This window comes from Nelumbo nucifera, chromosome 2 (genome assembly GCF_055504915.1).
Source record: "Nelumbo nucifera cultivar China Antique chromosome 2, China Antique-T2T, whole genome shotgun sequence".
NCBI classification, from domain to species: domain Eukaryota; kingdom Viridiplantae; phylum Streptophyta; class Magnoliopsida; order Proteales; family Nelumbonaceae; genus Nelumbo; species Nelumbo nucifera.
In genome coordinates, this window is record NC_142650.1 from 31,501,989 (window position 1) to 31,573,836 (window position 71,848).

At 37.2% G+C, this 71,848-nt stretch overlaps 4 protein-coding genes, 1 long non-coding RNA gene and 1 other non-coding gene across 11 annotated transcripts; 4 read left to right on the forward strand and 2 right to left on the reverse strand.

Annotated features, from left to right (window-relative positions):
* Positions 1–651: 651 nt before the first annotated feature.
* Positions 652–725, forward strand: TRNAT-AGU (transfer RNA threonine (anticodon AGU)). Its single transcript has one exon. It is a non-coding gene; the product is annotated as a tRNA-Thr (tRNA).
* A 585-nt stretch (positions 726–1,310) lies between these two features.
* Positions 1,311–28,530, forward strand: LOC104603329 (uncharacterized). Of its 5 annotated transcripts, none has more exons than XM_010267333.3 (5): positions 1,311–1,622; positions 6,686–6,909; positions 11,373–12,134; positions 27,169–27,772; positions 27,866–28,530. In XM_010267333.3, the coding sequence occupies exons 2-5, from the start codon at positions 6,709–6,711 to the stop codon at positions 28,036–28,038; spliced, it is 1,740 nt and encodes a 579-aa protein (XP_010265635.1). In that variant the 5' UTR covers positions 1,311–1,622; positions 6,686–6,708; the 3' UTR covers positions 28,039–28,530. The 5 variants fall into 5 exon arrangements, with proteins under 5 accessions (XP_010265635.1, XP_010265636.1, XP_010265633.1 ...); XM_010267334.3 differs by having other exon boundaries at positions 27,169–27,409; positions 27,512–28,530; XM_010267331.3 differs by adding an exon at positions 2,194–2,813 and having other exon boundaries at positions 1,313–1,622; positions 27,169–28,530.
* A 10,102-nt stretch (positions 28,531–38,632) lies between these two features.
* On the forward strand, positions 38,633–42,398 carry LOC104603328 (small ribosomal subunit protein eS12-like). The gene is made up of 5 exons (XM_010267329.3): positions 38,633–38,750; positions 39,571–39,612; positions 40,946–41,243; positions 41,901–41,966; positions 42,075–42,398. Exons 2-5 carry the CDS (start codon positions 39,605–39,607, stop codon positions 42,132–42,134), a joined length of 432 nt encoding a protein of 143 aa, XP_010265631.1. The 5' UTR covers positions 38,633–38,750; positions 39,571–39,604; the 3' UTR covers positions 42,135–42,398.
* Positions 42,399–48,845: 6,447 nt separating this feature from the next.
* LOC104603327 (uncharacterized) lies at positions 48,846–50,767 on the reverse strand. Its single transcript, XR_736205.3, has 2 exons — positions 50,283–50,767; positions 48,846–50,209 (listed from the first exon to the last, which is right to left on the reverse strand). It is a non-coding gene; the product is annotated as an uncharacterized LOC104603327 (long non-coding RNA).
* A 6,130-nt stretch (positions 50,768–56,897) lies between these two features.
* On the forward strand, positions 56,898–61,473 carry LOC104603326 (U-box domain-containing protein 38-like). 2 transcript variants are annotated; one of them, XR_016083037.1, is made up of 4 exons: positions 56,901–57,684; positions 58,109–59,079; positions 59,907–59,985; positions 61,297–61,473. XR_016083037.1 is itself a non-coding variant. In XM_010267328.3 (3 exons), the coding sequence occupies exons 1-2, from the start codon at positions 57,116–57,118 to the stop codon at positions 59,034–59,036; spliced, it is 1,497 nt and encodes a 498-aa protein (XP_010265630.1). In that variant the 5' UTR covers positions 56,898–57,115; the 3' UTR covers positions 59,037–59,079; positions 59,907–60,169. The 2 variants fall into 2 exon arrangements, 1 of the variants encoding a protein (XP_010265630.1); XM_010267328.3 differs by lacking the exon at positions 61,297–61,473 and having other exon boundaries at positions 56,898–57,684; positions 59,907–60,169.
* A 6,862-nt stretch (positions 61,474–68,335) lies between these two features.
* LOC109115083 (RING-H2 finger protein ATL57-like) lies at positions 68,336–70,304 on the reverse strand. The gene is made up of 2 exons (XM_088897813.1): positions 69,010–70,304; positions 68,336–68,945 (listed from the first exon to the last, which is right to left on the reverse strand). Exons 1-2 carry the CDS (start codon positions 69,126–69,128, stop codon positions 68,783–68,785), a joined length of 282 nt encoding a protein of 93 aa, XP_088753939.1. The 5' UTR covers positions 69,129–70,304; the 3' UTR covers positions 68,336–68,782.
* Positions 70,305–71,848: the final 1,544 nt, after the last annotated feature.

Genomic DNA, 71,848 nt, shown 5'->3' on the forward strand with positions numbered 1-71,848 from the left:
CAAGCATCCAAATCTGTTCAGCAATATTACACTTATGAACAAATTGTCAATGTTCTCCTCTTCACCATAAAGCCCACATTTAGGATTAATGTCAAGACCTCTCGCAATAAGCTTATTCTTTGTGGGAAGCTTGCCATTAAAGAGGAAGAGAAAAACTTTAATCTTAGGAGAAACATTTAGTCGTCTGACCTCTATCAGAATTACCAATTCCACTATTAATACTACATTCTTCATTGTAGGCCATCCTAACTTGCCATCCGGAGAGAACGTCCAAACTATCTTGTCCTCTAAATTATTAGAGAGAATTAAGATAAATTTTATATGGTGCCAAAAAATCTTGAGCACCAAAGATTTAATGATATCTTTCTTCCAAACCTTTCTATCACGATTAATCACATTACTAGCCAACATCTCCAAATTTGGGATATATGTTAATATAATACTTAATACAATACAAAATATATCTTAATATACATACATATTTTAGTGTGTCTAAAGTATGGGCTAGGTTGGGCTTTGGAAAGAAAACCAAGGCCCAAAACCTAGATCCATCTCAACACATTTAACTTCGGATTCTGGTGATGTTTATAAAATAGCTTTGAATTATTTTAAGAGACTATAAAAATATTATTATTGATTTACGATAACATCGCTTTCATAGCTCAGTTGGTTAGAGCACCCGTTTAGTAAGCGGGAGGTCTTGAGTTCGAATCTCAATGAAAGCAAGTTTTATAATTTTTGGCTTTTGCTCTCATCCACCCCTCAATTTTTGATGAATGCCATCTGATTACTCACCCTTTTTTTTATGATACCGATTGATTGGCAGTAAGTTTTTCCGGTATCATAGCATCATGTCGCAACAAATATATGAGAGAACAAAGCATATTATTGTTTCCTGCACTACCAGAGTACCAGTCAGTCTCTGACATGTGCTTCATATATAATGCAGCGAATAAGTGCAGGAAAAAAGTGAAAATATCTAATATTTGGATATTTATTTATTATTTATATTTACATTTATTATTCATATTTGCAATTCTGATTTGTGATTTCTGGATTCCGCAGGGGCGGACAAGGTCAACACCATAAAATCATAAATCTCCGCTCTATCGGTTTGTCCATATCATCCAACGGCGAGGGTCGGTTCAGAGATTCCCGATTATCGGGTTTGATGTGGATTTACCACTTTATCCCTCCAATATTATCTGGATTTGAGAGTCAAAGTCAAACAAATGAAAATATCTTGGGGAGTATAAAAAGTACAAGGAAAGAAAAAAAGTGGCTGCCAATCAGGTACACGACTTTGATCTCTTTGATTGTCTTCTCGCGACACGTGGCATCTGTTCCAGCATGCCACAGCCCTAGATGGGAGGCGATATCCTCGTCGTCTTCGCTTCACATTTGCCAGATTTATGGGCAACGAGAACGAGAATCCTCAAGCCCCGGAATCTCTGGGACCGCTTTCCTTTCATCTCAATTTATTTTCGTTCCCATCCTCTCTCTCTCTTGGTCATAGCTTGAATCGATAACGAAGTTCTTGTTGTTGTTTGTACATTTTTTCTTGCCAATCCTCCCCGACAGCGATGCTGGACGGACGACCGGACGTCAGATCTATTGTCTGGGTATGTCTTCGTTTTGCTTGTCTGAATTGTTTCGAGTAATTGCTGAAACCGTTTCCGTTGTTCAAATTTGTTTTCCTTTCTGCACGCTATGATTCTATCTGTTTTATTTTCAAAATTTGATTATGTGATGGGTTTTGAGGATGAACGTGATATATCATTTGGTTAGGGTGCTTTTCTACTGCAGTTTGTTGTTGGCCTTGTTGTTTTGGGTCGTGGATCATAATTTGAAAAATCATGATTGACCCAGCTTCTGCCTTGATGTTTTAATGTTCGATTTCTTTTAGTAATACCTTCTTGAATCCTCCACGATTGCTTTGGCGGGATCACTTGAGAAATTATTTTCCAAACATGACTCTTATCTTCTAGGAATGAATGTAGGCGCTAGGAATACCAAAAGTATAACAGGGCTTCTTCCTCTCTGTGGTTATGATCATCTTCCACAATGAGGATTATGTGATTAACAAACTAATAGACACATTTCTGAGAGCAACACTTTGCTTTTTCTGTCAAATGGTAATTGAATTTGTGGTGAGTGAATCATAACCAAGGATTACTGTTTACCTAATTGCAGCCGAGTGTGACAGGGAACTGCAGCTACTGTAAAGCTTTTAAAGGAAGCACAATTAAGGAATTGCAGATAGATGTTAATGATTGCAACTGTGGGGTTGAGTGCCATGTTGTCTTAACTGAAAACGATGAGGTGTCCGACATGATTGTCAATGTGTTTACTGCAAATGTTGATCTTATGGCTGCAAGTGCCGAAGTGCTAGCTCTGGATTGGCAATCATGAGTTTCTGTCATTAAATTATGTAAACCATGACAATGTGCCATACATGGACTGACTAGGTGAAACTCTGCTGTCATAGCTAATGTTCAAAATTGCAGGGATACAACCTTTAGAAAATGCTCAAGGGAGGGAAAGGAGGAGGTGCGGGTGGTGGTGGATTACTTGCTCTGCTACCAAAACTTAATAGTACAACTCACGGGGGAGGGAAGTACTACCTTGAGAACAGCAACTTAAATGTGTATTTACCGAGAAAAAAAGGAGGGGAAAGAAGAAGGAAGATGATCCGAAGGAGAAGAGAAAGGTGCCAAACCCTATTTCAAATGATGACGGGGTTTTGATTGGCTAGATCTCCCCTTTGATACATCCATCATAAAGCTCATTCATAAATGGATGCAAATGCAAAGGTACTTATCAGGAAAAAAAAGATGAGAGATGACAGGATCTCGTCATTATAAATAATTCACTCATCCAAAACTCAAGAAGTTGTAAAAACATCAATAATGTTCTCCATTCACCATTTTTGGGAGTAGGTTACTGTTTATAAAGGCTGCAAAAAACCCTTGATGTGGATTATAGCAGGCCCAGAAGACATGTACCAGAAGAAAATCCCAACAACAAGCTTTTATTTGGCACAAAGATAATACTTGTGAATTACATGGGACTGATGTTAGGGATATCCAACCATTTTGTTAAAATTTGGTTTGCCCCACCTTAGGAGTTTGGTTTGTCTAGTCCTGTAATGTTTAAAATTTCATAGTCATAGCTTAAGTGGTTCAGGAGTTACTTGACTTTCCTTGTGTTGAAGTATCATGGTCATGGTGTCAAATTTGTAATTCCTACTTTTCTTAGTTCTAGTAGGATTGATCATTCTCTACAGTCTACATTTATGTACTGGAACTGGATGACTTCGGCAAGCAATGCAATTGAATTATTTGTTTTTTTCCTTGCACATGTCTTGTGAGTGCTTCCAATAAATCCTGGAATATTCTAGGTATATCTGGTGTGTGTGCAACAACCACTCCACTAACCAGGTGTCAAAGATCAGGGAGAACTTCATCAAACAATGAGATTGACCCCACAGGTAAAGCCATTCATTTTTCCCATCAAACCAAGCCTTCTCTCCCTTTATCTAGGGAGGGAAGTCTCTCTTTAAATTGCCCCACTCTATAGTTAGTGAAACCAACTCTCAGATAGTTTTTTTTCCCAGTTCTTCCCAAGATTTTTGTGATTTCCCAGGTTTTCTTCATGAGGATTTTTTCCATATTTTTATAAAAAATCTCAATTAGAACTCTATCGTACTTGGCCACCCCTGCATATACCCAATCTAATTGTCTCCAATTTCTCAACAAAAATGTGTCTGATTTCTCTCTCCAAAATAGGCCATCTATGGATAGATTGTGTTCACTGCTTCAACTGGGAGCCAATAGTCATGATTTTGTGGAAATGCCCCAAATATAGATGGCTGGATTTGTGCCAATAACCTAACGTTCTGGTCTTTCATGGTGACACAATAGTTTAGTGGGAAGTTAAGTATCTCATCAATATTTAGTCTCAAGTTATTTATACTATTAAGATCTTGGTTTTAATCATAGATTCATCTCATTCTCATCTCTTTTTTGGTGCAGAAAGTGATTTCTAATTTATTAGGATATATGACCCTAGGAAGGGCTTGAAATCTCTGTATCTTTTCATCTTTATCTCCCTTTCCTATGTGAGGTTCTATTTATGAGAGGTGGTTTTCAGGAAGGCAGTTACAGGCACTAAGGTCAAGTGCATCTCACACCAAGCTTATATTTCATGCTTTAGGTTGAACCATTGAAGAATCAACCAGAAACTTAATTTTGCAGTCTTCATTATCTGACAATCTAAGGAGCATTTCTTCTTGGTCTTTGTGAAGGTGACTGATTTCTTGCATTAATAGAAACCTTGTAACTTTGGGCATGAGGGATCAAGATTTTGGAGTAGAGCGATCCATGCTGTCATGTTGGGTATTCAAGGAGTATAATGTACAAATATGAGGGGGAATATCCTCCTTATCAGCCACCTAGAGGATTATTTCATTATTAGTTTTATGAGCTTCAGTGTAGAAATTTGGTGGGGTTGAATGTGAAAAAATAGAAGGGTAAATTGCAGATAGGTACCCTGTACTTTGGAGGTAGTGGCAGATAGGTACCCTGAACTCCCAGAAATAGACACCCTAGTCCAGTGCCATTAACCAATGCTATGGTGTGCACTAAAATTACTAAAATGCCCATATATATATTGAATTATTGAAAAACAAAAGTTGAAAATGACCAAAACAACCCTGGTTAAATGACATGTTTCTCTTACCTGAAAATGATCTTAGAACAATCAAGATAATAAAACCTGAGAATGAAATCTGAGAAGAAAAATAAGGATTTCAAAAATAAGAACTTGAGAACGAAGACTCAGAAGTCAGAACCACGTTTTCATAGAGGAGAAAGGGAAATATGGTTTCAAAAATAAGAAAATCAAACCCGAGAATGAAACCCCTTCTATTCTTTGTTGATTGATCCACGTTTGCTGTAGTTCAGGCTTGAGAATGAAATCTGAGAAGGAAAATTAGAATATCAAAATAAACCAGGGTGTCTATTTCTGGGAGTTCAGGGTACTCAAGTTTTGCATTTGGAAGTTCAAGGTACCTATCTGTCACTACCCCCAAAGTACAGGGTACTCAAGTGTCACATTTCAAAATGGTCTACGAAAACACGAAAAGAGTAATTTTGGGATTTTGGAATGTTTAAAGTCGTACACGACTTCACATATTGTGGATAACTGATGGAATACTGGCAGCTGGGCTGGGGTATCTATTTCTGGGAGTTCAGAGTACTCAACTGTTGCATTTGAAAGTTTGGGGTACCTATCTGTCATTACCCCCAAAGTACAGGGTACCTATCTATTATTTACCCAAAATAAAATTAAATGATCTTCCCCTTAATTCAGTCCTCCATGACTCCTAGCTTCCATATCCTTGTTTTGGTTTTGGAAAGATTTAACCACCCAAGACATCTGATATGTGAACCATATTGGGCCCACTCAGTTCAACATAAAAATTTTCTGCTTGAATGAGTTTTGCTTCCCTACAACTTATAGATATTAGTATTGTTTGAACAGTGAGTGAGGCTGAGCATTTGCATTTTCCTCAGAAATGGGACTGTATTAGATGGATTCTGAATGCTATTTTTTCTCATATCTGATATTGATTGACCAAGATTTAATTACCTAGAGCTTACTGGACATCAACATGCCAAATTTCTCAAGTTTGTTGTGGGTCTCACACTATGGAAAGATAATAGAAGTTTGGAGCTGATGGCAGAAAATCTCATGTATCCACTTTGTAGTAGCCAATGTATCCTTCACAATTATGAAATGACTGATGGAAAAGTTTACATTTCTTTTGGTTAATAACCACGTTTTGGTTAATGGAAAAAGCAAACAAACTACAGAAGTGATATAAAATACACACAAAGAAGAGAAGGCTATGAGAAAGGTTATAAAATAAAATGAACTCCAAACACCCAACTCCACCAACCACCAATGAGGCCTCACCCTCAAAGCCTCAGATGTAGAGGAAACCTAATACTACCAACATTGCAAGGTTCTGAAATTCCAAGAGAAAAGCAAAGGACAAATTACATAAAAGAACAAATCCAGCCTGAAGAACACCCAAACCCAAGGGTAAAGGCATTTCAACCTGTATGTATCAACAAGCAGTGCAATCCAAAACCAAACTTAAAATGAACAAGTTTCAGCACATAAAATCCAACCACATTAATAAAATCACTTTCTATCTTATTAATTTGTTTTTCATGATTGGCATCTTGATTCCTTAAAGCTCAACAAATAAAGGATTATGAGACTTCCCTGGTAACTGCTTTATGGCCATCTTGACATGGAATGAATTTTTTAAACTAATAAGCACATAAAACTTGAAAAGGATTATTGATTAAAAAACTCGAAAAGGATTCGTTTTTCCTTAGGATTGTTCCAATAAATTTTTGTTTTTAATCTTGTCGTTTCTTATAGGTTACTCATGCCTTGGGTATTGAAATGGCTGCTTCTGGATTATTATGGAAGTAAATTTTTGTTTTTGAATGCTATGCCTTTTAATATTAACTGACACCAGACAATACAAGAAGGTTTGGATGATCATGACCATACCATTTTTATATAATACTCTTCTGTTCAAACATTTTAGAATTTTAAGTTCTCTTCTGCATTTTTTTTCTTTGACTTTGTTTTTTTAAAATTCAAGGTATGCAGTAATCCAGAATAACCATGATCTGCCACCATGCTCCAAGAGATGCAATGGCTTTGAGTTTTCCCACAGGTGGCTCAAATAGTTCCAGTGCCAACATGAAAGTTGCTAATGATGCCAGCATTTTCAATCCTGGAACTCATCTTCTAAGTATTCCCAAGGAAAAAATGGATCAAATCCGGAGTACAATGATGTGCCATGAAGCATTGTTCAAAGAACAGGTTTGAAGTCATTTCCTTTTATGTACACTACATGGATATACATAAAAGATCTGTAACATGCCATAGTTTTTTTCTTTAGTTCTTTTCATTTCCTTTTCTTCTTCTTCTTCTTCATTCCTTATTATTATTATTATAATTAATAATATTATTATTATTATTATTATTATTATTATTATTATTATCATTTCATAAGTGTTAAACAAGTTTGAATCCAACTAAAATCTGCTACTGAGTTGTGTATCTTTCTTATTATAGAGAATTAGTCATGATTATTTTTTGTTTAAAGAAGTTGCAATATTTCTTTTCAAATGTCTTGCTAACAATATTTTGGATGCTTGCTCCTTATGATGGTTGTCCAATTCTTAAATTCACGCACAAGCAATGAGAGCAACGTGTATAAATGAATTTGCATTATGGAACATGGCACTTGTAAGTTTGTTTAGTCAATGATTATGTGGGAAGAGTATAACCTCAAGGTTAACCTACTTATGACTCTTTGAGATAACCAATCTAATCTTTGCACCATAGCTTTTGTATGCCACTTTAAAGTGTATTAGGGGAAAAAAAGTCTCTCAAGGTGTAACCATCAAAGTTCTGCAGAAATATTTGAGTTCAAGTCTCATAAATTTCTTTTCTTTACCAAGTACCATGCTTACCTGGTGGAAATACAAAAGATCCATGGGTCACATTGTTAGGTCAATTGATTGATGTTGTGTACGTCAGAATCAGGAAGTCTCATGATTCAGTCCTAGACTTACTTGATAAAGAAGCTAGACATGTAAAGTGATAGACATTCCATTCAGACTTCACATGGTTGGTGCCCTGTGAAAGGTTTTCAGCTTGGACAAGCTCAAAAGATAGTGGTTTAAGTTGGAAAGCAAGTTTATCATATGCAAAAAAGGAGGAAGATTGCAAATGGTAGAACACCCTTTTGATTATTGCCATGTGCTGAAACTCATTGGGGCTTTTTCCTAGTCATTCCAAAGGTGAAATGGAGACCCCTGGCATTGCATCCTTAGTATACAAAAAATTTCTTGTAAGTTTTCTTGTAACATTTTTGGTTAATACTCCTATCTTTTTGTCTCTGGTTTCTAGGAACATTTGTTTTCTTTGTTTCGTACCAGATGGTTATTTCTAGCTGTTGTCTGGAGCTTATTTTTACCTTCTTTAAAAGGGCTAGGGTTATTTGTAGAATTCAGTGATTTAAAAGGCATGTTTAAGTGCACAGGCGACGTGGATTTCAAGGTATGTGGCTATGTGCCTTGCCTCAGCCTATGAGCCCCTTTGAAAAGGTGTGCACCTGGTACACGTTGCACCTCAGTCTAGGCGTGTGTCTTTTTTGAAAGTTTTTTGTTATATTTTTTGTGGATTCACCTCTCTGTAATGGTTTATCAACTTCTAAATTACCTTTTAATACTGATTGTAGATTAGTAATGGTTTATTAACTTTTAAATAAAACAAAAACAAAGACTTTTCAAATACCCAAAGCTTTAGTTCACATAATAGCCCCCTTTTTGCTAGTCTTCTCTCATCCTTCCTAATACAGGAATTTCTTAATCAAATAACATTTGATTCCTAATCCTAAAATATGGTGAACTACAACTAAAATCATAAAACATTTCTTTACTGAAAAAGTTTTAAGACCCTTGTATGGACTTGTTTGGGCTTGACTTAAGGGGCCTTTATGGAGGTGGAGATCTCGTAGAATTAGGAATATGAGATTCTTTTTTGATCAGAAACACAAAAACAGAATTGGGAATGCGAGATGTTTATCATCACATTATCTACCTGAAGGATGTGTTGTCTAGCTGGTAATGAAATTAGTTTTATTATTTAGGTTGTCAAATCTTGCTTGCACAAATCACTTTATTCATTGACTTATTGCTTTGTAGACTGTACATCTTGAGGCAGATAAAGGGATCTGTAGGCATTCAATACTTCCCAGGGCAAAGGGCTTTATTATGATGAGCATTATAAGGCTATTACATATATTTCTGCTGATATATTTTCTATTTATTTATCAGAGCATACATGATTATATGGTATTAATTTTGTGCTTAAATATTTGTTTCCTTTCGAACCAATGTCGTGTCCCTTTATAGTGTATACTAGCAGTGACCCGTGTGATGCACATGCTGTTTTTTAAAATTTATTTTTAAGGGAAAAAATGAAGTAACATTGATTCACCAAAGTTTTTATATATTTCTAGTTCTTTACAAATAAAATAGTAGAAAAATAAAGTTCTTTTCCTTTTTAGTTATTTAGCTTCAAACTTATTCCTTTTTATATAGCCAAAAAATGTGCTTAACATGAGATAAATAACCAATTTAAAAAAAAACAATTTCAAATTTGAACTGACGAAGATAACCAAAGGCTCATGTTAAGTGATTTTTATTATTGAACCAGAAGAGTTCATGAAACAAATGTACATTAAATTAATACAAGAATAGAGAAAAACCTAATAACCCATGGAAAGGAGAAATGGTTTCTTTAGACTTTTGTATAAGAGGAAAATAGGTTCACCCCATGTATTGGTGGGCAAATTTGGGTTTTGATATTAGTTTGGGTGAAAGCTAGGGTTCATGTTTAGGTTGGCCCTTAATCTAACCCAATCCATCTAATTAATACCCCTACTTTATTAGATAGAGTCAAAAGGGATTAAAAGAAATTTAAGAGGAAAAGAGAGATTTAATGGGGAGGGGAGATGTTACAAACATTAACTATTAAGGTGAGAGAGAGAATAATGGTGTTATTAGCGAGTAAATATGGAATTTATGAGAGACAATGAAGACCTGGGTTTTAATTTTGACATGTTATATTTTTAATGATTTTATTTAAAAACAAATTTGCACATGTGCGAAAAGGGAGGGCAAGAGGAGGCACATGTGAAATATATATATATATATATATATATATATATATATATAGAGAGAGAGAGAGAGAGAGAGAGAGAGAGAGAGAGAGAGAGGTTCATTATTGATGGATACTCAATTTGCTGAAATCCTTTCATCAAGGCTTTGAATAATGAATATGGTGAGAACCAATTTAAAGCTAACATGATGCATGGTTACAGCCATTATAATAGGATAGCCATTGATCATTATGAATAACGGTCATAATTAAATTAAGTAATTTATGTCTTGGCATTTATTATCCATGATGGGCTATTATAATGGTAAGAATAATGGTCTCGTAATTCCCACTATTTTATTTCTCATTATTCCCCAATATTTCATATAATTGAGGCTATGGTTTGAGAAATCTTGGATGGGACTTAGGAGAAGCCAATTCCTCTTATGGTATTTCACTTTAGAAGGGAATTGAAAAAACTTTTGCTCATTCCTAAAATGCATTTGATACAAATTTAGTGATGGATCAAGAATTCCTTTTTGGAGTGATGTTTGGTGTGATAGCAGACCTCTTAGGGAGGTCTTTCTTTATCTCTACTTGGTTGTGGAAGACAAAGAGGCACTGGTTTCTCACATGTATGAGATGGTGGATAACAAAATGGTTTGGATTCTGAAATTTAAAAGAAATTTGATCGAGAGATTGAACAGGCTGCTGATCTTTTCCAAAAGATCATACATTATCATCTAGTTGATGGGATACATGATGGTAGAAGTTGGTTGTGGGAAAAATCAGGAATCTTTTTGGTGATATCTTTTGCTTGGCATCTTAGGACTTGAAACAATTCCTACTTTCCTGTCAAGGTGGTAATGGATTTCCAGGTCCTATCAGAAGTTACCTTTTCTAATTTGGACAGTGATTCTGGGCAAATGTTTAACCAAGGACAAGCTGAGCAAGCATGGCATATAAATCTCCTCTCTAGAGTGTGTGCTGTGTCAATCAGACTTGGAGATTGCTGAACTCCTGTTTATTCATTGTCGCTTAACTCAAAAAATATGGGACTTTTTCCTGAAGTATTTTAACCTTATTGGTGTTTTCCCCAATTCACCAATGGACACTATTGCTTGGTTGCATTTCAGAGGTCCAAGTCAGAAGGGTAAAGTAGTATGGAGATCCATTCCTTTGCTGTTTTTTGGAATGTTTGGAAGGGAAAAAACACAGGATTTTTGAGAATAAGGAGGCTTGGGTTGAGGAGGTTAATGGAAAGGGAGCATCATCCGTCATATCTTGGGTAGGAGTTTTGAAGGAATTCATCAATATGCTTTTCTTTCTTGTTATGTCTGTGGAAGCTCTCTTTTTAATTAGGTTGTTTTGTCTTTCCAAAAAACAAACAAAAAAATCTAAGGGCTTCCTTTTTGCTTATAGGTACAGTCTCTCACTGTATAGGGACTTCAGGTCTGTATTTCTTTGTACACCTAAGATTTGTTTTTTTAATACAAGACCTTACCTTTTTCAAAATATACTTCATATTATGTGGTCTTGTGCTGATATTTCATTAGATTTCCTATGCCATATTCTACCTTCTTTTATATTTACAAAGTGAATTTCTTTTTCAGGTTCAGGCACTGCACAAGCTGTATGAAATCCAGAAAAGAGCAATGCAAGAAACAAGGAAGAGGGCTTATTCTCAGGTCCAAGTGTTGACATTTAATTCAGATACTGTTGCAATTCCTGATGCACTTCATGGTTCAACTGTGGAAGAAAAACCTTTAAGGTCAACTAGAGTTTCTACTCAAGCTTACCAGGAAGGGTCACATGTTCTGTCCTCAAATCCTGTTTGTTCAGTGAAAGAGTTTACAGGTTCTGGTCCAAAAACATCATTATGGATAGATAATACTGAATCTAGTACTTCAAATTCTAAAAATAAACCGAGGATAGAAATCGATCTTGAAAAACTCCCAGAAGATTATCTAGATGAATCTGACCTTCAAGTTGAAGAAAACAATTTTAAAATAGCAAATACTACTACCATCCTGTCTGAAGGAACTCCAGGAGCAGCTCAGTTTTCAGTTGTGGAATGTAATCCATCTGTTATTCAAGTGGAATCTCCAAATTTGAAGCAGGGTGATCTAAAATTAGATCTGGGTACATTTTCAGAACTAAGACAGGAAATCCACCAAGTTTGTAACCAGGCTTTGGAAAGAAAAACTTGTGGAGTTGATATTAATGAATGTGCAACAGGCTTTCAGCCTCTACACAGATCCATAGTTAATGATTTTCCATGGAATCATCCTGCTGCAGTTGGGATAAACACTGTCCATGAGGAAGCAAAACTTTCATATAATCAACAGACTGAAAAGCCTTTCTGGCTGCATCAGGTTGTATCTTAATCTCATAGCATATGCTTTTTGAAAATTTTATGTGATGGGTTGCATGAATCTTTCTTGTTTGTATGCTATGTTTATCGCAATTAATAATGAGCATTGGTACATTAAAACATGTGGCTACCAGTGAGGACAATTTGGACACATTTGGGAACTGCATGGAAATAAAACTTCCTCTTCTTTTTCTTTCTTCATAGAATTTGAAATACTTGAAGAAAGCTAGTGGATTTCTGTCTTAAAGAAAAAAAGGAAGAAAAGATCTAGGTTTCGAAGAGAAGAAGGGAAGAGGGAGAGAGGAATAAAGGGGTTCGGTTAATAAATTCTGCCACCCCATAAACTTCATTATATAGTTTTGGTTCCTTACAAGAATAGGAGGTAAAAGATAAATTCTAGTCCTAATAAAACAAAACATAACATGGATAAGGCCAGCCGCCCAACTTAAAAATAATTAAAATAACTAGGTGTGGGTATGGAACCACTCACATTAGAGCCTAAGTGTGGGTATGGAACCCCACACTCGTGGCTACTAACTATTTCTACACTCCCCCTCAAGTTGGGAGTAGATATTTGTCATGCCCAACTTGCGTAAATCTGTCTCCAATTTGATTTTTGTGACTGCCTTGGTGAAGAGATCAATTAATTGCATGCTTGAGGCAATGTAAGGAAGGCACACTTCTTGAGGTGCAACTCGCTCTCAGATAAAATGTCTGTCAACCTCGATATGCTTAGTCCTGTCATGCTATATTGGGTTGTGGGCAATATTAATTGTAGTTTGATTATCACAATACAACATCAGAGGTTTCTCATAATCAATTTCCAACTCATTAAGTAAGGATCTCAGCCATAGCACTTCTGCAACACCATTGGCCATAGATCTGTATTCTGTTTCTGAACTGGAGTGAGCAACAACATTCTGTTTCTTACTTCTCTAGGAAACAAGATTTCCTCCTACAAATGCACAATATCCAGAGGTGGACCTCCTATCATCAACACATCCAGCCCAATCCACATCTGTATACACTTCTATTTTCACGTGACCATTATTTTTGAAGAATATACTTCTCCTTGGACATCTCTTTAAGTAGGCAAGAATCCTTTCTACTGCAAGGAGGTGGGTGTTCCTAGGAGAATGCATGTATTGGCAAACAATATTGATAGCATAAGAAATATCTGGCCGAGTTAGGCAAAAATAAAGAAGTTTCCCAACTAGCCTTTGGTACATAGCCCTCTCCTCAAGAAGTTCTCCATCTTCTGCACTTATTTTGTGGTTAAGCTCAATAGGTGTGTCAGCAGGTTTCACTCCTAACTTTCCAGTTTTTTCCAATAAGTCCAGAACATACTTCCTTTGAGAGATAAAAATGCCATGCTTAGATCGAGCTACCTCAATTCTTAGGAAATAGTGCAATTCCCCTAAGTCTTTCACTTCAAATTCCTTGTGAAGATGTTGTTTAAGAGTTTCAATTTCACTAATATCACTCCCTGTTGTCACAATGTCATCTACATAGATTGCAAGTAGAGTTAGGGAAAGACCTGTCTTCTTAAAGAAGAGAATGTGATTTGACTGAGCCTGTATGTAGCTGAATTTGTCCAAAGCCAGTCTAAACCTATCAAACCAAGCTCTCGGAGATTGTTTCAACCCATACAAGGCCTTTTTCAAAAGGCAAACTTTCTTTCCTGCTTCTATACTATAAAAGCCAGGGGGTAACTCCATGTATACCTCCTCTTGCAAGTCTCCGTTGAGGAAAGCATTCTTAACATCCGGCTGAAATAGTAGCCATGAGAAGTTCGCAGCAATGGATAGTAGGACTCTGATAGTGTTCATCTTTGCAACAGGTGCAAACGTTTTCGTATAGTCTATGCCATAAGTTTGTGTGAATCCCTTTGCAACCATTCTGGCCTTATACCTCTTTACAGTACCATCAACATTATATTTCACAGTAAACACACATTTGCATCCAATAGGTTTCTTTCCTTCAGGCTTGTTAACTAGTTTCCATGTGTTGTTCTTAACAAGAGCATCCATCTCTACTTGCATTGTTTCCTTCCATTTAGGTATCAAAAGGGCTTCTTGTACTTTTCTAGGTATAGGAATAGTAGCAATAGATGCCAGGTAAGATCTATAGGATTCTAAGAGACAATCATAGGAAAGGCACTTGGAGATGCAATGGGTAATGGATGAGGTGCAACGACGCTTCCCTTTACGTATTGCAATTGGAAGATCAAGTTCATCTGATGATGAGGGTTGTGCATCTGTAATAGTGGGATCAACTGTGGGAACAGTAGTAGTGTCTGGATCTGGGGTTGTAGAAGATGTTGGAATCGACCTGGATTGTTGTTGAGCACGAGAATCAACCTGCCTCCATCACTTTTTGTGATACACTCTTAACTCTGCATTTTTGACAACCCTCACCCTCTTACAACTCTCCCCCTCAGTAACTGAGACAGGTAAAGGAACTTTTGGGGCTGAAACTGAAATCCCTTCCTCACTACTCTCCCCCTAAGGAGAAGCCCTATAATAGTAGGGCATATCCTAAAAAAAAGTGACATCCATGGACACAAAACGCTTCCCTGAAACAACAATATCCCTTTTGATTTTGTGCATACCCAAGGAAAATACACTTAGTAGCTTTGGAATCAAACTTAGAGCTATGAGGTCCAAGAATTTGAACAAAACAAGTACACCTAAAAGTTTTGAGGGGAATAGTGAATAGGTCCTTATCTGGATACAAAAGATTGAATGGAGTTTGCATGTTTAGAACCCGTGAAGGAACCCTGTTAATAAGGTACACGGATGTACGGATTGCATCCCCCTAGAAGCGTATGGGAACATTAGAGTTGAGCATGACACTTTTGGCTACCTCTAAGATATGTCTGTTTTTTCTCTCAGCAACCCCATTTTACTGAGGTGTATGAGGACAGGTGCTTTGATGAATGACCCTATGATCAAGGAGATAGGATGCTAAGGGTTTTGCAAAGTATTCCTTGGCATTATCGGATCTAAGAGTCTTGATCTTGGTTTCAAATTGGGTTAGAACCATCTGATGAAATGTTTGGGTTAGAGAATGGACCTCATCTCGAGAGTGCATAAGGTAAACCCATGAGAAACGGGTATAATCATCAACAAATAACAAGAAATATCTGTACCCCCTCATGGTGGGAGTATGATATGGCCCCCAAGCATCGGTATGCACAATTTCAAAAGGAAGGTTGCTTCTTTTATTACTCAAAGGATAAGATGATCTGCTGTGTTTTGCAAGCTCACAACTTTCACATTTCAAACTTGATACTTCTACTGACTCTTTTAAGTTTGGAAAAAGACTCTTCAAAGACCCAAAAGATAAATGACCTAAGTGGTTATGCCAAAGCATAATCTTACTCCAAGACCGAGAGACAAACAATTTCCCCACTTCTCTTTGCTTCCTCTGTGAATGTTCAAGTAGGTAGGATCCATTCATCTCATGGCCAATCCCAATCACCTTCTTCGTTTCCAAATCCTGAAAAACACACCAATCAGGGAAAAAGGTTACTGAACAATTTTGATTCTTAGTAATACTACTAACTAAAAGCAAGTTAGCACTAAGCTTGGGAACATTCAAAATTGTGGATAGGGTGATGGCATCAAACAAATGTCTCCCTTGCCAGAAATTGGCGCAAGGGAGCCATCAGCAATAGAAACTTTGTCTCTCTCAGAGGATAAACAATAGGTGCTAAACAAAGTAGATAAACTGGTCATATGGTCTGAAGCACCTAAATCTATTACCCATAAAGGTCTAGTGTTACTTGGGACAGGAGCATGACATGCGGTAGCTCTTGTACCGATATGAGCAAGGGTTAAAGTAGGATGAACAGGTGTGGTAGCCAAAGACTAAGATGTAGATCCAGAAATACCAGCTTCATTTTCTAGCTGTGTCAGTGCAGCCCAAACAGCTGCTAGGGCATCCAAAGGTGTGGTCCTTGTGCTGGAGGAAGATGCACTATCAGTAGTAGTTGTTACATTAGCACTCCCCTTATTGTTTCTAAGTCTAGTTGCCATTAGGTGAGGATGTAACTTCCAACAAGTGTCCCTAGTGTGCTTGGGCTTTTTGCAATGATCACAAAAATATCCTTTTTGTCTTCCTTCTTAACTTCCCTCTCCTTTTCCCCTCCAACCTTGAATTTTGTTGCTGCTAATGCTGCTTTTGTGGGCTGAAAAGATAGCATCACCTTCCTCATACTCTCTTCATTGTGGACTAATGAGTAGGCCTGAGATAGGGTCACACTCTCCCTAGTGAGAAGTTCCTGTCTTGTAATATCAAAATCTGAGTTTAGACCGGTTAAGAACTCAAAGACTATTTGTTTCAATCAGCTTTCTATATGTTGCTGCATCCCTCTGGATTTCCCTTTCAATAGTTTCCAAGTGACCAATTTCATGCCAAAGGGATTTTAGAGTAGCAAAATACACTGAGACTGGCTTCTCCCCCTTGTTTGAGGTTGTTTGCTTCACACTTTAGTTTATAATCTCTAGCCACATTAAGAGGTTGGGAATAAGTCTCCTTCATGCTGTCACAGATTTCCTTGGCTGTTTTTGCCCAAAGGTAGTTTCAGCTGATGTGGGGTTGTATAGAGTTGTATAGCCAGGTCATCACCAAGTAGTAGTTCCCTTGAACCCATCTTGGATGAGATATATCCTCCTTGGCTGGTTCCTTTGTGTCTCCGGTCACATACCCTAATTTCCCTCTACCCCCAATGGCCATCATTGCCTATTGGGCCCATTCCAAGTAATTTGTTCCATCAAACCTAACAGTGGTAATCTGGAACGAATTTTCAGTCATGTTACCAGTCCAAAAACCTTCCCCTTGAGTTTTCACCTCACTTCCAACCCTTTCCATACTGAATAGATCACAATACACCAAGAAGAAAACAAGTTTTCTACTGAAATACCAAGATAACAGAGAACAATAATCCAGAAACTGATCTCAGCAAATAACAAGAACTAGAACTTAATTTCAGTCGACAGTTCCTTCTCAGAACTGTTACTTTAATAAAAAAACACCAGAGAATAACAGTCCAGAAACTGATTTCAGCAGAGAACAGATCTTGATTCTTTAAAAAACAGCAAGGTGATCTCAGATTTATTATGCTGCTGCTAAAAGAAAGTTATCTAAGATCGAATTACCTTAAAGGTTGCACCTTTTTCAGAAAAGAAAGCTGATCATAAAAGAAATCTTGATAACTTCTATCGAGTTACCTTAAAGGTTGTACCCTTCTCAGTAAAAAGAACTCTGACCGACTTCCTTGGTTTGAAGCCTTAACCTTGATCGAATCTGAACTCTTTCTCAGAATTCTGATCGTCCTCTTTGGTTTAAAACCCTATCTTGATCAAAACTGATTTCTGATTCTTCCTGGTCACTGGATCATTCTCCCAAGAATTTTTTCACTTTATTGGGCAGTCATCAGTACTCCAGTAACCTCCAAGAACCAGGCTGCTGCTGCAGAGATCTTGATCTAATGGATTTTCATGTAGCCGACCAGATCAGGCTTACATGAGAACCCTAGATTTTCTCGCCAATAGCTCTGATACCAACTTGAAGAAAGCTAGTGGATTTCTGTCTTAAAGAAAAAAAGGAAGAAAAGATCTAGGTTTCGAAGAGAAGAAGGGAAGAGGGAGAGAAGAGAAGAGAGGAGAAGAGAGAAGAGAGGAGAAAAGGGGTGGTTCGGTTGATAAATTTTGCCACCCCATAAACTTCATTATATAGTTTTGGTTCCTTACAAGGATAGGAGATAAAAGATAAATTCTAGTCCTAATAAAACTATTAGAGTTCGGCCTGCCTGTTAGACTGATAACAGTCAAGGAAAAGAGAGAAGAGAGAAATGAGAAGAGTAGAAGAGAAGACGAAGAAAAGGTCTGGTTCGAATGAAAGAAAAGTCAACTCTCCCATTTGGCCAGATTTATTTTATATCACTAAAATATTGTGGAAAAGTCACATGTGCCCCTACTTAAGTTAGGGACATTAGATCTAACATAAACTTACACATCAACACCTAAACATAAGCACAAAGACAAAAATACCCCTACATACTCGATACTAACACTCCCCCTCAAGCTGGAGAGTATATATCATATAATCCCAGCTTGTTACATATGTAGTCCACTCTACCCCGACTCAATCCTTTGGTAAACAAATCTGCCCACTGGTTCCTTGTGTTGACATATGCAGTGTCTATCACTCCACTCGGCACCTTCTCTCTAACAAAGTGACAGTCAACCTCTATGTGCTTGGTTCTCTCATGAAACACCGGATTAGAGGAAATATGAACTGCAGCCTGATTGTCACAGTAGAGCTTCATCGGAGTATCAACAGTGTATCCCATCTCCTGTAGAAGATTCTTTAGCCACACTAATTCACAAGTAGTATGTGCCATAGCTCTATGTTCTGCCTCTGCACTGCTTCTTGCCACAACTATCTGCTTCTTGCTTTTCCATGTCACCAGATTACCTTCAAGTAAAGTGCAATAGCCTGTGGTAGATCTCCTATCAGATACAGAACCGACCCAATCAACGTCAGCATATCCTTCTATTTCAAGTTTTCCACCACTTCTGTATATCAAACCACGACCAGGAGCCCCCTTTAAATACCTCACAATCCTGAGAACCACATCCCAATGTGGAACTAGAGGTTTTTGCATGAACTGACTTACCACACTAATTGTGAATAAGATGTCTGGCCAAGTGATGGTTAGGTAGTTCAGTTTACCTACCAGCCGCCGGTATCTGCCAGGGTCTTCAAACACTTCACCCATATCATTGCTCAGCTTAGTGTTTGTTTCCATAGGTGTTTTAGCTGGTTTAGCACCTAATAAACTTGTTTCTTCAAGCAAATCAAGAGCATATTTCCTCTGACACAAGTTAATACCATGCTTAGACCTTGCTACTTTTATCCCCAAGAAATACTTCAATTTACCAAGGTTCTTTGTCTGAAAATGTTCCTGCAGAAAAGTCTTCAACCTGTTAGTGCCCATTTTATCATTTCTGGTAATGACAATATCATCTACATACACCACCAATAGGATCTTCTCTGCCTGAGAGTCATGACCGAAAACCGAATGGTCAACTTGGCACTGTTTCATACCAAACTTCTTTACCACCTCACTAAATCTGCCAAACCATGCTCAAGGAGACTGTTTAAGCCCATTGCTATAATTCAGGTCTGCCTTAGAGTTCGGCCTGACTGAGTTCAGTTATGTAGAAGAAGAAAAAGTGATAAAGAAAGAGAGAAAGAGAGAAAGAGAGAAAGAGAGAAGAGAGAATTCTGGTTCGAACTGAAAGAGTCAACTTGACTTATCCCAGTCGACTAGTAAGTATTTATATTATTATTAAAACATGACTGAAAAGACTTATGTGCCCTTACTTAAGTTAAGAGCACATGTTTCAACACAACATTACAGATCAGCAACATCAATCAAGGTATAAAGACAGAAATACCCCTACGCTAACACTCCCCCTCAAGCTGGTGAGTATATATCATTTACTCCCAGCTTGTTACATATGTAGTCTACTCTTCCCCGACTCAAGCCTTTTGTAAATAAGTTAGCCCACTGATTTCCTGTATTAACATGTGTAGTGTCTAGCTCTCCATTCAGCACCTTCTCCCTCACAAAGTGACAGTCAACCTCAATGTGCTTGGTTCTTTCATGAAACACTGGATTAGAGGAGATATGAACTGCAGCCTGATTATCACAATAGAGCTTCATTGGAGTGTTAATGTTGTACCCTACTTCCTGTAGAAGGTTCCTTAGCCACACTAATTCACAAGCGGTATGCGCCATAGCCCTATATTCTGCTTCTGCACTGCTTCTTGCCACAACCGTCTGCTTCTTACTTTTCCATGTCACCAGGTTACCTCCCAGAAACGTGCAATAGCCTGTAGTAGGCTGGTATACCATGCTATAATTCAGGTCTGCCTTAGAGTTCGGCCTGACTGAGTTCAGTTATGTAGAAGAAGAAAAAGTGATAAAGAAAGAGAGAAAAGAGAATTCTGGTTCGAACTGAAAGAGTCAACTTGACTTCTCCCAGTCGGCCAGTAAGTATTTATATTATTATTAAAACATGACTGAAAAGACCTATGTGCCCTTACTTAAGTTAAGAGCACATGTTTCAACACAACATTACAGATCAGCAACATCAATCAAGGTATAAAGACAGAAATACCCCTATGCTAACACCCATAAATGGCCTTCAGTAGTCGGCACACCTTACCATCCTCCCCCTGAGCAACAAACCCCGGTGGTTGCTCCATATAGACCTCCTCGAGCAGATGACCATGCAAGAAGGCATTCTTGATATCAAGCTGATAGAGGGGCCAATCATACATCACAACAAGAGAAATCACAACATGGACTGAACCAATCTTAGCAACCGGGGAGAAAGTCTCTGTGTAATCAATACCATAGGTTTAGGAATACCCTTTGGCAACCAGTCTAGCTTTCAGCCGCTCTACACTACCATCAGGTAAGTACTTAACTGTATAAACCCACTTACAACCAATAGCCTGCTTATCAGGAGGAAGAGTGGTGGGTTCCCATGTATGATTATGAGCCAGAGCTGAGAGTTCTTCTTCCATCGCACGACACCATCCTGGAGAGGCAAGGGCTTTCTGGACATCCTTAGGGATAACAAAGAGAGAAATTGGCGATGGGAAGCGGAAAGGTGAGTCAGTGAAACATAATTAGAAATAGGATGAAGGGTACAACTACGTTTACCTTTCCGTAAGGCAAGGGGAAGATCAAGATCAGATACTGGGGTTGGGGCTGATGTGGGAACAGTTGCCGGATCTGTCGACGATGATGGAGCTGGAGGAGGAGCCAGTACATGTGGGCGATGTGTATACATGTGATGGATAGGTGGTCGTTCAACAGGTGGTGGCACCGGAGGCAAGGACTTGGTCACAGCTGGAACAAGAGGAACAAAATCCACAATTGGAAGAGGAAGGGGAGGAGGTGATGAAGAGGAAGAAACATCACTGGACCCCAAGAAAAATGGAGTAGACTCAAAGAAGGTAATATCAGCACACACAAAGGAACGTCGAGAGGTAGGATGATAACACTTATACCCTTTCTGAGTTCGGGAATAGCCAAGGAAGATGCACTTAATAGACCAAGGAAGATGCACTTAATAGATTATGCATCTAACTTGTCCTTTCCTAGCCCTAGATTATGAACAAAGCAAACACACCCAAAAGCCCGAGGAGAAAGGAAACAGAGACAAGGTAGGAAACAATGTGGTGAAAGGAGAATGACCATCAAGGATAGACGTGGGCATCCAGTTAATCAAGAAGCAAGAAGTAAGCACTACATCACTCCAAAAAGATTTGGGAACATTCATGTGATGCATGAGGGATCGAGCTGTTTCTAAAAGATGACGATTCTTTCTCTCAGCCACCCCATTTTGTTGTGGGGTGTAGGTACATGAAGTCTGATGGATAATGCCATGTTGGTCTAGGTATTCGCACCAAATTGGTTGCGAATCTCTGCATAAAATTTTTGGAAAATGGTAAACAATTCACTCATTTCTTTTATTAAATAGAGCTGCGTCATCCTTGAATAATCATCAACAAAAATGACAAAATATTTATATCCATTGTATGCCATTACTTTATAAGGACCCCAAACATCTAAATGAACCAAAGAAAAATGACTCGACATACGGTTATCAACTCTAGGACTAAAGGGAACACGAAGATGTTTTCCCAACTGACACGACTCACAATCCAAAACAGAAAGATGACTCAATGAAGGAACCAAAGACTTCAAAACTTTCAGTGAAGGATGACCAAATCGACAGTGCCACTAGAGAGGAGAAAGAGACGATTGGAGAACTGTTGACATACTTCTACCACCATCAAGATAATACAATCCACTAGTTTCATGCCTTCCACCAATCTTCATCCCCGTCTTGAGATCCTGAAAAACACACGAAGAGGGGTAAAAGGTAATGGAGAAATTAAGAGACTTGGTCAACTTACTAACTGACATAAGATTAAAAGGCAATTTAGGGACATACAAAACTGAGGATAAGGATACAGGGTCCATGTTAACATTACCAACACCACAAATAGAGGATGTGGAACCATTAGCAAGGGTAACAGATTGTGATGTTGGGCAATGAGGGAAGAAAACACACTTGGAGTTCCAGCCATGTGATCGGAGGCTCCAGAATCAATAATCCAGGGATTGGGTGTGGATGCCAGACAAGCCATACCTGAGTGTGCGAGAGTGGCCGTGTTCTGCTGAGATGTGGCCTGAACAAACCTCTCATACTCATCATCTCCTTCCCAGTAACATCTGTGGATGTAGAAGGTATCTGATCAGCTGAATGACTCTCTTGTCTGAAGCTACTGTCACTAGTCATGGCATGATTGGCCCAAGTTGAGGGTGGACCATGCAAGTCATAGCAATAATTAATGGTATGTCTGTCCATACCACAGTGTGTACACCTCCTCGGACCCGAACTACGTCCTTTGCCACGGGCTCCCCCTGAATCTCGACCTCTAGTACGACCACCACCACGGTTATATGTAGGTCCATTACCACCACTCTGGCCATATGCCGGTCCACTGCTACCACTACGGCCAGACTGAGCTCCCCGAGCTCCACCTCTAACACCACAGCCTCTAGATACTGCAAAGGCTTATCTATTGGAAACATTAGGGTTCTCGGTAGATCCAATGGAAATTCTCCTAAGTCGAGCAAACACCTCTTCTAAGGAAGGGAGAGCTGACCCTCCTAGTATCTGAGCCCGCACTGGTTCATACTCAGATTTCAGCCCCACCAAAAATCGAGTCACATCAAGTTGTTCTCTCTGTTGTTGCTGAATTTTGACATCAGAAGTGAGGGGGTGATAAACATTCAATTCATTACAAATGTTTCTCATACTAGCATAGTACTCCTCAAGACTCTAATTACCCTGTTGTAGATTAAAGTATTCTTGGTACAACTGATATACTTTGGTTGTGTTGTCTTGACTCGAATACAGCTTCTTAGCATGGTCCCACACTTCTTTGGCAATATCAAGAAACATGAAATTTACACTAATCTTGGGTTCCATACTATTCCATAAGCATGTGATAATCTGTGCATCTGCTTGCTCCCAATCATCATACTCATGAGAATCGGTGGAGGGCTTTTCGTCTCTTATGTGTTTCACCTTCTTCTTTGCCTTAAGAAAAACTTCTACAGATTTAACCCAAGGTACATAATTTTCTCCATTCAGCTTAATGGAGGTCATTTGAACATTCAGGTAGTTAGTAGGAATCATCACACTAGTCTTGCTATCACTGTTGTCTCCTATTGCTGAATTCGGCACACTGCACACTAGACCACACTACACACTGATTTCAGCACTTACTATTGCTGTAAATTGCACTCTTTACACCACAAACCCTACCTCACGACTATCTGAAACTTTACCACACTGTTTGAGGAACACTCCTTCGAATCACACTGAAAAGTGCACAAACCCTAGCACACTACAATCTGAAATCCCACCATACAGTCTGAAACAGACTTATCATTTGATTCACACCAAGAAAGTGCATAGAACCTCTTACCCGATCATTCGAAAATCAGACCACACAAGGCACCCACTGCACCACATGAATCAACCCTATTCTCTTCATCGATTAGGGGAGGGCTTTTTAGAAATTGCAGCAACCGACCACGAACACCACAACTGGAGGCATAGAAACCTCCAAGGGAAGAGGGCGATCACTCCTTTTTATCCCTTTCCCTTATCTCCAACTGATGGCGAAGAAAGCAAGAGAAAACCCTAGACTGGATGTGCAGAGAATAGAATTCTGGGCAGATCCGATTTGCTCAATTTAGCTCTGATACCATATTAGAGTTCGGCCTACCTGTTAGACTGATAACAGCCGAGGAAAAGAGAGAAGAGAGAAAGAGAGAAAGAGAAATGAGAAGAGTAGAAGAGAAGACAAGGAGGAAAAGGTCTGGTTCGAATGAGAGAAAAGTCAACTCTCCCATTCGGCCAGATTTATTTTATATTATTAAAATATTGTGGAAAAGTCACATGTGCCCTTACTTAAGTTAGGGACATTAGATCTAACATAAACTTACACATCAGCACCTAAACATAAGCACAAAGACAGAAATACCCCTACATACTCAACACTAACAAAAACAAAGATAAATTCTAGTCCTAATAAAACAAAACATAACATGGATAAGGCCAGCCGGCCCAACTTAAAAAAATAATTAAAATAACTAGGTGTGAGTATGGAACCACACACACTAGAGCCTAACTGTGGGTATGGAACCCCACACTCATGGCTACTAACTATTTCTACAGAAATGAACCGTGATGGATTCTTGTGCAAAGTTCAGACATTAGGATGGGATTTGATGTCATCAACTTGGTTTAAAGGTCATTGTAGGTAAGGGGGAGCATGGGTCGCTTTGGTTTAGTTCCAAGGCAGAACCTGGAGGCTGGAACCTACCCTATAGGGCTCGGTTCCAGGGTCTACCCATGGAACTTGTTCTTCAAGAACTTGAGTTTTAATAATAATATAGTTCAAAGCTTATCACTATAAATTAAAAGTTGTAAATATTACCTTTGACATATTATACACAAATATTAAATTAAAGAAAAATGATCAAATCACTTAAGTGACTCAATGTTCAAGTGAGATTACGGTCTTTGTAACCATGAGTGCTTGGGTTCCCATCTTCACATCCTCAAAGTATTTAGGGATGTTTTTTCAAGGCAAATTCGGTTTCAAGGCCGGTTCTCTGGGTTAGTTTGGGTAGGGTAAACCCCTAGACCCTGGAAACAGCCTGGGTGGGGGCCAGTTCCAAGAATTTGGAACCAGACCGTTTATAGATTGGGTAGGGTTGGTTCAGGTCTGGTTCCATTTGGTTCCGAGTAGAACCTATCCATTTTCTCACCCCCCTAATTGTAGGATATTGAAGACAAGAATTGGTTCTATTTACTTTTTTATTATCAGTAAAGAAAATTTTTATCAATAACTGAATTAGGGACTACAAGTGCAATCAGAGCTGGGACTGGATACCCAGATACCTATGTTGAGTTGGGCCTAGTTGCTTTTATTCTTATTTTAAGTTATTTAGTTAGGAAGCTGTTGGGCTTTAGGCCCGTTAGTTTATGTTTTTAAGTTGACTGTTCAGCTACATTAGTAGCCGCCCTACTAAGGGCATCTTTGTAATATCTCATCCTTTAAGTTATGTATAAATTATAATGAGGGGTTGGCAGCTAGGGTTAATCTAAGAATCCTGGTTGACTTCCTACTCTTTTCTCCTCCTCTTTTCTTCTCTACTGCTGAAATCTTCATCTTCCTCTTCTTTCCCTTCACAAGGAATTCAATTAAATCTGCAATCAGTGATTTATACTACCTATATGTTTTATTTTGCTTTCCTTTTACAATGCTGCCTAAAAATTTTGTTCCCAATGGGCCCCTGTTTGGCCAAGGAATCTTCCATCCCATTAGCAGTTCTTTTGACCCATCTGAAGGCAGCACTCGCTTATCTTGTTAGCTTCTCAATCTCCCTCTAAGTTTGCCTGTATATCCAAGCTCCTGAGTTGTTTCTGCACATCCAAGAGATAACCAGCTTTGAGTCTCCCTTTACCTTTACATGTTGCAGTCCAATTTGCTTAATAGCCTCAGGCCTTGTAGTATCACCAGTACTTTGGCCTTTATGGAATTGGAAAATCCAATTAGTTCTGCAAATGGAGCCACTCAGCCACCAGTTGCCTTGTGCATGCCTAAATACACCCCCCTGATCCCTGATGGGATTCTATTTTCTTTTATCATTCAGGTGATTAATCTGATGAACTCTTGTTCTCAAATGCTATGAAGTAAAATGAAATCATTTCATCTCATGTGGTTTCTAAATGACCCTTATTTACTTGACCACCTTAAGAACCAGTTACACTAGACTTCAATCAGATGGGTGATCATGACCATGAACAACTAAACCCATTATTCAGCTTTGAGGAAAATTTAGATACTGTTTTCAAGGAAATCTACATCTGAGGTGATAGGTTTTTTTAACCAGTTACACTAGACTTTCATCAATTGGATGATCATGACCATAAACAACTAAATCCACAATTCAACCTTGGGGAAAATTTAGATACAATTTTCAAGGAAAGCTACGTCTGAGGTGATTAAGCTTTTTTTGAGCTTACTGAAGTGATTGCAACTTATGTTGAATGCCTTAGTGTTGATGAGGCAGTGGACCAAAATGCATGATTGATAACAGCTCTTTCACCAGATGGGTTTAAGTATTGTATTCAACATTGTTGTTTCTTTATTTTTTTCTTCCTAGGAGGATAACCTGTGTAACTGTGTTTAAGCTTTGAGACCAATATTTTCAAACCATCATTGACCTGGCTGATTGGGGACCATTCAACCTATCATGATTCCTGCGCAAGTTAACCTAAAACCCACGAATTGTATAAAACCATTGTCTTGGTCAAACTCTGTTCGGCCCAGGCAGTCGAACCATTGACTCAGGGGGTTGCAGGTTACAAAATACTAATTGTTAGAAAACTTCTAGGGGCCATAATTTTGTGCTTGGTTGACCAACTCCCCCCCCCCCCTCTTCCATTTACCAAAAAATGGATAGGGACTAAGTTGTAAAGAGTTGGAAGAGCAGAGCCTCTCTGATTAAGAAGATACGAAGAGGCTGGTTTGTGTCATGTACATGGTGCACATTTACAGTCAGGATGCTTAGCATTCGAAAGGTCCCATATAGGACATCTCCTAGGCCAGATTTAGGTGTTCCAATAATCATAACCATTAGATTGCATTCATTTCAGAAGTTGGTAACACTAGGAAACGAGAAAAATTATACAAACTGTATCTTCATAATCATCTAATGAAGTTCAATCCTGTACCTGTGCCTAAGTTATGGAAGAAGGAAGTATTTTTTCGCACTTATAAGCAATCACTACAACAGTAGTTCTCTTGGTGACAATAGCTGATACCATATTTCCCTTGGACTCTTCCTCTTGCAGGGTTCTTTGGCACTCACATCTCGGAGTTTAAGTCCAGTTCATAGTTCAAGATCTGTTGAATACAGAGAACAATGTCAAGGAACAGAGAAAGCTAGTTTTGGAAGCAATCTAGGTTCAATCCAGCAACATCAATTTCTACAAAGTAACATAATATTCACATCAGCCAATTCAAAACTGCATGAACAGAAAGGTTCAAATAACAGAAGCCCAGTTTCAACAAATCCCATCAGTTTCTCTCAAGGTTTGAAAACTCTTATAACTCTTACACCCATTCAGTATGACTCAAAGAAATTTGGAAGTTGCAACCAGGGGAACTCCCCCTTAGAATCTAACTCAAATTCAGGGAAGCAGAATTCATACTCTTCAGCTTTGAGCTCCCAAACAAGTGATGATAGTGGACATGAGAACCGAAATACCTCAGGTCATGGAAGTAACTGCATAGGACAAAGTGCAGATATCTGCAGAGAAGGCCATAACAACATTTTCACAATCAAAGGAAGCCATTCGTCTTGTTTTGATTGCAGTGAACCAGATCAGAGAAACCAAGGTACTGTGGAAGGATTTCAATCAGAAACTGAAGGAAAATCTCAGCTCATAAAAGATGGTATGGAACCATCTCTTTCTTCTTCTGCTCCCAATTCCGAAAACAAGCATAAAAATCAAAGTACCTACTCAAATGGAAGTTTTGATATTCCAGAAAGCCAGCAGGGACCTGGTGTTGTAACTGAAAGCAATGAAGACACCACAAATGAGGAAACTGTGGAAGAAGCATGTGAAAGCATTGCAGCAAAGATATTGCTCAGTTTTGCACCATGCAGATCTTGTGGGGATGCCAAGTCAAAGGTTATTAACCCCCTGATGGAGGCATAGCCAAACAAATCAAGTCAGGATGCCACAAGCAGTGAGCAGAAGTGGAATCTATGTGAAAAAAGATGCATTGGCGACAACACCAAGTGTTATGCAACAATGAAATGGACAAAGTCGTTCATGGAAGGATGACCTTAAAATGACTGCTTCGGAGAAGTCTTGACTCTTTTTTGTATAGTTCAGTTTTGTTTTATCTTCACTTGTGAGGCAATAACCACTACCTGGTGAGTGTTTGCCTTTCTGTATAGAGAATTCAATGCCATTTGAAGCTCCATGGTAATAGAGGATTGTGACTGGGATGTTGATCGGGTCTTGTTTCTACCTCTTCTACATGGTCAAATACCAGAGACCAGATGCTGAGACAAAGATGTAAATTTACAGAACTTAAAGATCATAAAGGATGTTACTGTAGAGATTTGCTGCTTATTTGTACCTGTTTTTGGTTGCTTATTCATAACACACTCTAATCATTGTTGTCTTGATTTCTTTGTGCAATCCCGATTCCTTTTTGCAACCTCAATAATGTTTCCACATTTTTCTAGAGTTTTGCCTAGAATATTTTTGGCCACCTTGAAAGGAGTTAATTGACCAAGTGGTTAAGATCACCTGTTAGTTCTATTTTGGTCTCGAAAGCTTTTTGCAGGGATTCATGAATTAGAAATGGAAGATTGGGAAGCAAATCAACTTCCTTTAGTAGGCTATGGACTCACTTTTAACTTTAGTGGCAGGCCTGCACCAGAGTGTCAATTACCCTACAAGTGAAATTTAAACAAGGTATCCTTTGATCTTTGTGGTGTAAGCAAAACATTATTTAAATATGCTATGGTGTGGTAGAGTTTATATTCAGTTTCCATTTTCTCCAATTTCGATAATTTGTGCATGAGAAAGTATAAATCTAAAGTTCATCAGTATCATAGTCATCTGGCGTCATCCCACTTAAGTAGGATCAGGGGCATTAATCCTCAATTTCATCTCTTTTGTTATTATTTATTTGTTTATTTATTTAGTAATTTTAGCAGGTATTCCAAAAATGAGCTAAGAGACTACTTCTCACTAATTGAACCAATATTTTATATTTTTCCCTCTTTTAGGACTATTGGCTTGCACGAAATCACTCTATCTAACTGAAATAATTGTTGGTCTCTGTATCATTGTCTAGTTCCTTTATCTTGTCATCAATAGGTGCTGTCCCTATATTTCCTTTAATAAACTTTTTTTTTTATTTTGTTTTGTTTTGTTTTTTGTTTTATGCATTCTAATCATACCACTCATGGATTAAGGATATGCCACGTTTCTAAGGCTCCATTTGGAAAGAGTACAAATACAAATATCTAGAGCGCAAAACCTTATATTTTGTATGAATTTGTACTGTACATATTTGTATTTATACTCCTTCCAAACTAAGCTTAAGGCTTTATTTGCAAAGAGTTTAAATACAAAATTCTGTATTTTCATTTTTGTATTTGCACTGAATATAATTTTTTCAGAGTGATTTTCTAGGTCCCTAAATCCCTTATATTTTGGTGGGTTCAAAAACTGATTCATATTGTGCCATAAACATGGATAAATTTTGAACCTTGTTATCACTTATTCATCTCAATATTGCATCAAATAATTATTCATTTTAGATCCGCTGTCAATGATTAAACCCAGAGACCCCCTTAAATCCCTTTTATTTTGGTGGATTAAAAAATGTACGATATACATCGATATGCTTTGTATCTTGTTACCACTTATTATCTCAATATTAGCATCAACAATTATTCAATTTAAATTCACTATCAAAAAGATTTGCAAGGCTTTGATGGTTTGGAGTGCAACACGAAACTTTGAGCATAAGGTCAGGTGGAAAACATATTGATCCAGATTTTAGTGGCAGTAGCAAAATCTTTTTGTGTAATATATATAATTGAACCAAGAGGGAAAAAAAGGTTTTATGTGTGCAACACTTGCACATGGATGAATCTAGCCTATAGATCGGGGTGGCGAATAGCAAATGGGTAGATTTTACTACCCAGAATCTAATGGAATCAGTCTTAAACCAGCATTGAACCAACACTATCCAATCTATTATTGGGTAGGGTTTGATTCCAAATTTTTGGTACCAGCCCTCATCAAGGCCAGTTTCACGATTTAGGTAGGGGCGCAAATGGATTTGATCATGATCCGATCTAATCCAAATTCAGCCATATTTTTGTCGGATCGGATAACTCTTTGGTGGATTTTCAGATTGGATCGGATCGGATTCAGATCACCCCTATCTGATTCATATTTATAAACATATTTGCTTATAAAAAGATATGTATATATTAATATACTTATTAACATATTTATTTATAAATATGTTTATATTGCATTTTTGTAAATCTTTTATAAAAATACATGTATATATTAATATATATGATGAAAATAGTTGAAAAAAACTTATGTTTTTGTTTTTATTTATATAAACTGTTGTGTTTTTTTTTTCTTTTAATAATTTATTAAAATTTTCAAAATTTGAATTGAATTGGATCAAATTTGGACAACGTTTGTGGGATACAGTCGGCTCTTCATATTGGGTCGGATCTTGGATATATGATATTGGATTGGATTCAAATATGCCCCGATTTGAATCCAATTTGATTCATTTGCATCCCTGGATTTAGGGTTTTATCATACTCAATCCGAATCAGAGAACTAGCCTTGATTGACCTTGGTGGCGCCGAACTTGTCTTGAAATAAATCCTCAAAAAAAACTTTGAGGATGTGAAGATTTGAACCCAAACACTCATGGTTGGTTACATGGTCTCAGTTAACCTTGAGTCAATTAAGTGACTTAACCAATTTAAAACTCAAACATGCATAATAAGTAATTTAAAATGTAATATTTACAATTTTTAAATTATAATGATAAATTTTGAACATGTATTAATATATTAGGATAATCTATAGATTAAAGAACAAGGTCTTTTTTTTGGAGGGAGGGAGTAAAGAAAGAACAAGTTGCACGGGTAGACCTTGCAATTGATCTTGGAACCACCAACTCTAAAATTGACCTTGAAGCAGTTTCAGCAGGATAGTTTTTAGCTTCAAAAAACCTAAACAGACCCCTACAAGGTAGGTTCCAATTTTGCCTTGGAACCAAATTGAACCAACCCATGCTCACTCTTAACTATAGATAGAGGAAGATTGACAAAGAGTGTAGTTTGCATATTTAAAAGGAAATTTGGTAGATATTCCCAAATCAGGATGTGGCAATTGAGACGTAGTGACTAAGGCTGTGTTAGAAAGTCTAAAAACATTTGATGGAAGCATTGGGAAGAGTTTACTTTTTCTTGTTTTCGGTTTCAAAAGCAAATCAAGACCATCTGCTTTGAAAAATAGATTGTTTCTCAAAATAAAAACACAAAAAACATATTCTTGGTTGGGCAGGTGTTTTCTATTTTCAAAACTGAAAACCAAAAATGAGTTTTTGAATTCTTGGTTTCAAAACATGTTTTCATCTAATTATTTACTATCATGTTCCATAAATTATATATTTACATTATAAAATTTGTTTTTGTTTAAAAAACCATTATTTTGATGGTTTCAAAACCAATTTGTTTTTGCCTTTAAAAACAAAGGAAAGTGTCCAAAAGCAGGTTTTTGTTTTGTTTTTTTGATGTGATGATTTAAAAACAAATGAAAATAAAAAAATTGATGTTGTGTAACACCCCCTAAATTTCACTTCACATGTGATTCTAGTGTTGTAGCCATCTTATAAGTTTTCCCCTTCAGTTTAATGGCATGCCCTATGTGCATATTTACTTCCATCTGCCTAGAGCAACATCCACTTCAATCTCTCAAGCCCCATGGATAATTGAGTCAATATACTGAAAACAATGTTACTCTTTTTGTTTGTTTTTTTTTTCTTTTTGAGTAGTTATTAGATAAAGAGAAGAAAGTAAGTAAATCCCTATTTCTCTCTCTCTCTTTTTTTTTTTTTTTTTAATTAAGACTGGTCTTATAAAGGGCTTTTTACTTAAAAAAAACACAACGTTTCTTTTAACAAAAAAAAAATCTTCATAAATTTGTTGGTATTTTTTTTTTTCAGATTTATTGACGAATGAATGACTACTCAACACACATCTACTCTAATAAAAATAAACTAATGTCTTGAAATGCCTACATATAAGAGATACATGCATTGATTTACAATGGTTTCAAATTGAATTCAGATTCCAACCGCGTATCGATTAGCATTAATAGATTAAATTAAAAATGACTAAAATATAAGTTACTCTGATATTGTATAACTGAAAATTTAATACAACAAAAAAGAGCACCTAAGGAATGGATTGCTCCCACTCTCAAACAAAAGTCTACCAACATTCAAATTGAAGCTTTCCGTAGACGTGTTGCTATCTATCAAAAAGCATATACACCCACTTCAAAAGATGTAAGGCAGCAGTAGGGGTGCTCACGGTTCGGTTAATCGAAATGCGGGGTTTTTTTTTTAATTGAATTAGTATTATTAGTTTTTGGAAAACTGGTAACTGAAACTGAATCGAAGCCAATCGGTTAACCGGTTGACTGGTTTGGTTAATCGTCGATTCAGTTCATCGGTTTTTAAAATTTTACAATATATATTATAAAAATATATATAAATATATAATAAAAAAATATAAATGTATATAAAATATTATATTTTAAATAATAAATAATGTATCATATATTATGAATATATATTTATATATAATGCATATTTATTAATTTATAATATATATAATACAGTATACATAAATATATAGAAATATATGTATACTGGTTGGTTCGGTTAACCGTCAATTTTCTATATTGGTTAACCGAAATCAAATCGATACCTTCAGTTTAAAAAAAAAACACCGAATAGAAACCGGACTGATCGGTTTGGTTTTGGTCAATTCGGTTTTTTGGCTTTTTTTGCTCACCCCTAGGCAATAGGGCTCATATTATTGTGTTTGATTCAATTTCATAATTCAAATGAAAAACTCATTATAAAGACTTTCAATTGTATGGATAGGTTGATTCAATTTTTGAACAAAGAACTCAAATAAATATATCATATAAATAGTAAATCTTGAGGTGTAGTTGTATCGTACTTAGTATAGGGTCATTTTCTAATTACTTGTATGGAACACATGAACTTATGACTCTTTAGCAAAAACATGACATTTAAACTAATTTTATTATGGCTTAAAAAACTAATTTCACTAATAAATGCAATATAAATTTTAAGTATATAAATCATTTATATTTATAAATGCACAAAATTTAGATGACCTTTAACCAGGTTAATTAGAAACCTAAAATTTGAAATTGGAATAAGTAGATACCATTTGGTCATGTAAAATATTTAAATGTTTAAGTGGACAACTTTTATTAATGATCACTAGTGGTGATCAGTCATTATACATTGGTGGTATCAGTAAAACATCATATGGCCCCATAAACTCTCTCTACAGTCAATAAAATCTTTCAAAATTCTTTCCATCACACGTAGAGAATTCTATTTCCTTAACTTTGCATAATAGATTATTTAATCTCTCACTGACTAAGTTTTGTTACTGAGTTAATTATTTTCATGGATGCAGGTAGAATTTCTAACTCCTCTTTTACTTTTGGAATTGTGATCTTGTACAATGCCTAAAAATAATTGGGGGACGAACTTCTTATCCTACAGCCGTTGATCATGCTGAACTTTTTAGAACTTTAAAACTGGAATGAAAGGAACATCTGCCTATGTTCAGACAATCTGCTCGTTACTCAGGCGCTGGAGAAGAATACAATGCTTCCTTGGTTCTCTGCCAATGACTTTTGCAGAGAGAACCAAGCTTTTAATTTCCTCTTCCCAGTTTAATGTAATGTTTAAACATATAAACCGAACTTTCAATCTCTCTGCTCACAAGGTATCCCAGAAGGCAAAAACACTCTCAAACTTCCTTTGAATATAATGACTATCCTGAAGGGGTACCGCAAGTTGAGCATTTTGTAAATATCTCCTTTTATTAATTTAGTTTTCTCTTTTATCTGACAAAAAAAAAAAAAAATATGGCCCCATATATGACTCCATTACAACTCCCAACCACTGCTACTACATAGGATTGTTCAAAGAGAATGTTGGGAGCAAGATGGGGTGGAAACGTAAGAAGAAGAAGAAGAAGAAGGATATTAGAGAGAGAAAGGGGAGAGAAAGAGAGATGGATAAGGGGAAGGGAGGTGAGGTCGATCTGATCCCTCACATTCAACGAGTTAAGAGGAAGGGAGTCTACCAATTTGAAATGTTTGAAAAGTTTCTGCCGGTGACAATCATCAACTAAAGAAAGAATTGTCAACTAGTTAAAGAGCAAACATATGAGTTTTGGAAGCGCCCACCAATTTATCGATGTTTCTACCACCAACGGAGCTTCCATCCAAAAGTTTGAAGAGGATGAATAGTGTTTTAAGTAGGCTAAAGTTGGGATTAGAGAAAGTTGTAATCTTAACTGTTAATGGCCCTAAAATGGTGTATGACTTTATGTTTTGTGAGGCCAACTTAGAAGGTATGTATAACTAGTTTTTGAAACTTCAAAGTATGTCGGGCTCGGGCTTTAAGCCGGGTTTTATTCAAATTTTAGTAAAAGCTAAACCCAAACCCAGCTCATGAACAGATCTAATTACAATAAAAGGTTCCACAAAAGGAGGGAGACAATCCTCCCAAAAAAAGCTGAAAATCATAATATTTTGCCTCTTTTAACTATACAATGGGCAGACATATTCCTTGATCCATGCACATAATATATTTTCGATAGTTCAAAAGACTTAGAATTAGAATTAGAACACACAAAGCCAAAAATTCCATTATATTGGCCAATAATCCCTCCATCACAAAAGATAAAATAGGGAGGAGGCACCTGAATAGAATTTACAAATGAGAAGATACATCGGGAGTTCAATAAGGCGATCAAGAGAAAATTGCTGCTCATGAAAGATGATGTTATTCCCAGTAATCCAAATATAGTAACACAAACACTACTTGTTCTTCTCAGCACCCAAATACAAGATCTCAAAATATTAACAATTATTCAGAACGAGTATTTCTACAAAACGTCGGATCTAAAATTCCAAGGAGACAAAAACCAAAGAGCAGCTCTTGCCAGTTGCCACAGGGCATTTAAAAAACAAATGAATCAAAGTTTCATCATGCATTTAAAATTATGGTTTTCAAAATCAGACCAGATATTTGCAAAAAACCGGATATTTGTAAAAAAACATTGATTTCGTTAGCAAATCATTGACTCGGATGGTTGAACCGTTTAAACTATTCAACGGCTTTAACCGTTTTTTGTTCTTTTTGTTTGTCAGAACAGACCAACCATTCGATCGGTCGAACCATTTGACCCAAAAATCAGACCCCTGACCGGTTTGTTCTCTGGGTCGATTTTAAAAACCTTGATTAAAATGTCGTTCCTGGAAAGATTCCATATAAAATAGCTATCTGAAGCTTCCCTGAAAATATGAACATTAAACACATAATCTACCTAACCATCACCAAGAATCTGAGATATAATTTCAGCATTCCAATTTCCTAACCCATTAAATAGGCGTGCAAAACAAACACTCCTAGAACAACAACCTATAGGACCTATAGGAGGAACAACATCATTACCTACCTTAATCCAGGGAACACTCCAAATATTCATACAAGTGTGTCCAGAGAAATTTTAAAAATTAAGTTCGGTTTCAGAACAGAAATAAATTTAAAAATAAATCTCCAAATCCAAGAACTATGAGCTTTTGGTCTTGAAAGAGATATACAATGTGGGTTTAGATATTTACTCCTCAAAAGCTTAACCCACAATCTTTGGTCTTGATTCAAGAAAGTCTAAGCCAACTTCATCTGAAAGGCTTTATTTACTTCACTAGCCTTCTTGACACCTAACCCCCAGTATAATTTAGGAGAATATATTTGATCTCAATTGGTCCAAGGAAAACCTGAGAATTCTTGCCAAATTTTCACTAAAATTTTCTTTGAATTTTATCAAATTTCTCATTGAGACTTTTAGGAAGATTAACCACAGCCATAACATGATTAGGGATGGACCGTAGAGTAGACTTTAAGAGAACCTAATTGTGGCAGTTAGATGGAAAAACTGAGTATTCCTATCACCTTCTAACCACAACTGTTTGGAATTCTGGCGCCAATAAGATTCCTGATAATTTAAAAGAGTATTCCTCTTAGCTTCCAACTTAAATAAATAATCTCTTGTATCCCCATCCATCATCCCTAACTCTTCAACATGGAAGAATTGATTTCCAATAAACCTCAATTGGCCATGAACATTTCTAAATTGATTCCAATTCCAATTCCAATAATAGGAAAATTCCAAGCAATTTTTACAACATCCTCGTATCCTTCAGCAATAAGCCACATATTATAGAACCGAAAAGGCTTTGGTTTAGTTTTCCTTTGTTCACCTATTTCAACTAAAACAAGATGATGGTCAGAACCCCAACTAGGACCTAAAGAGATAGAGACATATTTGAAAAATGAAAGCTAAGAAGGTGAAACAAAAACTCGATCAAGAGATCTATATAGGTTACCCAAACCTCTAACATACCTATACCAAGAGACTCCACCTCCTTAAGGAAAAATCTCCTAGAACTCAAAATCTTGAAGTATCTTAACAAAATTTTTGGATACATAACATTAACTACGATACCGAGCATAAGGAAAATAAACTAATCCACTAGATCATGAATTTGCACCCAAACTTCTTCTTCATTCAACAAGATTGATGATTGAACTTGCTCTTCCCTCCGTTCCTTAAGCAACACCCATTAAAACCTTACCATAATGATAGACATGGCGAAACATAGCCTTAAAGACCTCTCTGAAGAGGCTCCAGTCTAATATCCTCAGTTGGAACCTTCCAAAGACCATGCAAGGTACGTGAAAGCGCATCAAAAGGAATCACTAGCCTAGGAAAGACACGACCAATAATGCACCACCTCCATCCCTCAAACTGAACCAAGGCCGAGAGACCTCAGACATCTAGAACACCACCCCAAAATCTCGAACCTCGTTAATACCTCGCTATAAAGATTCATACATATCCTGAATGAAGACAAAATAACCACAAACACTCACAACAAGCAGGAGAAAATAAGGTACACACAGCAAAGAAAACCATCATTGCGAAATAAATACAGATAGTCAACTAGCAAAAACAACAAAGAAAAGAAAACAACCAAACAAAAAAGCAGAACCTCGAGCAAACCAAAGACAGAGAAATACACTGTAGCCTACTGACAATTCTGAAATTACAACCTCTCTTATGAACCGCATCCTACCTGTAGTTTTAGCATGTGGGATGAACAGTCATTCTCCCAAGAAAATACCATCCCAAACACTCAGAAACCACCTAACTTCAGACAGTAATAAAGATTACAGCCTCTCTAAAGCTGTCATCCCCTAAGGGGAAAAGATACCTTTCATGTAAGACAAGCTAAATTAAGGCCTGAACGAAAAGAAAAAGCACAGAAAACTATAACAAACCAACTGGAAGAAAGAAACAAGACTGAAAGCTATCTAAGAGAGAACTAAAAGAAAACTAGAAGAAAGCTATAAAAAGGTTGAGAAACTAAGGCTCGGTTTGGAAAGAGTACAACATAAATACATACAAAATATAAGGTTTTGCACTCTACATATTTGCATTTGTATTTCTTCCAAACTCAACCTAAAGATAAACCAGTAAACTCAAGGTATCAATAAGGCAAACGATTCCAGCAAATGGGTTTGATTAGTTGTAGAGAATTTGCAACCATTTATGGACACCCATTGAACGCTTATAATAGCTGAATGGTTGAACATGGCTGAAGTTTAGGGATGGACAAGAGTTTAGATAATTTTTCTTTCTCTATCTGATCATTAGGTCCTAAAATTCCTGTCCTTTCTCTCCTTTCTTCTCTTGTATTAGGTCCCAAAGATTTTTTTTTTTTATTTTCTTATAATTTTATCATATCTTATGTTTGAATTGGTAAATTGAATAGAAAATAATAAATATAGAAGATAATATTAATTAAAAATGTTTAATTTATTTAAGTATAAATAACTTAGTATTTTTATCATATTTATTGAGATTGCATTACCAAAATTTGAATTTTAAATTATTATTTAAATAAACAAATATAATTTTAAGTATAATCGGGTTTAGATCTGTCAGGCCCGAGTTCAGATCTGCACCCCACAATGTCCCACAGCACATTCCCACCATGTATTGAAAACTCCCGATGATGATATCATTGGAATTAGTATCATCATCCAGAGATGTTTTCAATACACGACAGAATGTGCTGTGGGACGTTGTGGGACGCCCCTTTGTGGGGCGTAGATGTGAACTCGTCAGACCCGACTATTAACTGGGACAATTCTGGATCCGTAATTTTGTCCAGATTAATAATCGGTTCGGGACTGTAACCATCCAGACCCGATCCGTTGACAGTCCTACGAGTTAGAATCGGAGATAAGCGACAGGCTCGGCTATGACGAGCTAGCTTGAATCGTTAGAGTTCGAAACTCGATGGCAGAGCATATCTTGGGTCTATCGTCGGGAACCGTTCTTGGGTTTTAGGGTTTTTGGCCCAGGATAAATTACAGTTGATAGGAGCACAGACCTCTCGACGGCGGCACGAGACGCAGAGAAAAGATAGACTTCTGTGATCTCATCGCTCAGGTGACAAACCCGGCCATTAGTTCTCAATTTAAGATCGTTAGTGTTCCTGCTATTCAAGATAAATTAGTTTTTGATTGCATTCTTCAAAATTTTGAAGATTTAGGGTTTCTCCGACTATGATACCAACAAGGCATGAGAATTAAAAAACTGATAACAAATCAACCGGTATCATAGAAGGGGAAACGGATCAACTGGTACTCATCCAAATTCTACTTGGGGGGGTCTGATAGGTCAAAATTCTTCCGGTATCATACCCTTACGACATCATAGAAATTGCCGGGAATCAGTGATCTGTTTGTTCATTTCTCCTTGTTGGTCCAGTGCATCTACGGCGTTAATTTCCGTTTGTTTGAGTGGAGATTTTTTTTTTGTCTTCTGTTGAATGGGTGTGATTTTCTGTCTTGCTGATAGTCTTTAATAATTTGTTTTGGATGACAGTGCTTGTTTTACAATTTTTTTTTTTTTTATCTTCGTTTTATTTACTAGGTTGGTATTGTTTTAAGAAATTTTCTGTCTGTTATTTTGGATGTTATGGATGATATCTTGGGAAGGAAGCATGGTAAACCGAGTGAACTCGGTGTTGATTGAAAAGAGGAATGGTTATGGAAAGGAGGTGATTAGTGCATGTATTTAACAGTTTCGGTTGGTAAATGATGCATGTATTTAACTGTAAGTTCAATTGTTTATTCGAACATAGAGTGAAAAAACTATGCTAATGCTTACTCGAAATTGATATATGGTCTGTTATTCTTTTATGCTTGGTTTTATTGGATTTTCCCCCTCTTATCTGATACTTTTGCCTGGTTATTTCTGGCACCAGGAAGAGATTTCGAATCTGAATTTCAACCGTAAAGATGTCAGGGTAAGCAAATAGTTAATTCTTTATTGTTCCATTGCTTTTCATTTTTTTCTACTTATGAGGTTTCTGCTATATTCATGACCAGCCGTGCCTCCTTGGATGGTAAAATTTATTGTTTGTTGTATAATCCGTCTACCATCCATGTATTAAAACAAGTAAAGCTTATTGGTTGTCTGTATTTTGTACATCATACACATAAGAGAGTTTTATGACTGTGGTAATGAAATCGTGAACTTTGTTTTGTTAATATTTTAGATGCTTTTGCAGTATGGGTGGTGTCTTGCTTTTGTTTTGGGAGTGTTTTCATCTGTATTAGGTGAAGTAAAAAACATGCATGTTGGCATTGGAGATATTTAAGAAAAAAATGGCATTGGTGATAATGGCAGTTACAGTGGTGGAAGTTTGCATTGGAGGGTGTGGTGCTTGAAGAGTTTGAAGTTAGCCTTCTGTTAGGAACTTGTAACACTTCTTTCTTGTGAGTGTATCAGTCTACTGATTAATAAAGGATTTATTATGATGGAACTGGAAACATATGCCATATTAGATGGCATTTCCCACTCTTCATAAAATGGAGTAAAGGATCATCAAAATCAAGATTGACTTTATTGACTTTGTATTTGTGATATTTTGGTTTTGCTGAAGGGGTTTAGCTCTTTTTTCCCTATGGTCATGCAAACTTGTCAGAGAATAGAATGCTTGCCATCATAGATCTAGCTAATCTATTACCATTAGCCAAATAGGTCTGCTCCTTGGGAATACATCTAAAGCAGCTAGAAGATGTATGATCTTTTTGAGTAAGAAGCAAAGTATCCAAGGGAATCTGCTACATCGGGTAGCATTAGATGATCTCCTTATGCCTATGTAAGGCATTCTTGGTATAAGCCCAAAGGGAATCTGTTACATCAATCTTGAAACTTGAAAGAGTAGGCATTTCCAACTGGACTGCTATGAACCTACATGGTAAAGACCTTGTTAACCTGAAATTCCCCCATCATTGAGCCATGGATTGCCGGATGAGCTGTTGTCAAATCTTAGATGGTTATGTGGTGGTGCTACCAATGGATTAATTCTTTTACAAAAATGTTTGTACTTTTGTTTTTAGTTTTCTTAAGAACAAGGCACTGTAATTTTTTCCTATAGCAATCAATAATATTTATGAGAAGTGTTGTATCTCTGGTCTTGATTTTGTGGGTTGGTTTCAGTTAATAGGATTTGTTACCATTGTAAATTAAAAGTCTCTGTTATCTGTATTACTTCTGATTCATTCCTTTCTTTATGTTAAAAAAGAAACCTTCTGTATGTCTGTCTTACTTGCTCCTGTCTACTGCTTTTGCAGTGAGGATGGTGCTGCTGCAGTTGAGACTGCTGCTCCTGCTGCTCCTGCTTTAGGGGAGCCAATGGACATCATGACAGCCTTGCAGCTTGTTCTGAAGAAATCTTTAGCTAATGGTGGGCTTGTACGTGGGCTTCATGAAGGAGCTAAGGTGATTGAAAAACATGCTGCACAGCTCTGTGTATTGGCCGAGGATTGCAACCAGCCAGACTACATTAAACTGGTCAAAGCACTTTGCGCTGACCACAATGTAAGCTTGATATCGGTGCCAAGTGCTAAAACACTCGGAGAGTGGGCTGGTGTAAGTGAACAAAATCCTTGTCACTTAAATATGTTTGTGTTTCAATTAATCCTTGCAATGTCTTATTATTTGTTTGAGCTATTGTTTTGGTAGTTTGGTTAACAATCTTCTTTTGGAGCATGCCCTCTGGTGTCAAGTTGTTTAGTGAAAAACTGTCCCCAGAGTCACCCATGTAGCACGATGAACTTGTTCAGGGTTGGGTATAGGATTTATATATGGATCAGAAGATTAATCATTTCACCTTATACGCATTAGTCCTTCATCCAAAAGATGGATCTGGTAAGGCTGATAGGCCAGATCTTTCCATGTTACCAAAGTTGGGGTCATTTACACCCAGTTAAAATTGTAGAAGTACTTGTGCATGGTGCTTTTCTAGATTTCTTTTGGTTGAGCATAAGAAGCCTAAAAAGTCCATTGGTTCAATGGTTTGGCTTTCAGATTTCCTATTCGATAAACTATGCAACTGGAAGCTACCATTTTGTAGTCCTAGTTTCCTCGTTTATTGTGCCTATTATATTCTTAATTAGGTTGTTGTTTGTTGCAGACAAATGAAATGCTTACCCCCAACCCCTCCTCCCATATTCCATGCCTGTTTGTTTTTTCATGTTTTCTCCAGATATCCTATTGATTTCCTTGACCGGTGTTTTTTCCATGCAGTTGTGTAAAATTGATTCAGAGGGAAAGGCGAGGAAAGTGGTAGGATGCTCCTGCGTTGTCATTAAGGTATATATATATATATATATACAAATGGGAAAATTTTGGTGCATCTGTTTTTTTGCATCTTTGTGAAGTAGATTTAGCTGATGAACCCTTTTATTACGAATTTTGCAGGACTATGGGGAGGAATCAGAGGGTCTTCATATTGTCCAGGAGTACGTGAAGTCTCACTGAGTGAGTAGTTAATTCAAGTTGCAACAGAGTTTGAAATTTGAATCTGTAGGGACATTTTTCCCTTTTTGGTAGCTTGAGGATAACCCCCATCTTTTTGGGAGTGTTTTTTGAGTCTTGATTGGTTATCATACTTGATTTAAAATGTAACCAAGTAATTCTTATCGTTTCAGTCTCTTACGTGAGAAATTACTTTATAGTTTCTTGTTGGGACCGGTGAATCATTTTCCTATTCAAATAGTAACTTGGGTTAATGCGTTGTTTAAACCATGTCTTGTTTGCTCCCAAAAGTGGTCCAAAGTCGTATAGCCCTTCAACTAAAAACCTTTGTAGTGCGGGGTCTTTGTTAGAATTCATGGGGTGTCAAAGTAACTTGCTGGAAATAGTAGATTACTTTGTTCATGTTTATAACATCCCATTGTATTCATGGGGATGTCCCACAGCACATCCCCGCCACGTATTGGGAACATCTCCCAATGATGACATCATCATTTTAGATATTATCATCGGGAGATGTTTCCAATAAATAGATGGCACGGATGTGCTGTGGGGGATTCTTCACATTATCACATATTTCTATTACGCAGTGCTCATTAGTCATTATGTTATGGTCTTCTATCAGTAAGAATCTATACGGCATACCGTGCTCCTTGGGGTTGGGGATTCTCCACATATTTCCTCTAATTATGGTCTTCATCATTGCATGTAGAAATGAAGAATAACAAATGATTTTCACAGAAAATGCTATGGAGTCGTTGCTACAAAGAGCGAGTACTGATAAATTTTCTAGTTATTTTCCAAACACCGACTGACAGTATGTTGGTCCTCTTCAAAGTTCAAAGTTTCAATATCGTATTTGGAAGGAATACAAATACATATAAAATAATATATTATAAAATACATGGTTTTGCACTGTATATATTTGTATTCCTTTCAAACTAAGCCTAGGGTAAAAAGTTTCTGCTCTCCTAAATTCTTAAGGGTATGTTTGGTTGCAGTGCAATTTTATTTGCACTGGTACAAATACATGGGAGTGCAAATGTAATAAATGCAAATTCTTGTTTAATTTTGTTTTGGATATCACTTTATTCTGTTTCATGTCTTAATTTTCTTCATTTGTACTGCAATCAGACAAAATAAGCTACAATTTGAAACAAAAATAGGTCAGGATTTACACTCAATAATTTGCACTGCCATGATTTTGTGTCAGTGCAAATTTATTTGCATTGCAACCAAACACAGCTTAATGTGCAAAATTTGTGTTGTGAGAGTATCAATACTTTGAAGTTTGAACCCATGTCCTCTTTATCAAATCCAGCCATTCCCCTCATATTTCTCATTCATTCAAGGGCCATTTGTTAACACTTGAAGATGCTGAACTGAATCTTATTGTTTTTTTTTTTATCGAACAGGTTTTTAAGGAGGTCGTGGCTCCTTAATGGCTTAAACTAGGGGTGTAATCAAGTTGAGTTTTGGGCGGTTCATGCTTGTGCTTAGCTCAAAAATTAGGAGCTCGATTGAGTTTTGAATTTCATACTCAAGCTTGACTCAAGTGACATGTCAATCAATACTTACGAGCTACTCGAGCTTGACTTGACTGAGACAATTATAAATAAATTGCTATTAAAAAATATAAATAAATTAATATTTAAAATGTTATAAATAAAAATATATTAGAAAACTTAATTATATGTTAAAATTATAAATACATTAATTTTCTGAAATATTATAAGTAAAAATATATTATGAAACTTTATTATAATTTTACTTATTTATATTATAAATAAATTAACATAAAAAATCAATATATATTTATATTATAAATAAAATATATTAAAAAATAATATTTTATTAAAAGCTTCATTAGGCTTACGAGCTACTCGAACCAGTATTATGAAGCTTGATTCTATTTGATAATTTTCGAACCAAGTTGGCTCGGCATATACCCCTAGCTGAAACTGAAGCTTGGTAGATGATTATACCCATAAAATTTTATTTATTTAACTATCTTGTTACCAAAAGATAGCCTTTCAGTTCAACAACTTCAGCCATTACTAAATAGCCCCTATGATCCAAATCTCGTACCCATATATTCTACAGTAGTCAGTCAGATTCAATTTTGAGAAAATCATTTGTTTTGCAATAAATCATAAAAAGGGTGTTGTTGATTTTGACTTCATTTTATGAATCAAAATAAACATAGGGAGATCAGTCAATTCCTATCCTGGTATTATAACCCATCTGTGAGGTACTTATAGGGGCGATTTACTTGGGGACACCCCATGAATTCACTAAGATCTACCCTATAATTTCAATATTACTGAAACACTCCCTCGATAATTTGCAATCTCTGTAGTTAATTGGCCTTCTCACTTCTCTCAGCGACAGTTTTTGTTTTCATTTGAGAACGTTTAGTGGTAAAGTAACCTCTTAAAGTGAGTGGAAAATATACAAGGGTGTGGAATTCGGATTCGGTACTCACAAAATGGTGTTTACACCGTTTTCACAGTTACTTGCAATCGTGTATTGTGAATATCTATATACTTATATATTTGTATTTATAAGAATATATTTTCAGTATACAGTATGAACATCATTTTGTGAGGATTGAATCCGATCTCAAGGATATGCTTCTAGGAATTGTTTTCATTTTTAATTTAAAAAATACTCCTAACAATGAATCAATGATCATATCAACCTTTTACAAACACAGCTCTATGACAAAATCAATATCTTTTTAATTCTTTTGAGTAATATGGTTGAATGGATGTTAGGGTTAAAAATGCCATTTTATACTCTATCTAAAAAATAGTGATAAGTACGTGCAGTTGCAAACAATAGATAAATATTTTAGTAATACACAAACCAAAAATAGGTTTTAATAAATACATGAAAGTATGGGTGGTGTCTAATAAATGAATTGATCATTCCAAAAAATACCCCACCAACCAAACAACAAATATTTTGCTTGAGTGGGTAATCTGTAAGAGTCCCCCCACCCCGAAAAAACCCCAACAAAATTCTTTTGCCTTTTGATGAGGGTTGGTGGATCCTTTTTTCGTAACAAATAAAGTCATAGTCACTTTAACTTTGTCTACTGAGAGCAGGCTTCCCTTCTTAGTTCTTATGCAATTTTATCATATATCACTAGTAATTACTCTATTTTAGATACCATTTTAAAATTTGTACCAGATTGTGAGGGACCCTAATTTGACAGTCCCCAATATTAGTCCCAACTATCTGAGGTCTTGGGGTAGACCTAATCTTACCATTTTTTTTGCATAAAGTGGTCATTCTTAGACTTGAACCTATGTTCTTACGCCTATCAGTCCAAAATTTTATCATTGTACCAAGCAACAGTAAATCTAAGTGGATGCATGCCCTTCCAAGAAAAACGACTCACATTTCAATAAAACCACCAACTGAGAATTTTCTAACATGGCATTGAAAACATTAAAATTCGTTAGTTAATTAATTAATAACAAAAAATAAAAATAAAAACAAAAAAGCAGAAGAAAAAAAGGTCTCAACTATGATATGTATGTGAATGTATATGTATATGTAAAAGCTCGATTAAGTTCACAAGCCTCATGAGTCAAGCTGTATTGAGTTCGAGCTTGGTTTGATAACCAGTCCAAACGAATCAACAAGATGAGTTAAAATCTCCCTTCCAATACACAACCAAAATCTAAACTATATAATGTGAATAATGGACTTGGGGGCTTAGGGCAGGCATAAACATGAAGTCAGAGTGCATAAGGACCTATTTTGGAGGGCTTTTGTGTTGATTGAGTTGTGTTACCTAAGCCACTTCTTCTGAGATCAAATCAGCCCCCCATAATGTCCCACAGCACATTCTTGTCGTGTATTGGGAACATCTCCCGATGATAATACCAGAAATGATGATGTCATCATTGGGAGATATTCCCAATACACAACGGGGATGTATTGTGGGAGATGTGGGGGACAATCTTGTGGGGGGCTGATTTGAACTCACTTCTTACGTGAAAAGAATGATAACAGCTTGTGTAAAAGAAGAAAAGAAAGATCCTTGGATGATATCTTTCGTATATGGAGAGCTGGACAAAAGAAAGAGGATTAACTTCTTAGAACTGTGGTCAAGATCAACAAATTTGATAATGGGTCCTTGGATCTGCATAAGGGATTTCAACATGATCTTTAGAAGAGAAGACAAAATTGGGGGAAAACCAATTTCAACTGCAACGCCGAGAAGAAATAGGATTTTCTTGAGATCTATTGGTTTAAAGATGCTAACTAGTCATGGGGAGAAATACACTTGGACAAATAAAAGGGAAGGTAAAGGAAATGTAAGAGAAAAGATTGATCTTGCTTTGGCTAGAAGGAAATGGTTGGAATCTTTCCAGGAGGCTAGAGTAGTAAATGTGACAACTAGTGGGTCTGATAATATCCCAATTTGTCTGGACACATCTCCTATGATGGGTAAGCTCAAAAGGCCTTTTAGATTTGAAAACTTGTGTAGTACTCATGAGGATTGTGGTAAGTTAGTCTAAGAAGCTTGGATGGAGAGAAGAATAGAGGAGAATCAAGCCTTAGTTAGTTAGAATTGTAAAAATCTGAAACTAGAACTAAGGAAATGGAATAAGAAAGCCTCTGGGAAGGTACATGATAGAATTAAATCCATCCAGCAAGAGCTTAGTAGTCAAAGAAGTAAACTTGGTTTCTCTTTTAGTGAATCCAGAGTAAGTGAGTTGGAAAATCAGCTAGATGTGGAGTTGTGGAGAGAAGAAATTTTGTTGACTCAATAGTCAAGGCAAGATTGGCTAAGGTTAGGTGATAAAAATACAATTTTTTTTTTTTCATCAAGAAACCATGAGAAGGAGGGCTAGGAATCATATAGTGACTCTAAAAGATGAGGACAATAATTGGGTCACAGGCCAATCCCAAATCTCATAGATGTTGGTGAATAATTTTAGAAACCTTTTTTCTTCTTCAAATCCAAGAGAAGGGGAAGATCTCTTAGACCTAATCCAACCAATCATAACTCCAAATGACAATGTGTGCTTCCAGAAAGAAGGGAAGAGGAAATAAAGGAAGCCCTATTCCAAATGAGTCCTCATAAGGCCCTGGGCCTAGATGGGCATGCAAATTCTTTCTTTCAAAATTATTGGAATTGGGTGGGACCCAATGTAGTAGGGGCAGTGAAGATTTTTTTTTTCAAAAAGGCACCCTCCACAAGGATTTAATCAAAACACTCATGGCCTTAATGCCCAAGTGCAAAAATCCTAAACTTGCTTCCCAATTTAGACCAATAAACTTGTGCAATTCCATCTACAAAATCATAGCAAAAGTCCGAGTGAACAAATTAAAACCTTACTTGTCAAAAGCTGTCAGTCTAAATTAGAATGCCTTTGTTCCAGGTAGAATGATATTTGATAATGTTTTGATTGCACATGAAATAATTCATTTTATGAAAACTATAAAACAAAAGTAGAATTTTGTGGCAATCAAGTTGGATATGAGCAAAGTTTATGATAGGATTGAATGGTCGTCATTTGTCAAAAATGTTCTGAGTAAATTGGGTTTTGGTGATTCTTTTGCTAATTGGATCATGGAATGCATATTCTCTGTATCTTTTCAAATCCTTGTGAATGGAAGCCCAAGTGGAAGTTTCTCCCATTTTAGAGGCCTGAGGTAGGGGGACCCTCTCCCCCCTTGCCTCTTCTTACTCTGCTCTAAAGTCCTCTCAATGATGCTTCATAAGACTAGTAAATGTGCACATGCGTTGCATGTGACAATGTCAAATAATAATAATAATAATATCCTTATGAAATTCATAAACAAAGTAATGGAGACATGGTGTGTTGGTGGATTTAAAATATGCATCCCATCATCAAAAATAATATTTTATTTTCTTTTTTTTAAATATTTCTTATTTATCATAGTTATTTTTATGCGATATGTAAATAAAGAACATCATGAATTTATGCATTTTTTTACAAAATTTTTGTACTATCATAATTTTGATTTTTATCAAATTTTAAATTTTTATTATTTAAATATGACCACATGAGTTGACTCACATGACTCTGAAAAGAGAATGCTTTCATTTTTTGGTAGCTTTAAACTTTCTATTCCATTTCTATAATAATAATAAAAAAAAAACTCTTATGTATGGCATTTATCTTTGTATAATGCCACAAATGTATAATATCAGATAAGTGTCAAGCTTTTACTTATATTTTTTGTATTTTTATATGTTTTTAATTTTTATTATTTTAACAAAAATTATAAAATTAATTCTTGTATGCCTTGGCACAATGGTTAGGTTGGTCCTCAAGGATTTTATTCAAAAAACAAAAAAGAAAAAGAAAACCATCACCTAGGCAACAAGGCATTCCCCTGTTGCGTAGCCTTGCCTTGGCATCTTGAAAACTATGGGTGATCCCTCAAATCTAATTGTAGTGTGTTCTGGTCTTAGTGTTGCCCTACTGATTATGCAGACTCTACTAAAACTAAGTTCATGCCTTCCTTATAGATTCCCAAATAGAAAAAACAAGCCATCACCATCTCTTGTTATGGAAAATGATTCAATAAATGCCATTAAATGGGGGTATAAAGCTAAAGTGTGGGTAAAAGCACATGATATGTTTTCCATTTCCTAACAAAGCAAGGGAAACATTAGCTACATCTAAGATGAAATTAGACGGAACCCCATCGATTGGAACTATATAAGAGAGGGTTTTTTTTTTTTTTTTTTTTTTTTTTTTAAGAAGGTAAAGTATTGTATTGAGGATTAAACAAAAGTACATCGGCCCTTGTACAAAAGGACCTCTATAATGGGATTATACAAAAAGATCATCTAAAAAGAAGATCCAACTTGCAAAAAAGAATTTAGTTGGACACCCTGAAACAACATTTGTACACCGAGTCAAGAACATAGCAGGCCAAAAGGATAGCTTTTGATTTCATCCAAATTGGAGTATTTATTATAAAAAATGCGATGGTTCCTTTCCTTTCAAATTGCCCAGATGATAGCAGCCGGGAAGCTGTTACATAAAAGTTTACTCCTGTTCAAAACATTAATTGTTCAATCTTGCGGCAATTGTAAGACTGTATTCGGAAAGCATAGATGAATACCAAAGCAGGATAGTGCCATAAGGCCCATAACCTACAACTGACATGAAAACTTGCAGTGAATGAAGAGGTGATCCATGGATTAAGGAACCTCTTTACATAAGAAACATAGGCAGGCCTCCATCTACCATGGGCTGCTGTCCATACAAGAAAGCCAATCTTTGGAGGTATGTGGAAACACCAGATTCTGGTCCAAGGGAAAGCAATAATTTGCCTGTCGTGCAATTGAGAGATATTTCCATAGAAGAATTTAACAGAGAACTTGCCTGAAGTTTCCAATGACCAAATTCCTTCATCTGCCATTTGGGGGTTAGGCTTTATACCCTGAATGAGGTGTAGCAGTTCAGCTAAAGGACCAACTTCCCAGTTTTTCTTGCCAAAGGCAAAACCATGTTCTTTTTTAAAAGAAGGTTATGGAATACCTTTGCAAGCCAAGACCAACGAGCTCGTTGATGGCAACATCTAGATTCACTCGATCTCCCTTCTTGGCCAACAATTTTACCTCCTGCACAACATGAATACCCCAACCAACTCTCAAATCAGGGGAGCTAAGATGCTTAATCACCGCATCAATTGAAGCTCTGTCCTAAGAATCCTCTGATCCGAGATCTTCCAAGAATAACCAATGAGGGAGATTGGAAAGTCTCAGCAATGGCAGTTGAAAACTGAGTGAAAACTATGGATGCTTCCATTGAATAACTGTTTTCTCGGAGATGAGCAAATCCTTGTTTTGACCATTTGTTGAATTTGAGTTGCGGACCTTGAGGAGGCGGTGAAGGAGCAGATGTAGAGACTTCTATAAGTTTTCTAGGTTTTTTTCCTTAGACGGAGGAATCATGGTTGGGAGTATCGAAGTTGATGTGATGTCTGATAAATTTAATGGAAAGGTTGAGCCTTTACCTGAGGAATTTGATCCAACAACGGTGATTTCAGAGCCAATGGAGAGATCATCAATGGCGAAGCTGAAAAACATGAAAATAAGCAGAAGAATCCTAATCCAACGCACCCAAATCCAACTTTAATGTATCATTCTACCTTCAGGTTCGAACTTGAAATGAAAGACTGAAAACGGGAAGGAAAAGACACCAACATTGCAAATGTGATAAGACGATTCAGATGTGCTCTTCTTCCTACAAAGAGGGTGAACAAGACGTGGAGCAACAAGTTCAAGTCCTAGAGCTAGCCCTTTCACCTCCTGTAAATTTCAAACTCGAACTCGATTCCCCAAATCCTACTCCTCACTCTAACTCGATTCATCTTTCTTCTGAAAACTTAAAGAGTTAGTAGGAGACAGGGAAGAGATCGTGGGAGATATAACCGATTTTTTCGGTTTCTATTACAATCGAAGTAAATTACATATATACCCTTTGTATACATAAATAGGTGGGGGTAGAATCTATGAGGCTATTCGTTCTTTTAGAAGTAGTATAGATATAGATGTATCTAACTGGTGAAATCTCTGGCATTAAAATGAATCAATCTTGTCATGCGATCACTCATTCTCTGCAGATGATTCATACATTTTCTCCAAAGCAAATGTGGAAGGAGGGAAGATACTAGAAGCCCTAAAGAAATACAAGGAAGTTTCGAGACACAAGGTGAAACTATCCAAATCTGAAATCTAGTTTAGCCCTAATACGCATCCAAAACTAAAAAAAAAAAAAATTGTCTAAAATCATGGGCATCAAGAATGTAGTTCACCTCACAATCTATCTTGGCCCCCCATCCTCCTTTGGAAAATCAAAGAAAGAAATCTTCAGATACCTTTGTGAAAGAATGGACTCTATGGCAAATGGATGGAAATCCACCTTTCTTTCTTTGGCCGGAAAGGAGGTGATGATCAGGTTGATTTTAACCTTACACTATGTCATGCTTTCTAGTCCCAAAAGAAGTTAGTGCATAGTTGGATAAAACCCAAAAAAAGTTCATGTGGGGAGATTAAGTTCCCACAAAAAGATTCATTGGGTTAATTGGCAAAAGGTTTGTAAGAGCAAATTCAGTGGGGGAGGGGGGATTGGGTTTTAGAGACCCTCGTGCCTTTAATCTTGCTTTGCTATCAAAGCTAGTATGGAGATTCCTTACAAATAAGGAAAGCATGTAGGTCAAGGTGATTAAAGGGAGATATCTAAGGAAAAGTTTTTGGTTCATTAAGACTCCTCCAATTGCTCTTGGGGCTTTAGAAGCATTCTCACAGGTAGAAAAATATTGAAAGAAGGTGCTGTTTGGTGTGTAGCAAAAGGGGAGAATATTAGCATTTGGGACGACCCATGGATAAATGGTTTGGCTGGTTTTAAGCCTATGGGCCCGAGACCAAATTCATGTCATGTTAGAATGATAATTGATTTGATTGACTAACAAACACATGAATGGAATTCAAAGGTAATCCATGGCAATTTTGACAGCATAACAGCCCAAAAAATACTGTCAATAATCCTTCCAAGAGCGGGTGGTGAAGACAAACTGTATTGGTCCCCAGACCCAGAAAGGTGGATTTTCAGTTAAATCTGCGTACCAATTGGCAAATAAGCTAAAATTAGCCCCGGAAAATGAGAGAACCCACGGAACTTTAACCCAAGCACAATGGAAGAAAATTTGGGCTCTTAAAGTCCCATCAAAGACCTTAGCTGGGAGAGGTATGGGCTCAAATGAGATGTGCTCCTTATGTGGTGGCTCCAGCGAAAGTATCATTCATGCTCTTTTAGATTTTAGTCATGCCAGAGCTGCCTGGTTTGGTGGTGCACTCAACAGTAAATTTACAAATTTAAATTTGTTTTGACTTTTCATCCTATTGTAGAATGATGGTGCTGGTGGACAACTCAATTAGATTCCCACCTGCCCTCTATTACAGATGCACTGGATTACTCAGCAATCATGCTTTGGTCGATTTGGAAAGGAAGGAATGGTTTTGTTTTCAACTGTGTGACCCCTAGTGCTGTTTATACAATTTTGTGTGCTAATAGGTTGATGAAGGGAGTGCAGAAAGCTTCCCAGCAAGAATTAGCAAGTTCTTTGCATTTACAGATGGAAGTTTTTTGTTTGCTTGGTGGTGGGCCATGTAAAGCTAAATTTGCAGCCTTTGCTGAAGTGTGTGCTATCAGAGAATGCTGCTACGTACTCTGTTACTAAAAGGGGTGTTCAAAACCTTTTCATCTACGGTGACTCAAAAACTTTAGTTAAATCTATTAATGAGAAGTCCTTTGAATGCCCTCCAAAGACTTGGCCCATTCTGGTTGACATTTATAATATAGAGCAGATCTGAACTTTAAGCTTACTTGGATTAATAGAATGTTCAACAGGTCAGCTCAAGGAAAAGAAGGTGTGGTCTCTTTTTGGGACTCCCCCTGGACTGGTTAATCAATCCTCCCACTGAAGACTTTGATGGCAGCTTATCTTGTTCCTAGTTTTAGTTATTTTTCTTTCTGGTTTTTTGTTTTAGTTTCACAGCCCCACAACACATTCCCGCCATGTATTGGAAACATCTCATCATCGATTCTGATATTATCATCAGGAAATGTTTTCAATACACGGCAGAAATGTGCTGTAGGACGTTGTGGGGCTCAGATGTGTACTCATGAACGGAGGCTGATCTACCAAAGCATACGACATGATATCCTTGCACACACAAAAAAAAAAAAAAAAACTGATTGAAAAAATTGCAACTTGTCTCCTTTCTATCCACACCCCTTAAAATAAATCCATGAATTGAAGGACTTTAATTGAATTATTTTTGTAATTCTAATCAAAACTGCCCCAACCCTAACTCAAGTTTTTCCATTATTCTTTTTCACTTTTATTGTAATTTTTATTTTTAAAAATTTTGATTTTCGATTTAAAGGTAAAATAGCTGATTGAACCGTCGCTTGATGATTAATTTTTAATCATTCAATTAAAATGATAATAAAATAATTAAATTATTATTAATCATCAAATGATAAAAAAATTATTTAATAGATGAATTTGTCTATTTAGCTAATTAATAAAATGATTATTACTAATTATTTAATTAAATAGATTAATTAATTATTAGCAATTATTTAGTTCCTTACAATTTTATTTATTTTATTAAATAAACTAATTATATATTTTATTTAGCTCTTGAATTAGTTAGTAAATGGAGTACATATTTTAATGGTTTATTTATTTCTATAATTATTTAATGATTTAAAAATTAGTTTATTAGTTTTCTTTAGTATTTAACTATTTTTTTAAATAATTTTTAACATAGAGTATAATATATTCGGTACCAATAAGGGGCATTTTTGGTAATCCAAGCTAATCCACTTGATCGATGTCAATTAATCATTAACAAACATCACTGGAGTCATAAAGCTCATAATGAGTTGGGATCTCCTGCTAACAAAATACATTCCAACATCTTTCCAACATGATCTGGCACCCTATTCAGGTCCTGTTGGGTTCCAGTCTCATGGTGAGATGTGTAATGTTAGAACTTAGAAGGACGTTGGGATGCATTAAACATGTTATATTGGCAGGAGATCTCAACTCTCTTCAAAGTGTCTCTTAGTGAAAGTTCAATCCCTCCCAAAGGAGCCATAATTATGAGAAGAATTCTAATGTCCATCTCCTTGTGTGGAACCATTCTTTGTTAGGCTCAGTTTGGAAAGATTATAAATACAAAGAGCCATAATTATGTTGTATGTATTTGCACTCAACATATTTATATTTGTTCTCTTTCCAAATTGAGCCTTAATTCAAAAGTAGAACTCAACCGAGACTTGAAAGCCTTACAATCCGTTTGGTTGTTGAGAAGGAAAAATTTATTTTCTCATTTTGGTATTCCGGTGTTTGATTGCTAAGAAGGGAAAATTACTGTTCATCATCTTCTTTTGATGGATTTTGTTTTTTTTTATTTTGATAGGAAAATAGGCTTAAAGATTAAACGGAAGAGAGAGATGGATGGACCGGAGAGACAGATGAAACAAAAGCTTAAAGATGCTAAAAATGAGATCCATACCTTGATGAAGTTATTGATCTCCCTGCCCATTCTCTCTCTCTCTCTCTCACACACACACACATTCTCTCTTTGTGCTACAGGTTTTGATCACCTCTGGGTTTTTGCCTATTACTTCGTTAATTTTCTTTGCTTTTGAGATGGAACTGATGCGAGGATGTTCAATTTGGGGGTCGGAAATTGGTTAATGGCATTCATGACTGTTGGTTTTGTTATCATAATGGTGTTCGACGGGAAGCATTTGGGGGTCAGAAACTTGACCGTCGATTGAAATGGTGGGTGAGTCACAATGGCCGCCAGGAGTTCAGTCCGATGTTGTTCCTGATGGTTAGGCAACCATTTGGTGTTTAGAGGCATGTTCAGTTTGGTGTTGTGGTGGCCGTCACAAGGTGTTGAGTCACGAGTTTTTTCTTTTCCCATCGAGGTCTCACCATTTTAGTGAGACCCCACATCCCAGTTTTTGAGAAATGATATCCCATCGTTTCTCACACCATTCCATCAAACAAACACGGGTTTCAAAGAATCTAACCCGAATATTCCATATTTCTCATCTGCGTCGCAGCAACCAAATAGACTATTAATTCATTCAAACTCAGGAACATGGGTTGAATCCTAAGTGTCTCTGGGCCAATGCATCCATAAAACCTAAAAAGCCCAAGGTGTCATCTTCCATATTTCTCATCTGCGTCGCAGCAACCAAACAAACTATTAATTCATTCAAACTCAAGAACATGGGTTGAATCCTAAGCGTCTCTGGGCCAACGCATCCATAAAACCTAAAAAGCCCAAGGTGTCATCATCCAGTGTCCGACACAACTTGAAAATTTCCAAGATCGGCTTGGCCTAAGCCCACGCGTCTATTTGGCATCGATGTCATTGCTCAAGAAAATGGTGACACATCAATGTTACATCAGAAAAAACGGTGCTCTAAGAAACGTCTCTTTGTTTGGAACCGTTTTTCCATAAAAAGCGGTGCTCCAAGTCATGTCTTGGAAATCGAAAAGGTGTGGTTTGGAACAATGCCAACTTTGATGTTTTCTCAGATTGCAGCTTATTGCTGACAACGAGAATGTGATGTGGCAGTCATGTGGGCTTCCTATATTGGGTACCATTGCTGAAAACAGATATGGAACACCGTTACCAATATACTCCAAGCCAGAGAAAGTGTTGTTATTGCTCCAAGAAACGCCAATATTTCCAAACAGAAAAAAGACACCTTTTGCTCAGAAAATGGTGTTTCCAACCCACACATTAGCAGCACCGTTTTCTAACATCTCTGATACTTATGTGTTATATTATTAATGACAGATATTACCAATACATGGTAAAATGTGCAGTAGGTGTGAGTTGAGCTTTGTGAGGAGTAAATCTCGATTGGTATCAAACATGCCCCCACACATAGCCCTCTCAACCTGCTCGGGAAGCATGATCTGCTCCTCACAAATGGGTGCTTCACAGGCACATAAACCGTGCATTGAAAATATCTCCGATGAATAATATTTAATAAGTGCGTGAGATGTTCCCAATGCATGGTAGGATGTGCGTATGAGGTATCTGTGAGGTGCCAGGTGTGAGGAGTAGATCCGGTCTCCATGCTTGGAACATGTCATTTCGGAACGGGATCTGCTCCTCACATTTGAGCGCCTCACATGCACATTCACCGTGCATTGGGAACATCTCCGAGAGATGTTCCTGGTAGGATGTGCGTGTTAGGCGCGTCTGAGGCGCCCTAAATGAGGAGCAGATCTGATCTCTGTCATTTCATAATAACAATTTTGATTTGCCACGTGGCCATTCACTTGAGTCAAGTGACTTGACCACGTCAGACAATGGCGACTCATCACTCTTCCACGGCTTATCCCATTCCAATAATTGCTTCATAACAAACCCTAAGCTTATGGCACTACGGCATTTGAAGTGTGGGTTTTTCGTTGCACGTGTAAAAATTGAAAAACATTACCTAGTACGAAGTAGGAAGATGTGGTGAATTGCAAAAGTTTCGGTGACAAGAACGATATTTCGCTTTCAAAAGTGTCGGTGTCGTCCAGTCCGAAACAGCCACAAAAATCATTCTAACGTGTCGCGTAGCCGTGCGCGGAAATCTTGCAACTTGCTTGGCTTTGTTGCTGCACTCTCTCTGAACAGTCGCAGAGAATCCAATGACACTTCAATAGAAATCTCCCTACCGTGAATGGTGGCCCTTTCTCCTTTTCCGGGTGCACGCTCCAGGGCCCACACTGCCATCTAAACCAATTTGATCTCATCTCAACCCTTAATCTTCCATCAGGTTGACCAATCTTCATGTCGTACATACAACCACTTGATCCACAAACAACAAACCCCCAATAGTGATCGTCCAGTCAGTGGCACCATTGTAATTAAACACAAACGCAAGTCTAACAGTAGAAATACGCACCAGTCCCTTGCATTTCCCTCCAAGGTCCAAACTATTCATTTCCCCCGCTTCGGCCATCCCCCCTTGAAACAACATAGGTCGCGCACGAATCTATTACTATACATCAGGACCCAAACCATGGCCCCACTGCTGAGATTCCACATTCTGGGACCCACTCCATCTTTGATCGACGGAGAGATTGAAAAGTTTTAATCAGAAAAGACACGTGGAATGGGTTTTAGTACTTGTTACATGAGCTGGAGATCAGTAAACGATGCAGAAAGAAAGCCGCAGTCAAGAATAGAGAGGACGGGTTTCTTTATTAGGAAGCTTTTCTTCTCTTCTTCTCCTGAGCAGCTGAGCTCGCTTTATTCTTCCCAGCAGCAGCAGCAGCAGCAGCAGCAGCAAACAGCGCTCCTCACTATAAATATAAACTCTCTCTCTCTCTCTCTCTCTGTGCAGAATGTAGGTAACCTCTTAAGCTTGAGAGCTGGCTAGGAAATGATGAGGTATCAGCGGAACGACGTTGGATCTGTGGTGCTCGAACGCGCTGGGGGAGGGAATTTCCGGCTATGGCCGGCGGTTTGTGGAGCGGCATTTCGGCGGAAGCTATTGGACGCCATGATGTGTGGAGTTTCTCGCAACCGTCATGAGGAAGACTCTGGCATTGGTTCGCCGGTGCAGATGCAGAGCTTGAAGCAGAAACAGAAGCAACAGAGGTCGGGGTCAAAGAGGAATGCTGGATCAGGGAGGTTGTCGGAGCTTTTGAACTTGTCTCAGACGTCGGAGACCGGGTTGGAGGATGAAACCGAGGCTGAGACGAGGAGGAAACTTGAGGTTTTTGAGGAGCTTCAGGGAGTGGTTAAGATATTGCAGCTTCAAGAGGGATTGCAGCAGAAGGAAGCAGCCATTGATGTTAGGAGGCTTGCGAAGGAAGATTTAGAGGCGAGGACGACACTTGCCATGCTAGGAGCTATTCCTCCTCTTGTCGGAATGCTTGATTCCGTTGATCTCGATTTTCAGATAGCTGCGCTCTATGCTCTTCTCAATCTAGGGATCGGAAACGATACGTATGAATCGTTGTCTTTTTCTTACTGTCAAGTTCAATTTTGCTTCTTGTTTACTTTTTTGAGTTGTTTTTTCTTGAATAGTTGCTACAACATCAATACATTTTACGTTTTGTTTTATTCTATTCGTATCCAGATAAACTTCATAGAGAATTCATATTCTGTGTTTCCGATGCATTTGTAACGCTTTTTCCGACCGACGAGCATTTCGTTTCGTCAAACAGTTCATCTTTTTTATAACATTTCAATCCATTTTATCAACCTGCTATTGTTTCAGTCACATTTGCTCTCGTATTAGATTTTATAACATTTCAATCCATTTTACCGCCATTTCTTTAAAACGCGTTTCCCCTGTTTATATTACTTATACTACGGCCCCTGCTAATTTGATCTGAATCTCCGACCTTTTCCTTCTCGACTTTTGCAGGAACAAAGCAGCCATTGTCAAAGCCGGAGCTGTTCATAAGATGCTTAAACTCATAGAGTCTGCAAATGAGTCGGTCTCTGAAGCAATTGTCGCCAACTTCCTCGCTTTGAGCGCTCTCGACTCAAATAAACCGATTATTGGCTCTTCAGGCGCAATACCGTTCTTGGTGAAAACCCTGCAAAATGTGGACAAGAGAAGCAGCGCCCAGGCCGAGCAAGACTCTCTCCGAGCATTGTACAATCTCTCCATCTCCCCTTCAAATATCTCTCAGATTCTAGAAGCCGGCCTCATTCCGTACCTCCTGAACATGCTTGGTGACATGGAAGTGAGTGAAAGAGTCCTGTCGATTCTCAGTAATGTGGTTTCGACTACGGAAGGCCGGAAAGCAATCAGCAACTCGCTAGACGCATTCCCAATTCTGATCGACGTCTTGAATTGGACGGATTCATCTGGGTGCCAGGAGAAGGCATCTTACATTCTGATGGTGATGGCCCACAAGGCTTACGGAGACCGACAGGCCATGATCGAGGCCGGAATTGTATCTTCCCTTCTTGAATTGACCCTTCTGGGTAGCACATTGGCGCAGAAGAGGGCTTCGAGAATCTTAGAATGCTTGAGAGTGGACAAAGGCAAGCAAGTTTCAGAGACCTATGGTGGGAATTTGGGTGTGGCCGTGTCAGCCCCAATTTGTAGAACCTCTTCATCTTCAACTGGACAGAATCGCGTTTTGAAGGGTTTAGAAGAAGACGAGGATGAGATGATGAGTGAGGAGAAGAAGGCAGTGAAGCGGTTGGTACAGCAGAGCTTGCAGAACAATATGAGAAGAATTGTAAGGAGGGCAAATTTGCCTCAGGATTTGAATTTTGCACCGTCGGATCATTTCAAGTCTCTCACTTCATCTTCAACTTCAAAGAGCTTACCATTCTGAGAACTTGGAGTTGCCAGAGATCTGGAGTACCAAAGAATCAAAAGTTAGTCTATTTTCTTCTACTTCTTTTGCTTCTTTGATTTTCCTTGTTTACACATATTTCTTATAAAAATCACAGACTTAAACTTTTGCCTTACTATGGGAACCTTGTCAAAGAAAGCAAGCTCTGTTCAATGGAACTTGGGGTTTGGGTTTAAAATTCTTCAAATAACTGAGGTCATTTAGGTAATTTTACTTATGTATCCTCTATTTTTCTACTTTAGAGAGGATTGCTCAAGGCTGTCAAAGTTTCAGTTAACAGCAACTCTGTCTCAGAGCGACAAAGCTTTTAGTATGGGGCCACTCAATGTAAATTTAGAAAATTAAAGGGATTATTCCTTGGTAATATAAATTTACCGAATGGCTGTTGCAATCTTTTTAAAAAATGGGATCATTTTTCGTCAAATTTCGTACACCTTTGTTGTGAATATTTATGTACTAATTTAATCTGGACCCTCTATACGCATAAAATACGTTAGAAAATAGAAAAGAGTGTCGGCTATTTTCTTCTGTATTGAAATGGGAGACTTAACACTGCTGTACATCTGAGAATCTTTCCATGACCCTGTTTCCAACTTCCCGTTGTTGGGGTCTTAGGGTTCCATTTTTTTTTTTTTGATCAATAAGGGTTCCATTTTCCATGCAGAGTCCTTGGACTTTTGTTGTTTAGGTGTTTAACGTGATTTATTCAAGTAAAATTTATGGCTAGATCTTGGGCTGTTAACCCCTGCAGCTCTACTCTATCAATAGTTTAACATTCGGGATTAATTACTTTGTCTTAATGCATTGACCTCGGTTAATCAACTTATTCCTACTTTTTAACTGTTGTAGAGAGGCATGGAAGGACCCGTAATCCAAGTCAAGACACTAGAAGTGGAGAAGCTGAAATCTGCATTTTCCTCTCCCCAAGGTATATATTATGTAATGTTCATTGTCGGGTTATAGTCAGTCATTGATCTTCTTAGAAATTTCTCATAGTTCTTTTTTTCTTTTTTTAAATTTTCTTCTGTCATTTTTGTTATTTGGCTTTTATAACCCTTTGTAAAGCTTATTACCCATTAGCAATTTTGTTTCATTTGATATGCTTGACCTTATATGAAGGTGCTTTAACTTGATAAATGAGACAAGCGCAGGGAAAACCACGAAACAAAGAAAAAAGAAAAAGATCCAAGTCTGAGCAGAAATGAATTATTACTTGTGGACCCCTTAGTTTACAGCTTTAAAAATGCTAAAGCCATCCTGATGGTAGGGGTAATTTAGGTTTTGAACTCCATTGATGGGTAAAGTCTAGGAAGTAACAATCTTTGGTTTGTTTTCTTTCATGATCCAGGCTCCAGAGCCTGTTTTGCTTTTAGGAAAGAGAAGGGAACCTTCATGTCATGTTTTGGTAGTACAGTGAGGGGAGGACAAAAGTACATGGGATGGGTTGGGTTGGTGTAAATGTGGAATTATTGTGTTTTAACAGCCCTGTGGTCCATCAATAATGTTTTGGGTGGACTGGTGGAGCCCTTGATCCACTGATAATGAAAGGCAAGGCATTGCTTGGGGGCCGGGAAGCTAGAGTCCAAACATGAACAAGTACTCTTTAGTGGGGAAGGTCAGGAAAGACCTCATTCATAAAAAAAAAGGGTCAGGAAGGACCTCCTTCCAAAGCCCTGTTAAGCATGGACATCATGAGGAATCTGGAGAGTTCCATCATGAGGCATTGATTTCCAAGTAGTTGATTCACCAAAAATCTGAGAAAGCTTCTTTATGGTCTCACTACCAGTCTGTTTCTAAGTTGCAGAACAGTGGTCCTGAGATTCCCAGAATACGTTGGCTAAGGTTGCTGATTGCTTTGCCCCTTTTAGATTTTCTGGGACTTCTGGTCCTGGGGGTCTGTAATGCACGTTCATTATTCTCAGACCCTAATTCCCTTATGATTTGTCGACTTCGCTGGGACGTAGAAGGCCATTTTTACGCTTGCTGATCTTGTTGTGAATAATACGGAGAACAACAAAGAATAGCAAAGAAATAAAAGGTGAGAAAGGAGAAAAATTTACACAGATGACGTGGTTTGGCATATTGAGCTTTAAATTTGGGAGGATTTCTATGAATTTTCACTATTTTCAATCAATCATTACAGCCCTAGTAGAAACTTAGTATTTATACTGTTGTGTGGACAAATTTTGCATACTATCTGGGATAGGGTCTTAGGCCCCCTAACACCTTTCTAATGCAGCCCGAGTGAGGAGTTATATTGTCATCCTTCTTAATACAAGACATTCTCCATCGGATCTGATGGTGTTTTTCCGTATCTTTTCTTCAATTTTATGTAAATACTTATGCAATCCAGTTTTATATTTTCTTTGAAAAAACAGTAGATTAATAAGCTATTTGGTAAGGGTTCGTTTGGCAAGTTTTTTTGAGAAAATCTTCTTGTAGCTCTGACAGTCAAAAGATGCATTGAACTTTTGACATAAGATCTGGGCAGTCCGAAGACTGTTTGGTAGACATACGTCTTTCCGTGCATCGTTTCGGATCTTTCTGCACGAGATTAAAACGCAAAAGACGCGGGAAGCTTCATTTGGAGCTTCCTAAAATCAGCCCAAAATGGGCTTCGCGCGTCTTTTCAGCGTCCCATCTTTTGGCGGCTAGATCTTCCGTGTGCCAAATGGAAATAGACCAATTTTCCGTCTTCCAAGCTTATAAACAGCCGAAAGACTGTGCGGAAAGACGCACCAAACGCACCCCAAGCCTTTTAAGAATATCTTTCCACAGCCCAGATGGCTAAAAGATATATTAAACTGTTGGGGTCTTGTTTTTTAAAATCAAGATAGTTTGGTAAATATCAAGCTGTTAAATGAAATATTTTAGGTACAAAAAGACAGTTTAATTTGAAGTTTTCTGATTTTTGGTGGTTTTGGGCTGTAAGCTTTTTGAGATGCAGGTCTTTCTAGCATATTATCTTTCATTGCCAAACAGAAAAATACCAATTTTTTGTCTTTTGAACTTTGAAAAACCCAAAAACCACATGAAAAATTTTGCCAAACACCCCCTATATTTTACTGATTATGCTATTACAGCAGTAGTGAAGTTGCAATATGGAGCAATGAGTCAAATGGAAATTGTGTGAGAAAGTGAGAAGGGATTTGCCATGGCTTAGACGTTTGAGTTTGACACAAAAATGAACAAGTGAACCATATGAAAGAAACAACAAACAATTGGAGGCAACCAAATCTCGGTCCCACTCTCAAATCACCTTTCTTGTTTATCACGGTTCAGATGATGTGGGTCCCACATTTACATCATATCCTAATTTAGAGGATGTAATGCAATTAATAGATCCAGTCTTATATAGGGCAGATCCTCTTGCATGTGTCATAAGAAAGACCAAAAGATAGTAGTAATAATTGAATGATACTAGCCCATGTTATTTTTATGCAAAGCAGAGACGTTCTCTAATGGAGTGGGGCCCAATAATCCATGATGGAGACACGACAAGGGATATAAATCATAGATTGTCTCCTCGTTATATGTAGAAGTTTGCTGTTTGTGGGATAGTGTCCATTGCAATCTAACTCTACAGGTTTAATACGAGGCGCATAGTGAGAGGTATTTACGGTGGTAGGGCGCAAAGGTTGGTAGTGTAGAGAGAAGGTTGGAAGGAATATCGATTGTTGAGGACGATGGAGGAAGATAAGAGAAAGAAGAAATAAAGACAAAGTGAGAGAGTTCATCTAAAAAAATCTAGGGTTAGAGTTATTAGCTATTGTGAAAATCTAGGGTTAGAGTTATAAGCTATTGTCTGATGTGGGGGAGAGTTATTCTCCTTTTTATAGGGAAGACCTTAAGGTTATAAGGAGAAAGATATAAAACGAGACGTTTTCTATTAGGAAATGAGATATTTATGCCATCTATTAATGAAATATTATTGGGATTTCACCATGTGTCTAGCGAGATCCTTCAAAGGCAAAGTTTCATTTTTCTTAAGGATTCTCATGTGGCACATGTAGGTTACGTCTCCTAACGGGTTTCCTAGTGGTCCCGTGTTAAAGGAAAAGATATGACTGGCAATGTTATCGCAAGTCTCAAGCGACGCCCATTGTTTACCATGGGTCTGAAGGGATGTTTTATGCTCATCGTAAGTTTGCAATGGTTGTTAAACTCATCGCAAATCTACGATATTAAAGCCCATTGCAGGTTCTAGGAGATTCCGCATGTTGTTAGATTTGCATTCGTAACTTTATTTTGATATTTTCAATGTAATTGAGATGATAAAGAACAATATTTAGTTACAAGAGGACATCTTGAAAATAGTTTCATGAAGCCAACTTCATGTGCACAATGCACCCCACCTCTTAAAACCCTCCAATTGGGATCCATGGATTTATTGTGGGTCCTCCTAAAGAATATGAAAGAACAATGAAGAAAAGTTGGGAGAGTGTCAAGTGGGGAACCGGAGCTCTCTGCTGTCGCCATTCCTCTTCTCAATTGGTGATTGTTAGGTTTATGTAGAGATGATGACGCTTCCACCCGTTTCAGAAAACCCACTGGTGGTGGTTGCTTGAATGTTGATGGGGACTTTGTCTACCTAACCAGTTAGTGATGTATGAATGTTGATTTGGGCACATGGGCATGTTTATTGAATTTAATAAAAAATAATACTATTTTTTGTTCTAGCTTTGAAAGGAAAGTAGGGGGAAAGAAATGGGTAAAATTGGAAGCTTGTATATAAAACTCACAATTTAAGTGAGAAGAGAAACTTCTATTTTTCTGACCAAAACAAAGAAAAATCAGATGCAATATTGCAGTCTTTTTGAAGTTTTCGAAACTTGGTTCGAATATGATTGCAAATAGATGGGATTGAATTAGGATAACACTTTAGAGGTATATCTAAATCTGATCTATAATTTGTTTATATTCCAGAATAAGAACCTATTCACAAATCATAGGAGTGTTCATAAAAAACCGAAAAATTGAATGAAAATTCTGATTGATCGAATTGGTCGGTTTAGTATTTTTGAAAAACTAAAGGTATTGGTTTGGTTTTACACCAATACGAAAAACCATAGTTAATCGAACTGACTTATATATACATTTTTCCATATTATATATATATATATATTTATAATATAATATATTATTTATTATTATAGTATAACATATTATATATTCCCAGTATTATATTATTTATATTTTATTTATAATATATTATAAATGTTAAAAAACTGAAATTCTAAAGAACTGAACTGATCAAAAAGCGAACTAATCAACTGGTTAACTAATTGGATTTGGTTCATGATTTTCACCAAAAATCAATGGTACTGGTTCGGTTGGAAAATAGGCCATGGTTTTGAAACGTGAGTACTCCTATTCAGGAACCTCATCTAAAGTCGAGTGGTTCCTTGGAAATGGTATCATAATTTATTTGACTAAATGGTTTAGTGTTCAATCCTCATGATCGCCATTATACTTATTTCAATTTCATCAGAAGGTATAAACAGTTCCTTGAGATGGTATTAGAGCCTATTTGACTATTCTTCATCGTCTGACTTGTCCATGCTTCATGTCCAATGGGCTTTTGCATGAGGGGGTTTATTAAGTTTAGAAACAAGGGAGCCATGCATTTATGGAGGGGTGTTAGTGGTGAGATCTAGAGGTAAAAATGGATCGATCATGATCCCATCTGATCTGAGATCCGATCCTATTTGGTTGAATTCAGATCACCCCTATTTGATCCAATAAGATCTGATCCAATATATATTATATACTTATAAATATAAATATATATAATACACACACACGCACATATATATATATATATATATATATATATATATATATATATATGTTATTTATTTATTTATAAATATATTTTTTATATTATATTTTTATAAATTTGTTATATTATTTATTTTTTTATAAAAAACATATATGATAAAATAATTAAAAATACTTATATTTTTTGTTTTTACTTTATTTAAATTAGTATATTTTATTTTTCTTTTAATAATTTATTAATTTTTAAAGAAAACAAGTTTGATCTGATGAGATCCAAAGATTTGACTTACTGATAGGATTCAAATTTAAATTGAGTCCTATCAGATCTGATTGGATCTTCGGGTCAGATCAAATCCAACATGAACAGTGTCAAATTGGATTCAAATCGATCCGATCCATTTGCATCCCTAGTGAAATCTAGAGGATGTTAGACAATGTGAATGGTTTTATTTTCTTAAACAAAAGTGGTTTTTACTGTTCAGTCCACCCCTAAAAATCTTAGTTCCACCTTATAGGTGGGATGAATCCTGACCATGGATCAATGCTGGGCAGGATGAATTTTATAGGGGGACTACTAATAGATTAGAAGGGAGCTGTAGTTTCAGATTTCTGAAGTGGAGTGCAGTCTACCTATCTCTAAACAAAAAACACCTGCCTTATGCATATCATGGTTCGCAGTTGGCAAGATCTATAATGGGGTGGGGCCATTGCAGATGACGTGGGCCTCACCACTCTCCGGTTACGTCTAAATTGGAATGATTAAATTGCACATGTCTTCTGGGGTCTCTTGATAAAAGCTACGTAAGAGTCTGGGCTAACGGAGGACTAGATTGGGTGAGGACCCAACCAGTTGTAGATGGTCTCCCCATTATATGTACAAAGTTGCTTTTGGTGGACTGTCTCAACGGTGATTTGTGAGACACAAACCATGGGGATCAAATTCCGCAGCTCTAATCTTATGTGGGTTAGGGACTTTAGGTTCAGCTGTGTCCACCAACTTTTTGAAATGAGTCCACGAGTCCAGCTTGACGTGGGCCCCACCTCCTATAACCGTCCAATTTGGATCTTTGTATCGACGCCTCGATGGATTTAATTATAGGGTAGTTTTGAGTAATTTATTCTTTAGGCCATTTCTATAGTTTTATGAATTTATTAAAAAACCTACCCTACAGTTTGTGTTTTACTAAATCTCTCCTTATATTTTGCAATCAATGTACTTATCAATCAACCTTCCATTAGATGAATGCGGAAAATAACAATTTTAATACTAACATCCATTCAAATAAATTTAATCAAAATAAACTAAAAATGAAAAGGTCGATTAAGTAAATAGGTTGCAAACTATAAGGGATGTTTTAGTAAAATGCAAACTATAGGGTATGCTTAAGTAAATCTATGAAACTATAGGAGTGTTCTAGTAAATAACCCTAATTTTTTATTTTACTAGAACACCACTTATAGTTTGCAACTTATTTACTTAAGCGATCTTTCATTAAGAACAATTTGGTTTGTGATTTTAAAATAGCAACATGATCACATAAATGGAGTGGAAAATGTTCAAAGGCATGGGCCATGATAAAATGACATTTTTATTTTTTATTTAATTTTGATTAAATTTATAATTTGTTTGAATGAATGTTAGGGTCAAAACTTTCATTTTCCACTTTCATGTAATAGAAGGTCAGTTAAGTAAATTGATTGCAAACTATAGAAGATGTTTTTTTATAAAAACAAACTATAGGGAAGATTTTAATAAATTCATAGAGGATATTTTAATAAATGACTCTTTTTTAATGACGTTATATTTGGATGAAGGTACATGGAGTGAGAGTATACAGGAGTTAAAAGTTTAGGGTTTAGCCATTTAGGATTATTTTCTTTTACTTAGGCTCAATCTGTAAAGAGAATAAATACAAATATGTAGATTGCAAAACCTTATATTTTATATTATTTTATATGTATTTATACTCCTTCCAAACTGAGCCTTAAGAGGTAGTAGGACTTGGCAGCAAAATAATGCTCCTACTCTTTTGTCTATTAGCCAAGCTAATTCGGGCCTTGTTTGACGCGTCTTTTTGTGTGGTTTGTTGGCTATTTACAAACCTGATAGACTACGATTCGGTCTTTTCCATTTGGCTTGTGGTAGATCTAGCCACCAAAACCTGCCGCGCCAAAAAGACACAAGAAGCCCAAAACGAGCAATTCTCGAGAAGCTCCAAATGGAGCTTTTGTGTGTGTGTGTTTTCTATTCGTCTTTGTGCGGAAAAACACGCCTTAACCAAATTGGCTTTAGGCTGCTCAGATCTTAATGCAAAAACTCAATGTGTCTTTTGACCGTCAGAGCTACCAGAAGATCTTCCCAAAAAGACTTGCCAAATGGCTCATCAGTCTTGCTATATAACGATATAGGTTTTGCTTTACATAATTGATAAATGTTTTCCTTTTCTTTACCCAAAAAAATATTTACATAATTGGGAAATGGTTGGATATAAAATACCATGGTTTTCAAAACTAGACCGAATTAGATGGTTGAACCAAAAAACTTGGAAACTGGTTAGATAATCGGTTTTGTTTCACCCTAAAACTGTTTGTTGACCAAAAACCATAGATTTGGTCAATGACCCACTGACCCAAGCGATCAAACCATTGACCTAAACAACGGTTTTGGTCATTTTTTTTTATTTTTTTAAGTTAGAATGGATCATTCGTTTGAACTGGATGATTGAACCATTTGACCTAGGAACTGGTCCCAGAAGGGTTCCCTGTCTGGTACAATTTTAAAAACCTTGTAAAATACTATTATGTTTACTTATGTGATAAGATGATGACTGATTTGGCGATGATTCCAAAGTCTGTTTTTACTATTTACCATGGTTTTCAAAATCGAACTGGACCGGACGGTCAAACCGGAAAAACTGGGAACCAGTCACATTTTCCCCAAAACCGGATTTTTCCCAAAAACCGTTGATTTTGGTCAACAAACCGCTGACCCGGGCAGTTAATTGTTCGAATGGTTTTGACCATTATTTATTTATTTTTTATTTTTTTTATAACGGTTGGACAATTCGACCTGGGAACCGAACCCCTGACCAGTTCATTCTTCGAGTCGGTTTTAAAAACCTTGTTGTATACCTTTTAACTGAAAAAAATAGTTCTATTAGCACTAATACAAAACCTTAAAAGTAAAATACTTTAGGTTGAATTTGGAAGGAGTACAAATGCAAATATGTAGAGTGTAAAACTTTATAATTTATATTATTTTGTATATATTTACACTTTACATATTTGCATTTATACTCCTTCCAAACTGAGCCTTAGGCTGTGTTTGGTTGCAATGCAAATAAATTTGCACTGATGTAAAATTATAATAGTGTAAATGATTTGAGTGTAAATTCTGATCTATTTTTGTTTTAAATTTTAGTTTATTTTGTTTGATTGCAGTTTAAATGAAATAAATCAAGATTTAAAACAGAATAAAGTAAAACCCAAAAACAAAATTAAACAAGAATTTTCATTTGTACTCCCATACATTTGTATTAATATAAATAAAATTGCACCGGAAGACGAGGTCGCGTTCTGTGCACCCATGGGTGCATTGGACAAATGCACCCTCGAATGAGATGCGAACACATCATCTCATCCGTGTTAACCATCAATTAACGGAAATATTCTCCGTTATTAATAGTTCGGCTGGATGAACCGACCATTTTTTACTCTTCCCATTTTTAACTCGGTAGCGATATCCTCTCCCCTGAGCTCCAACAGTACGTATTCGTCATTTTCATGCCCAATCGTACCGGTACAACCTCTTCCCTTTCTACAGACGTACCTCTACTCTCCATCGTTGATATCTCTCCTCTTGTTGACGACCGCAGCAAGTACACTGGTTATCCTTCTATCATTCGCCCGCCTGCTCTTTCTCCTCCGCTATATCCACGGAGACGTCACTGTTTTTGGGGAACAGCTGCGTGAAGCGGCAGAGGGGACACAACCCATGAGCCGACAACCAAATGCACGTGCCCACAGTAAGGAATCGCCTTCACGGCCTCCGCCTCGTTGAATTCACTCAGACACTCGACACACAGTCGTAGGTGAACAGCGGCAAAGGCTTAACGGTATTTGGGTCGAGACCACGGGGCAGGACACCGACGAGGCTGACCCCGATCTGTGCTACTGGCCTCTGCTGCGTGAGAAATCGAGGGCATTCTCTTCGGCGAAGCGGCCATTGTAGATAGAGAAGAAACCCATGAAGAAGAGAGAGGTGAGGAGCACCACGACGGTTAAGGCCATGGAGGGAACCAAAGACAACGTGAACAGAGGATCTTCAGATCTTGGCTTCAAGAGAGAGAGAGAGCTGTGGCTGTTGTGAATGGAGATTGCATAAAAGAGAGAGGAGACAGGCGGACAAATTGACGATGAAGCTTTTGCTGGGAAATGGGGTGATTGTAATTTTTGAGAAGCTGAGAAAGAGAGAAGGTGGATTTTAAAAATGTATGTTTTTGAAGTCTGATCTAAATGAGAGAAGACATCTTGAACGGGTGCGAGAAAAGTGCACCACCCGTTTGGTATCAAACCTCTATACTCTTCTCTATTAGTTCTAAGGAATGCAAATCAATTCTTCTTAAAATACAATTAATTTCCCAAATAAGTGTGCAAATACAATTTCTCATATAATTGATCAATCAAATCCATTAAATTTAATCTCTTATGAGATAAAAATCCAACAGTTTTGATTTAGAGCGGATTTGGATGGGATTTAGGGGAGAATGGCTACAAAATAGAGAGAAACAGAGACATGATCGAGGGGCAAATGCTGTCTATGTGTAAACAAAAATTTGAGAGGAAGCGATGAAGCTGCTTCAGTTTGCAATTTGCAGTGCACCCGGTGGAACTGGAGAGGCGTTGTTGTAGAACTGGAACTGGACTGGGGCTGGTTCAGCGCTTCACTTCCCTACTGTGGAACTGTAACTGGAACTTGGCTTATGTGTTTACGACACCAGTGGAACTGGAGAGGCGTTGCCAGTGAACCGCACGGGTGGGATTTGGCTTCATGGTCCCAGCGTTATGAAAGGTAAAAGGATAAAAAGGATGAGATCTCAGACCCACCCACATCCGCTGCCGGTGGCTTCTGCGTTCAGTGAGATCGCCGGTCACATGAGGATGCTTCTGGGCTAGGGGTTGGCGGAAAAAAAGTATGGGAGGGTGTATTTTAACTTTTTTGTCTTTTTGTATCCGATTCAACCAGATTTTGTAACTAACAGCTAAACGTCTGTTAAAGTTAATAAATTTTAAACACGGCGACGTGGGCGTTTGTGATTGGCAGGTGCACTCGTCCAATGCATCCATGGGTGCACAGAACGCGGCGCTCTGCAAGACTCTGCTCACACTGATCGCAGTGTCCCTTGCAATCACACACTGAGAATATCTCTCCACCAGAATAAATATAGAACTATAAAGATGCTCCCAAATGCATGGATGTAAAAGGCCTTGAACACGACGTTCCTTGAGGACTGAATCCAAATTTGTTGAAAATTACTTGGTTCAATTTCAATGCTACACATGTAGAAAAACCAAAACAAGGCTCTTCATGGTGTGGATGGAGAGTGTGGGCTTTATTTGCATCCATCTCTGACCCACCCTTGATTCCACTATAGACATGTTTATGGGTTGGGTAGTTCAATGGCCCAGCCCCTGGATGGGCTTGAACATGATTTTTAGCTCATATTTGACCTCGAGCTTAAAAGTCTAGCTCGATTACTTTTTGGGCTGGGCTTGGGATTTATCAAAAAAGCCCGGCATAGCCCGATTTTTTATAATTTCTAAACCCTAAATCCCTAATCCGATTAATTCTTTCCCAGTTCCCCTCTTTCCATTGATCTAACTTCAGTTCTCACTCTCAGAGTTTCAGTGCAAGTCGGTGTCGAGCATAAGCTAGCAGTGGCAGGCGGCAATCCTTTTTTTTACTGTACCTTTTCTGGCAAATTCAAGCACCAACGCCACCAACGAACTAGGTCCTCTCTCTCTCTCTCTGTTCTGATATATAAGGAAGTCCGAACAGATTTGAATCAAGTTTTAGTTCTATTAGTTTTGTTCTCTTAATTTGTAATAGAGATTCATTAGTTTGTCCGAACATATTCGAATCAAGTTTTAGTTCTGTTAGTTTTTGTACTATTAGTTATCAGTAATAGAGATTCATTACTTCATTACTTCGTTTTAATTTCAACTTCATCCCCGTGTAGTCTAGAACTTATCATCTCTTGCATGATACCTTGTTTAATTTTCTCAATTTCGTTTAGTTATATCCATTCCATAGTGCTACTTTTTCAAGTTAATAGTTCTCCCCCATTTCTTACTTAATTTTCATGTTTAATCTCTTGCACCATTTCTTTTAATTTTCTATTTGATTTACATATCATTTTGTTAGGTTGAGCTTCGGGTTTTTTATGAGGATCGGGCTCGAGCTTGAACTTGAAAAAATTTGTTAATAAAAAGTAAAAGCCCGGCCTAAATTCAACCCGGCCCGGCCCATGAGCAAGTCTACTCCACTGTAATATGTGGAGTAATGGCAAAAAGAAAAACACATAAATCAAAGTTTGAGATGTGAGCAGAATATTTTGCTTGCTGAGAATCCTGATGACCATGGAACTATACTTTTTTTTTATTAGTGATTAGGGGATATATCTCTAATCCTATGGTTCAAAACATCGATACGATACACAAAAATTACATATTGCTAGTTTTCAAACTGTGGTATTTTTTTTTAGATTTTAGTTCAATATTTCAAAGATAAATATATTAAAAGGGTTCTAGTGTTTAGACCCATGGAGACTCTCCAAAGCCTAGTCTAAAATAGCTAACGAACGTTAGAGGGTTCTTTCTATTTCAGTTAATAAAACCAAATTGTAGAGGGCTTAACATATGACCCTGAAAAAATAATATGTGCCCAAATCATTCTTCTTTTTCTTTTTACTATTTGCCATTTTTTAAAGCAAAAAATAGTCTAAACTGGG

Bases quoted from the DNA above. Each gene is read 5' to 3' on its own strand.
- LOC104603329 (XM_010267331.3), top strand. From the start codon at position 6,709: ATGATCTGCCACCATGCTCCAAGAGATGCAATGGCTTTGAGTTTTCCC. The intron at 6,910-11,372 runs GTTTGAAGTCAT...TTTCTTTTTCAG, and splicing joins AAGCATTGTTCAAAGAACAG to GTTCAGGCACTGCACAAGCT. The intron at 12,135-27,168 runs GTTGTATCTTAA...TTCCTCTTGCAG, and splicing joins AGCCTTTCTGGCTGCATCAG to GGTTCTTTGGCACTCACATC.
- LOC104603328 (XM_010267329.3), top strand. The intron at 41,244-41,900 runs GTAAGTGAACAA...TTTTCCATGCAG, and splicing joins CACTCGGAGAGTGGGCTGGT to TTGTGTAAAATTGATTCAGA. The intron at 41,967-42,074 runs GTATATATATAT...CGAATTTTGCAG, and splicing joins GCTCCTGCGTTGTCATTAAG to GACTATGGGGAGGAATCAGA.
- LOC104603326 (XM_010267328.3), top strand. From the start codon at position 57,116: ATGATGAGGTATCAGCGGAACGACGTTGGATCTGTGGTGCTCGAACGC. The intron at 57,685-58,108 runs GTATGAATCGTT...CGACTTTTGCAG, and splicing joins CTAGGGATCGGAAACGATAC to GAACAAAGCAGCCATTGTCA.
- LOC109115083 (XM_088897813.1), bottom strand. From the start codon at position 69,128: ATGGCCTTAACCGTCGTGGTGCTCCTCACCTCTCTCTTCTTCATGGGT. The intron at 68,946-69,009 runs GCACAGATCGGG...ATACCGTTAAGC, and splicing joins TCACGCAGCAGAGGCCAGTA to CTTTGCCGCTGTTCACCTAC.